The sequence below is a fragment of the Globicephala melas genome, chromosome 5 (assembly GCF_963455315.2).
Source record: "Globicephala melas chromosome 5, mGloMel1.2, whole genome shotgun sequence".
In the NCBI taxonomy this organism is placed as follows: Eukaryota; Metazoa; Chordata; class Mammalia; order Artiodactyla; family Delphinidae; genus Globicephala; species Globicephala melas.
In genome coordinates, this window is record NC_083318.1 from 7,442,902 (window position 1) to 7,503,849 (window position 60,948).

General features: G+C 36.1%; 1 long non-coding RNA gene across 1 annotated transcript; it reads right to left on the reverse strand.

Moving 5' to 3' along the window:
- Positions 1-25,118: 25,118 nt before the first annotated feature.
- On the reverse strand, positions 25,119-60,691 carry LOC132597306 (uncharacterized). The gene is made up of 4 exons (XR_009563848.1): positions 60,606-60,691; positions 54,421-55,694; positions 45,356-45,469; positions 25,119-25,344 (listed from the first exon to the last, which is right to left on the reverse strand). It is a non-coding gene; the product is annotated as an uncharacterized lncRNA (long non-coding RNA).
- Between the last annotated feature and the right edge of the window lie 257 nt (positions 60,692-60,948).

The following is a 60,948-nucleotide window of genomic DNA, read 5'->3' on the forward strand; positions in this document are numbered from 1 at the left end:
TATCCAAGGGTTGCAAATCGTAGATCATTTAGAAGATAACAGTAAGAAAGGGGGTAGAGTGTGATGACTTCTTGAACTAGTATGGTGACAGTGGAAAGGAAATAAAGTTGTTTTTAGTGGAATTTTGGAGATAAACAGATACGACTTAGGGGTACATAGGATATAATATGTGCGGGCAAGTGTGACTTCTCAGTATCTGTCATATTCATAAAGATGAACAGTGGTATCAATCACTGAGATACAAACCTGGAGGAGAGACAGTTCATTTTCTTGCTGGGGAGGACAAGGGAAGAGATTCTGAGCTTATTTGGAATATGTTCAATTTGAGGTAACTTTGGCCTTTATTTAACATATTTTTAATACTCTACTTTGTGCCAAGAAAAGTTTTAGTTCCTTTAGGTATTAAGTGAACAATTAGAGATGTGAGTCTGGAGCTCAATGAATAAGTTTAAATATAAATTTGCAAATAATTGGCATATAGATGATATATAGATGACGATGGAAGCTTTTTAACATGAATAAGGTGAGAGTGAGAAAAGATACAGCACTGAGTCTTGAGGAACTCCAGTGTTGAGGAAGAGAGGTGATAATCCAGAAAAAGATCAAGAAACAGGGGCCAGATATAGCAGAATAAGATAAACACGGCTTGAGTGACAAAATCCAAGGAAAATGTTTTGCAAAGGAAGTAATTCACCAGACAATTAAGAAACCTAAAAATATGCCTCCAAATTAACCTCCGGGAGGTCCTCAGTAATTAAAGTGAGTGTTGTTTGGATGGAATGATTGGAGCACAAGACAGCTGAATGGGGTTAAAGAGTTTAAAAAAAAAAGTGAGAAAGTGGATACAGCATATGTCAACCACTGTAAAGAAACTTCATTGTGAAGAAGGAATTGATGTTGTAGTTGTGGAGGTTACATATGGCCAAATAGACTATTTTAAAGATAATTTGACAATGTTTCATTGACAGTTGAAAGGTTTTATTATAAAGTAAGTAGTTGACAAAACAGATGATGTAGGATTCCTGATAAGGAGGGTGGAGACAACATTGTTGAGGGTCTGAACAGTATGTATACTGCTAATGCTCCAATATTCTCCAGTAGTACATGTGACCCTTTTTGGAAGTGGAGAAAACAGATGATCAAGCAGTGGGTGCAATGAGAATAAAAAAGTGAACGAGGTTTAGCATATTGGCATGAGAGTTATTAAAATAATGAGCCACGGAGCAAAGACTGAATACGGAGGGGCAAACGATGAGGGCAATGAATGGAGATATGGAAATATGGAAAAGTGGAGATTTGCATGGGGTCAAAAGAATGTATGGATAGAAGTAATTCACAAGTGAACTGAGAAGGTTGGTATAGAGAGCAAAGGTGAGTCGTAGGAGCACTACCGGGTGGAACAAGATATAGCTTATGATGTAGGATTATGTGGCCAAGGAAAGAGGGAGAAAAGTCATTGGAGATGAAGATATTAAAGAACAGAGAGGCTGAATGTTGAGATGCTCACCTATATGGAAAGTGGGGTCACCCAGAATATTGGCAATGAATGCCGTGGAGAGGAATATTGAAGTTAGATGCTGACATGTTACAGATAATAGCAGGAAGAGGAATGTTGGGTGGTATAGCACAAGGACACATGTCTCAAGGTGCAGAATATCTACAAGATCTACAAGGTTAGTGAGTATAGATCTGGACCTTACACCAAGGATCAAACAGAACATCAAGCACAGCAAACAAAGGTGAAGTGCATATGGGGTGAGTGAATATTCACCACTGGGTAGGGTTACATATAAAGTAATTCTCAAGGAAGGGGACATACTTCAGTTAAGGCATGAAACACTTAAGAACACAATGATAGTGAACAGTATATAACGTTTAGGTGAAGAGCAATAAGGTTACTGAATTAAAACTTATTGAGATGAAGTTGCAGTAGATGATAGATTGCAAGGGTAAGATATGGGGAGGGTATGGAATTTTGAGTGGGGAAAAGAGGACACTATATGGTTTTCAGGGAAGACATTTTTTGGATAGTGTGCATAAAATTTAAATAGAGGTTACCATCTGTTTTACATTCCATTCCATTCTGTGGTTCAAAATCCTACAGGGACAACAGGCTCACATCTCCTACCCACTGCCTTAACTCTGACAAAACATTAACTATAATGATCAGACTTGTTTTCCTTTCTTAAGCTAACAGAGGTGAGGATAATTATCAACATGGTAGCAATCCTTATCCACTGCCTACAAGCATAATTCCTCCTCCATTATATCAAAAATTATTATTTTATGAATACATCAGATACTATGCTTGGACACTATAAGACTGGAGCAAGTTAAAATACAGATGGAATCATTTGTGCATAATCATGATCATTTCTCATTACTGGAGGCTGCCTATCACTATATTTTCAAACACACCAGCTCGAAGCATTTGGTATCTCCGTAAGTACTGTTCATCATGAAAGCATTAACATTGTGTTAGAAGGTGAAGTAAGTGCAATAAATGCATCTGTTTTAACATTATGATCCTTCAATTTATGTTAATTTCAGAAGACATAAAACAGTATCTTATGTATCTGAAAAATCTGTATAAGGTTGTAATTTTAATTTATCAGTGTTTCTACATTAATTAAATATGCACAGATTTTTAAAATAGAGATCAAAATATGAAAGTGATGAAGCTATTTACAATCTAATTAGCTCAAAATTGGATGAGTAATATAAATGCATAATTTATCTGGTTTGTCTATGACAAACTTGAAAGGAAGATTATGGAATTAATAACAGAAAAAAAATATCTAAAAAATCTTTGTAATCAAAGCAAGAAGAATTTCATGACATCTTTAAAATAATTCTTCCATACTTTATTTTCTGGAAAGTTTTCTGACATATACTGGTGAACAAATACAGAGTGAAACGTGAAAATATTTTACTTCCTACAGAATTCGTAAAAAGACCCCTCTTGTTGCAAAATACTTACCAAGTAGATAAATAACAATTTTTATATAAACTCACTTGATGTATCTTTTGCTCACTCTCTCTCATTATCTTTTTCTTTCACTATGAACAGAGTAAGTTGTATATTTCATTGCCCTTTATCCCTAATACTTCAGTATGTATTTTTTAAGAATAAGGACATTCTTTTATATAACCACAGTGCAATTATGAACATGTAATATTGATAAAATACTTTTATCTAAATTGCTCTGCATATTCCAGTTTGCTGATTGCTCCAATAATCTTCTGTAGCAAATTTTTTTTTCTCCAGTAAAGAATCCAGTGTAGCTGATGAAAGAAATGGCAAATGATACTAACAGATGGAAACACTGGTCAGTATTGTCATCATCAAAAAGTCTACACATAATAAATGCTGGAGAGGGTGTGGAGATAAAGGAACCCTCCTACACTGTTGGTGGGAATGTAAACTGGTACAGCCATTACGGAGAACAATACGGAGGCTCCTTAAAAGATTAAAAATAGAGCTACCATATTCTCCTGAAACCCCACTCCTGGAGCTATATCCAAAGAAAACCATAATTCGAAAAGATACATGCACCCCAATGTTCATTGCAGCACTATTTACAATAGCCAAGACATGGAAGCAACCTAAATGTCCACTGACAGATAAATGGATGAAAAAGATGTGGCATAAATATATACACAATGAAATACTACTCAGCCTAAAGAAAGAAAGAAATAATGCATTTGCAACAACTTGATGGACCTACAGATTATCAAGCTAAGTGAAGTAAGTCAGAAGGAGAAAAACAAATATATGATATCACTTATATGTGGAATCTAAAATGTGATACAAATGAACTTATTTACAAAACAGAAACAGTCTTACAGTCTTAGAAAACAAAATTATGGTTACCAAAGGGGAAATGGGGGTGGGGGGAGGGATAAATTAGGAGGTTGGGATTAACATATACACACTACTATACTTAAAATAGATAACCATCAATGACCTATGGTATGGCACAGGGAACTATATTCAATATTTTTTAATAACCTGTAAGGGAAGAGAATCTGAAGGAAAAAAAATATAAACTGAATCGCTGTGCTGTACACTTGAAACTAACACATTATTGTAAAACAACTATACTTCGACAAAAAAAGTTTGTAACTATGTATGGTGACAGATGTTAACTAGACTCATTGTGGTGATCCTTTTGCAATATATACAAATATCAAATAATTATCTTTTACACCTGAACCTAATATAATGTTACATGTCAATTATATCACAATAAAAATATAAAAACATAGTTTTACAGAAAAAAATTTTAAAAAACAATCCAGTCTAGGATCAGGTATTCTATTGAGTTGTCATTTCTCTTCAGTCTCCTTAGATCTGGAAAAAATTGTCAGCTTTACTTTGCACTTTATAAATTGATATTAATGAAAATTATCATCCCTCTGGTGTTGTTTTAAATTTATTTAAAAACAAAACTTTGAGTTTGTCTTGCTTCCTTATGATTAGATTCATGTTTTATATTCCTAGCTTGAATATTCCATATTTTGTCCCTCTTAGTGTAGATATCACTTCTGGAGGCACCCAATGTCCATCTTCCCCTTATTAATAATATTAATTTTCATCATGTCAAGGTGTCTTCTGATATGTTCATTATAAACATGGTTCTCAGACTATGGGCCAATGCATCCTAGGGTCTCATGGTGAACACATGGGGTGACCAAGGATACTTTTAATTTTCTAGGGAAACACAATGACACGTGCCATCTGCTAGTAACTGCATAAACTATTAGCTTGAGGTCAGCTTACATTTAGATTAGATCATCTTATGTTCTTTCAAAGATGTTCTAACGGTGCAAACCTAGGTATTTAGTGTTCACTGTGATGAAAACAAGACCACAAAAAAGCAATGTAGATACTCACAGTCTAATCTGATTCCAAATTTGAGAATTTATTCAGTGCTCAAAAGGTAGACACATCCCATTAGGTTATTTAGGAATGAAAGAAAATGGTTATTTGTTTCCTTCAACATATGTGTATTTTTTCCAAATGGTTAGTAAATCTTTGGATATAGCTATTAATAAGTTGCTTGAATTTCCTTAATAAATTGAACCGTTTGGTATTTCTTTTGGACCAGCAAAACTATTAAAAATTACTCAAATATTGTACAAAGTGTTGTAAGCTTCTCTGCTATATGGTTACTAATCTTTTCCATTGCAATTAATAGCTAATCTATGCTGAGACACTAAGATACTCATTTTTATCTTCAATATTTAATCTACAGGGAGACACTTTAAGATCCTTAGCAACATGCACCAGTAATAATTACAACATGATTATTTATCTCCATTATTCCCTCCAAAATTAATGGTCCATACTTGGCCTTTTTACTGAATGAGTCTACTTTTCCTTCCCATTCATCCATCTAGCCAGCATTTATTATAGACATGGTCTCATTAATTACATCTTATTTCAAATTTTATAATTCATCACTCTCCTTAATTATTTTACTGATCAAACTGTCCCACATTTGGCCAGTGGAAGCCTAGTCAGGTGGTACTTATGTCCTTGTGACATGCTTTTTTTTTTTAAGTGCTTCTTTACTTTCTGGCATGGCAAGATGCTCTAGTCTCATCTTGTCCTTCCCTGAACCAGCCACACATTTAGCTATTTCTCCAAGGAATCTAACTCATATACTTGCATATTCATGCACATACATATTTTAGAAATCAGTCCATATCAGCACCTCCAATTCAACCTGGCCAACAATTTTCTTTATCCCTTTCAATATTTGAAATCTTTTCTTCCAAAGTGAGATCGCTGGCCCCCACCCAAAACATCAAAATATTTGCTCATTTTCTAAATGAGCAAATACTGTATTCATATTTCAAATAATCATTTCTATTTGGGTATCTTATTCATTTGAAATACATTTGGGTTAATTTGCTTCTGTTTGTTTTCATTTTTAGCTTTTCCTTCCTCCCATTCTTATTTCAAGGTAAAAAATATAAATAGCATTCACATGCTTGCAGAAGTCAAGGTCTTACAAAGATCATTTATAGAAAGTGTCACTTGCTCTTGTCCACTTTCCAACCTCACCTCTTATTGGTGACCTGATTTTGGGGTGTGCTTTATACTTTTTGTGTTTCTTTTCACAGAGACAAGCAAAAATATGGTTATTGCTTACTGTCTCTACTTTCTTACACCAAATGTAGCATATTAAATATTCTATTTTGCAATTGCTTTATTTATTTTTTATACAACAGGTTCTTATTGGTTACCTATTTTATACATGTTAATGTATATATGTCAATCCCAATCTCCCAGTTCATCCCACCACCATCACCCCCACCCCAGCTTTCTCACTTTGTTGTCCACATGTTTGTTCTCTACATCTGTGTCTCTATTTCTGCCTTGCAAACCGGTTCACCTGCAGCATTTTTCTAGATTCCACATATATGTGTCAATATACGATATTTGTTTCTCTCGTTCTGACTTACTTCACTCTGTATGACAGACTCTGGGTCCATCATGTCCCTACAAATGACCCAATTTTGTTCCTTTTTATGGCAGAGTAATATTCCATTGTATATATGTACCACATCTTTATCCATTCATCTGTCGATGGGCATTTAGGTTCCTTCCATGACCTGGCTAGTGTAAATAGTGCTTCAATGAACATTGGGGTGTGTGTGTCTTTTTGAAATATGGTTTTCTCTGGGTATAGGCCCAGTAGTGAAATTGCTGGGTTATATGGTAGTTCTATTCTTAGTTTTTTAAGGAACCTCTATACTGTTCTCCATAGTGGCTGTATCAATGTACATGCCCAACAACAGTGCAAGAGGGTTCCCTTTTCTCCACACCCTCTCCAGCATTTGTTGTTTGTAGATTTTCTGATGAGGCCCATTCTAACTGGTGTGAAGCAATACCTCACTGCAGTTTTGACTTGCATTTCTCTAATAATTAGTCATGTTGAGCAGCTTTTCATGTGCCTCTTGGCCATCTGTATGTCTTTTTTGGAGAAACCTCTATTTAGGTCTTCCGCCCATTTTGGGATTGAGGTGTTTGTTTTTTTAATATTGAGCTTCATGAGCTGCTTATTTTATTTTTTTATATTAACATATTTCCATACAAATAACCCAAAGAAAGTTTAGAATTAGTTGTTTTTCATTGTTTGTTTTTTATACTGCATGTTATTAGTCATCAATTTTTTTTTTTTTTTTTTTTTGGCGGTACGCAGGCCTCTCACTGTTGTGGCCTCTCCCGTTGCGGAGCACAGGCTCCAGACGCGCAGGCTCAGCGGCCATGGCTCACGGGCCCAGCTGCTCCGCAGCATGTGGGATCCTCCCGGACCGGGGCACGAACCTGTGTCCCCTGCATCGGCAGGCGGACTCTCAACCACTGCGCCGCCAGGGAAGCCCTCAGTAGGTTATCTTAATGAATACGTTAGATCAATGTTTTATCTGTTGGTATCTATACTACAATTACATGTGCTCAGGAGTGATTTCTGCACAGAAATTTTTATCAAAAGTTAAATATATTTTATCAAAAGTTAAATATATTTATTCAATATATTTATCATGCTTTATTTTTTTTAAAAAATCATATAATTAAAATCAAAATAACAATCTTTGGTAGCTTAACTTCCCTGAGGATCTTAATGAGGTAAACTTGTGTATTTCATCCATGCCAAAGCAAGTACTGTGTTCTAACATCAAAGTCCTATATGAATAAGCAGGTGAAGTGTTGTGGTTGTAACTTTTCTTTTAATCACTCAAAAACTGGGAAAACCATCCGAGACAGCTGGCATTAATAGCACTTAATTTTCATTGCAGGGGCTATTTTCCCCTCCTCTGCTCTTTGTGCTATGATGAAAAGGAGACATGAGTTTTGAGTTCAATTTCTCTTTTGAGTTAACTTTTTCACACCTCTGATAAAAGAAACACACAAACACACATACTTCCCTTCCCTAGTAAATATCCATCTGGTTCTACATTATGTCTGTGTCTTCTTTATCTCCCCATGCCCTACTCTCCCCCATTCCTGTCTGGAAATATATTTGGGGCTTAGAATTTATTACAAGTAATTTGTCTTCTTTTTCTCTCTTGCTCTCTCCCTCTCTTTCTCTTTCAGAGTTTATTCAGGTTGGAAGAGCTGAAACAACTAGCAACAATTAGTCTTCTACAGCAGCTGCTCCATCATTACAGAGCAGTAACTCTTTCTTTTTGCCTATGGGATGATCCAAATGGTGCCCTTCACTCCATTATCTATGTTGGTTTATTTTATATTGGAGTATAGTTGATTACCAATGTTGTGTTAGTTTCAGGTGTAGAGCAAAATGATTCAGTTACACATATACTTGTATCTATTCTTTTTCAAATTCTTTTCCCATTTAGTTTGTTACTTAATATTGAGCAGAGTTTCCTGTGCCATATAGTAGGTCCGTGTTGGTTATCCATTTTAAATATAGCAGTGGTTACATGTCAATCCCAGACTCCCACCTACCCTTCCCCCCCCATAAATTTGTTCTCTAAGTCTACGAGTCTGTTTCTGTTCTGTAAATAAGTTCATTTGTGCCTTTTTTGTTTTTTTTTTTAAAAGATTCCACATAACATTCCTTTTTTTTTTTTTTTTTGCGGTACGCTGGCCTCTCACTGCCGTGGCCTCTCCCGTTGCGGAGCACAGGCTCCGGACGCTCAGGCTCAGCGGCCGTGGCTCAAGGGCCCAGCCGCTCCGCGGCATGTGGGATCTTCCCAGACAGGGGCACGAACTCGTGTCCTCTGCATCGGCAGGCGGACTCTCAACCACTGCGCCACCAGGGAAGCCCCACATAACATTCTTAATTGAAATGATTATATTGTTCTTCCCTGATCTAACTGTTTCTGTGTATAACAAACTTTTTTTTTGCTGTATTTATGGTAGAGTAATTCAGGATTTAAAGAAGTGGTATTTATCATTATTTTGAACTTTTGAAAGATATTTGACACGTGGAACCATTGTAATTTCTGCATCATCACACCTCCTTACCCTAGGTAGTTCCAAAAATGCAACTTTTCTTCATATATATGGTTGTAAGGCATTCATTAATTTACTCACTCGACAGCAACTATGTGCCAGGTTCTATTCTAGGTACTGAGATTTCAACATTAAAAAAGATGAAGCTCTGTGTTAAAGGAAGTTGCATTCTTATGGAGTTGAAAAAGATTAACCAAGTTAAACAACCAGTTAGATTTCAGTAGTAAATCCTACAAATAAAATAGCACTTATTAAAAAATAAAAATGACCTATATAATGAGGATTATTACATAGTGTTTTTGGGAAAACTCTTTTCTGTGAAGGTGACAGTTGAATCATACAGTCAAAGGAAGAAGTTTAGCATGTTTAATTTGAAGAAAAGTGTTAAAAAAAAAAAAAAAGTCCAAATCTTTTAACATATGAAGGAGCTCAGCAGGTTCAAAGAAAAGGAAGACTAGTGTGGTTAAAGTAAAAGATAAAAATAATAGTGTAATGGGCTTCCCTGGTGGCGCAGTGGTTGAGAGTCCGCCTGCCGATGCAGGGGACACGGGTTCTTGCCCCGGTCCGGGAAGATCCCACATGCCGTGAAGCGGCTGGGCCCGTGAGCCATGGCCGCTGAGCCTGTGTGTCCAGAGCCTGGGCTCCGCAACGGGAGAGGCCACAACAGTGAGAGGCCCGCGTACCGCAAAAAAAAAAATAAAAATAAAAATAAAAATAAAAATAGTGTAATAAGCATAGAATAGTCAATGGTCAGATGCTATAGACCTTGCAATGGGGTTCATGGGGGTTTCCACTAGGAAATAATAAACCAGTAAGTTTACAGAAAAGTTAACATAACCTTAGCACCCTGTCCCTACGCTGGTGACAACTTCATGTATGTTACACAGCTTAAAAGCATCCTGAATATGCTTCTAAAACCTCTGACTGATCCGCAGAAAAGGTCTCAGAACAGCTGTTGTTCTTGTTTTTTGGAAGGTATAGCTGTGCAGACTTGTAAATTTATGGAGCTTTATCTATAACCTGAGAGCATGAATCTGTAGACTACTTTCTTATATTAGGACTCTTTCTTTTCTCTTTTTAAAACACATTCCAGCACTCGTAAAGAGCTGGGAGTATTCGCTCAGTGCAGCCTTCTGCAAGTACACTGGTACATGGTTCCCCACGTACCATGGTGACTGTTGGGGTAGCTATCAAGTTCATGGAGGGGCATTAGGAATAGTAACCAAATGTTGCTATAGATACAATGGAACAGAAAAATAATAGAGCAAATCTTGCCCATCAAATACAGTCTATAATACATTTATGAATATTCAAATATACCAAAACCTGGCCACATTATTGTCTGGTGGAATAAATAGGTGAGAACCTTAATATTTTGAAAACCTCACTGCATCAAGTAGGCTTGTCGGAGTGTCTTACTTACAGCTCCTCTGGAAAAGTAATTCTGTATCTACAGATGCCAAAAGTAAATACAGTTGGCCCTTGAACAATGCAGTTTGAACTGCATGGGGTATTTTTCAATAGTAAATGCTATTGAAAACTACATGCTATACAACTACATGGTCCATGGTTGAATCCACAGATGTGGAGGAACTGAGCCTATCGAGGGCCAAATTAAGTTGTATGTGGATTAACCACCGCCCACATTGTTCAAGGGTCAGCTGTACATGAAATGAAAATATCAGTAACCTCAGCTTGTTATTTTCTAAGTAATTATACACACATTAATATATAACTATATATAATCTTAATATATTATAAATTAATAATAATATTAATCAGGCCAAATTGTTTTATGTTCAAAAGAAGCTTTAGAATCCATTTCCTGTAACGATGAACAGGATAACTTTGATTTGTGCCTATATTAAGCCTTTAGGATTCCTTAAGACAGAATTTCAGTGAGCAGCTTGTGAAGACTTATAACATTTATGTAATAAATGAAATCAAGTTATGGTATTGGGTGGAAACATCTTTTAAGCAGTGATAATGTTACTGGTGACAAAATAGGATTTATTATAATCTATTATGTATATGATACTACTAATATGTATGTCATTGTTTCAATAAGCAACAATAAAACTTAGCTATAGCTTTCTAAAAACTTCAAAGAAAAACAAAGTTGCAGATGATTCATTAAAACTCTAAAAAGGCAAGGATAGTTCAGAATAAACTTTTCAAAGCGAAAAATACAATGCAAAAAAAGAACATCACTCTCTCCACGGTGAAACATGGGGAATGTTACTTATTTAGAGGCAAATTGAAAAACCAAAATATTTATACCAGCACTTGTTACATGTTGTTAAAAGTTCCAGGTAAAGTATGGTTGTGTAAATTCAGGTGTTATTCCACTGAGGGTTTGGTTGATACGGTGATTAATCAAGAAAGGCTTTACAAAGTCGGTGGTCACTGAGTTGCTCTTTAACACCAGGTAAGATTTAGACCTACACAGATTTGAGAGAGGACATTTCTGTGGAGGGTATAGTGGGAGCAAAGTCATGGAAACAGAAACTTGAGAGCATATACAGAGAAAAGTAGAGCAATTCAGTTCACCAGTTTATGACACACTTAAGAGTGTGGGAGGAGCATAGATTAGAAAAAATATGTAAGAATCATATGTTGAAGACTGCAAAATAAAATTGTTCCTTATTTGCTCACTCACTCCTTATCTCCTATCTCCATTCATTCCTCCTTCTCTCCTTTCTACTCTAATATTTCCCGGATATCTGATTATTTAAAAGATTATCACAGTATTCCATAATAGGTAGAACGATTAACGATGTTGTTTTCCTGTAATTAGAGTTCTTTCTTAATTGCCTTATAAGCATTTCCATATAAGTGCTTATGAGTGCACTTGCCAGGGTAAACAAATAAGTTCATAGGTTTATTTTATACTCCTGTGGATTCAGCAGAGACTTAAATCAAATTAAGGATGATCTATATTGCCAGGCACCCATGCCCCAATCTGAAATTAATCAGAGGTTCTTTGTATCAGGGGAATCTAAGGCACAAGGGCTATATTTATGCTAATTTTTGTTAATATGGCTGGAAGGCATCAGAGTATAGTGGAACACAGGGCAGCCTGGGATGCCTAAGAATAGAATTCATTTCTCAGCTTTACCAAAGGCAACATTCATACTATATAATACTAAAAAATTACTTTTGTCCCTTAATGCATTGTGAACATCTCTGTGGGTCAGCAATTATATTTAACTTGTTCATTCTAAACTTTGGATTTCATTGTGTACTGACACAGCGGATACAAAACATATTTTCCGTTGTCTACCTGTGTATACTTAAGCTGATTTTAATGTTATATATTATTAAAAATCATGTAATGAGCATCTGTTGATGTGCTGCCTTGAACACATATCTGAATATATATGTATGTACATTTAAATTTGTTATTGACAAATTATCTTGAAATAAGTTGTATCAGTTTATTACCCTCACAAAGACCTGGGAAGTTGTGCACTGTTAATTTTCCTTCTATTTTGATTACGCTTCCATGGTCCCCTGTCAAATATCTACCTTGGGTCATTTATTGAAGAAGGATGGCTAGAGCACGACTACCTGTAATCTAACTGACAGACCCACTGGAATCTATAAGATAAATGTATACTTTTGGTGTGGGTGCATATGTTTTATAATTCCAACAGTAAGTGTTTGTGTATAACATCATATCCGTTTTCCATAAGCTGTTAAAATATTCTACTATATCTGGGCACTGAAGCCATGTCTAATTTAATGCATATTGATATTATTATGAGAAGTATGTTTTGAACAAAGGTGTCTATTATGTGTCTATTTTTCAGTGTGTATATTTTAGAACACACAATAAAACTTCAAGAATAACATTCAGCCATAAGAAAGAATGAAATCTTGTCATTTGTGACAATAGGTAATCTAAAAATAAAACTAAACAAAAAAACCTCACACACACCCTCCCCAAACCAAAAAAACTACACACAAGCTCATAGATACAGAGAACAGGTTGATAGGTGATAGAGGAGGCATGAGTTAAGGGGTAGGCAAAACAGGTGAAGGTAGTCAAAGGTAGACTTCCAGTTAGTATAAATAAATCATGGGGATGTAATGTACAGCATGGCGACTATAGTTAATACTCTATTATATACCTGAAAGTTACTAAACCTTAGAAGTTCTCATCACAAAACAATTCTGTAACTAGCTATGGTGATGGACGTTAACTAGGCTTATTGTGGTGATCATTTTTCAATATATACAAATATAGAATCATTTTGTTGTACATCTGAAACTAAAAGTTGTAAGTCAATAAAAATAGTAAAGACCATTATTATTTTAAATATACAATTCCTGCACAAATCAAATCTATTCAAATAATATTTCTGATCCATTTTTCTAGGTAATTGACAACATATATGTTGTATTTTATTATCACAATAAATCTATAAGCTAATACAAAACTGCTCTGTGAAGGGAATAAGCATATCTTATCATTCAGTACAAAAGTATGTCCCAGTCAGAAAGACCAGCATTACTATCCACCAATTCACTTAAGTCAAAGACATGAACTACACACTTTCGGCCTCTCCCACTTACCCAGACCTGATAACGAGCCAGGATACAGTAGTACTGTAAAGCTGCTCCTGTCTGTTCTTATTGATTCGACATTCAATCTGATTGATTGGTACGTATGCTGTGTTGGTTTTTAAATACTATGAATATTATACCTAGTTACATTTCACTCCATATCTAATCAGTCTCCAAGACTTACAATTTCCACCTCATAAGGCTTCTTGCAATATGTCTGTTTCTTTCCATCTTCACATAAATATGGATGTAAATATTCTAAAGAAGGACAATATTCTATGAATACTAAAATAAACTCCAAACTACTAAATCAAAGCTCTCTCAAAGATTTGAAGGCTTCAACAGTTCTTAAGGCAAAGTCCAAATCCATTTACATTACACAAAGCATTTTTTTTTTCCTTATATGGTGAGGTGGAGCAAATGTACCTAAGTTCAAATCTTGGCTCCAAGATTTCTAAATTTTTGGTTTGGGGCAAAAGATTTAATAGCTCTTTAAGTTTCCATCCATGAAATAGGTATTATTATACTATTGCATAGAGATTGGAAAAATTCTGGCACATATCAGTTTTTCAATAAAAGTTAGCCTTTCTCCATAACCTCTATCACCATCAGTCATCATAAAATTGTACTTTCATCTGGTGCTAATCTACAAATTGAAATGTAGATACCAATATCAATATTTAAACAATCAGGTAATCTCTCACTCTAGTTTTAAGTGTCCCTCTCTTGGAACTCTTACTTTACCACAGGAGGGCACTTGAGGTGAAAATCCAGTTAATTTGCAACTCTGCCCCTGTCATGATACGTTTTGTGCCTGATTCTCAACATAGTCTGCCGTATAGTTGTAGGAAATGAACATGTCTGACATATAAGCCCTCCTGCCCTCAAAGTATGCTGTATAAGATAATTGGCTAACTTGAGCATGTAATTCTCTATTTGACTTCTAACTTAGATTAGTCAGATATACACAATCCTTAAATATTACCCTCATGCCATTCAAGTTCTAGAACTTCTGCATAAGCCAATGCTTCCCTTTCAATCTGTGGCTCATTCTAATCCATTGCAAGAGACGCTACAGCACTGTAGGAGTTTTCACCACTTCGCTGACAATCAGCTCTTGCTTATCTGATTAGTGAAAGATCTAGTGTGAGATTCACTTTTTAAAGAGTCTCCTTTCTGTGTTCATGCCTTTTTAAAATAATAGTTTCATTTCTGTTTTGTAGTTGTAGAAAATTGAGCACTGAAATGGCACTATCTGGTTAGTTTATAAAGTTGCAGAGCCTGAAATAGGACGCAGTCTCCCTGGTACTGGTCCTGGTTTTCAGTTTCCATACCTTGGAGGCTAGAGTGTACAACCTCCAGAGAACAGGGGTAGCAAATAGACATCCAGACACAGGTGCAAGGGCTTGTTCACATGCTCTTCGTTATATATACCTTCATTTGAAGGATTTATAGGAGAGGAAATATATAGTGTTGAGATCATATTCAGAACATAATGTAGGGTGAAAATAAAAAGTGCTAACTTCAGTAAGGTTTGGATTAATGTGAGCATCTCAGAAATTTGGGAAAGATAGGCCTGATGAAGAAATATAATGAATATACTGTTAAAGGAGAATGAGTGCAAAAGTCCGTATTATTGGGTGAATGATATCTTGCGAGCATCTTATTGGTTGTGTCTTGTGGCTGAGAGTAAAACAGAAGGTGAAGTTTGCCTTTGTACTTATAAAATTCTCAGTACACACATTCTACATGCTTTTTCTCTAAGGTTACAGAGAATGCAAATATTATTGATGAGTCCTTAAAAGCATAAGAAATAGGGGAAAAGATAAAAGAATAGAACCACTTAACGGTCAGCCAAAATACTGTCTTTATACAGACTTTTTTGGGAACACTTTAAGAGCAGTTTTACGTTTACAAAAAAAAAAAATTAAGACGAAGGTATAAAGATTTCCCATACACTGCCAGCCCCCCACAAATGGATGCTAGTTTGTTGACAGATTTGGTGGTGGAAGGATAGATGATTAGATGATCTCTGAGTTCTTGTTTATATATTCTTAGTTAATTGAGGCAAAAACATCAGGTAAGAGTAAGAAGAGTTCACATTGTGTTGGAGTGTTGAAGATAGAGACGAACAACAGTCACTCGGGACAGTGGGAAAGTGAAGATGCCAAGAAGTAAAACAGTCTTGCCAAGAATATATTTAAGATTAGTCAATAGATATCTCAGATTCCATGTTGTAAAATGTGATCTATCAGTGCCATCATCTTCAGAACCAGATTTTCTGCACATGCACCAGAAATATTTGTAAGCAATTCATGAAATCATGAAAATGTGGGTATGTGTGAAAGGGCATGGGGGGAGGGGTGGGCGGGGAGAGAGGGAAAGAGGGAGGGAGGGAGAGAGGCAGAGAATAAGGATACTTACTAATCTTGAGGGCATTTTGAAATATAAGATATCCTTGAGTGGTAGAATTAGAAGCCTTACTTTCTTCTTTATCTACTTTTGGATTCCTTCAATATTTGAAAACGAGAAGTACTTTATAATAAAAATGGGTGAGAGAGAGGAGAGAGAGATTTCTCAATGATTCTGTGCATTCTTTTGTAACAGTATCATACTCGTTTCCCTTCATGAGATACAAGTTGTGCTGTCAAGTTATTTCAAGTTTTCAACAGCAATGGGATGAAGTCGAATCTACTATAGTAAAAGTGTTCAGTCACTTGCTCATCTGGACTTGACAATTTCATTATGCGATCTTTTTGTAGTTGTTTTTAGCTTAAGGCATGGGTTTATGGTGACTCTACCCCAAAGCCACAGAGTGTATACAATTTTTTTTTTTTTTACTAACTTGTATTTCCCAAGACTTGTGGAAGTCACTTTATGAAAGAGTTTTCCAACATTCCATACTTCTACACATAGAGAATATTATGTATTTTGTTTGTTCATTCATTTGTTTTCTCTCTACCATATTGTTTTCTGAAAATGTTTTTTGTATTCCTTTATATTAATAAAATTTGTATAGTTTACATAAAGTTATTACTTTAACAAATAGTAATTTGAAATAGCCATTATTTTAGAGATTTTTTTTCATAAGTAAACCTAAAGTTACATGGAGGAGACTGGAATATTTTGGATCTCAGATGAAAAATGCTAAAACTTAAATTATTTTATAATATAGTAACTAATTTTGTATAGATGTAGATTCTTTTCCACACTCTTTCCTACTTCACCTCCATATAGAATAAGCTCATATTGATTTATAATATTTAATTTTTTACATTAAGAACATATTTTAAGAAATCAACAAGAACCAAAGATCTCTTTTAAGAGATTTGTTTGAATAAAGATTATTGAGTAAGAGTTTGAACAGGGGAATACAAGAAAATGTGATATATTTTAGTAACTAGGAGTTTAATTTCCCAGTCTCTACTATTTGTCTGTTTCTTTTTCCTCCACTGTACTACTCACCTCACTTTAAAACATCCTGAACTAATTTAGAGAGCATAATCTTATTGTTTTGATGTTAAATATATGAAGCACATTTTCATTACCATTACTACCAAAATCTAGAAGAAATTAAAAATCTGCACTCAATTGCATTTGGTAGATAACAGTTCAAAGTGGCAAAGAATTAATGAGGAAGTTTCTTTGAAGGGGAATATATATATTTTTAACATCTTTATTGGGGTATAATTGCTTTGCAATGGTGTGTTAGTTTCTGCTTTACAACAAAGTGAATCAGTTATACATACACATATGTTCCCATATCTCCTCCCTCTTGTGTATCCCTCCCTCCCACCCTCCCTATCCCACCCCTCCAGGAGGTCACAAAGCACCGAGCTGGTATTTAAATAAGGAGGTAAAGGAGATAGATGTCTTGCTGTTATTTAAAACATTGTTAGTTGGTTCTATCAGGTCATTAAAATATACTTCACTCAAGTTGAAAGTTCTTTTTAAAAGCATTATTTTAACATGCTAAAATTATCTCCTTATAAACTTGTACAATGATCTTTGTCTGTATGTCAGCATAAATGACAAAGTCAAGTGAATAATGTAAGAAAAAGTCTCTATTGATTGGTATGCAGGACAGCCAGACTATTATTGGAATCTATATAAATCATCTCCTCCTAAACTAATGTATGTCTTGGAGCTATAGTCAACTTGATAAAAGCTAATTTGGAGAAAAGGCATTTGCTATGTGTCCTTGATGGTATAACTGTTAGTCTATTCATCACAAAATAATAATGACAGTGTTTTGAATATGTAAAAATCCATGAATAATGAATTTTGGCCTTAGCTTTTCATAGTCTCTTAAAAATAGGAACATGTAATTTGTTTGTCCTGATCTTATTTGGGGACTTTTCCTTATGGAGTGCATGCTCATCTAATCCATATATCACATGTTTTAAAACACTATATTTGTACCTTTTAAATAATTTAATGATAAGAGTTAATCATTGAAAATTCTTCCTTTATATTTTTATGCTTTAGTATTTGCTATAAAATTAACCATTATACAGGCATAAACTTTAGCTCATTCTCAACTGATAATTTAAAATATTCATTCACTGTCTGATAAAGTGGTCATGTAGCTTAGTTTTTATCAGTGAGTTGCCAAGAGGAAGTCTCGTGGAACAACAAATGGTTTCTGGGGTGTATTCAGGTTCCTGGTAACAGAGGCAGATGCATAAAAATATTCCATTTTCCAAGCCTTTTCACCTATTCTTCCTGCCTATTTTCTGAAAATATGTTGCTTTTTCTTGAGATGGGCAACCCAAAAGGTAAAACAAAGGCAACGTAGACGGGTGAGTAGAATGATTAAGAGAACGACGTTCTTAGGGTCCTTGTGGCACTGTGTCAAGTATGACGTTTCTTATCTCTGATCTCTAATTACGTAAAACAATTAGATGTCTTTAATAACTACAGTGGTAAGTAATCTCTCAATTTGTAATCCAAATCTTTTCTAACTGGTATATTTCAATATTTGACTTGATCACAAACAATAGATAAGAAGTTCCTCCATAATCCAAACACACCATTCTGCAAGATTGGCACTGGAGGATATGTGGAGGGTACACACTGCTTGACTAGGAGGTCAAATGATTTTTTTTTTTTTTTTTTGTGGTACGCGGGCCTCTCACTCTTGTGGCCTCTCCCGCTGCGGAGCACAGGCTCCGGACGCTCAGGCTCAGCGGCCATGGCTCACGGGCCCAGCCGCTCCGCGGCATGTGGGATCTTCCCGGAGCGGGGCACGAACCCGTGTCCCCTGCATCGGCAGGCGGACCCTCAACCACTGCGCCACCAGGGAAGCCCTCAAATGATTTTTGAGCAAATTATCAAGTGACTGTGAGTTCCATATTCTCTCCTAAGCAAGAGTATAGGGATGGCCCCTACTGCTTAGCTGTGTGCTACATGATCAATAGATGGCCTATAGTTACCTCACATCAGGGTCAAGGCTGCCTGAAGCAATGGTGAAAACTCAAGAGATGAAGGATGGAAGGGCAGTACTGCATACCTAAAGAAAGTCAATGACCAAGCAGGTAACAAGCATTCAGCCATACAGATGGGACAGTGAGTGAGCTGTCTGATGATGGTCAGGTTATTTTCTCATGAATCCATGAAATAAATCCCAACAGCACTCCAATGCCAAGTCAAGCTGACCATAGCCATCCAATAGGATCTTTCTTGACCCTTATATCACTCTTTCCCACGTCACTTTTAGATGATCTATTAAATGAGCAAGTACGTTAGTCTTCTAACGCTGCTGTAATGAATTACTACAAACTTAGAAGCTTAAAATAACACAAACTTATTATCTTAGTTTTTGCAGGTCAGAAGTCTGACATGCATCTCGTTGAGCTAAAGTTAAGGTGTTGTCAGGACTGCATCTTTCTGGGAGCATTTGTTTCTTTGCCTTTTCCAGCCTCTAGAGTTCTACTGCATTCCTTGTCTCAACCCCTCTGCTGTCTTCAAAGCCAGCAATCACTGTGTCTCTTCGAATCTTCCTCCACATTTCTCCCTCCCCCCAGCAGTCTGCAAATTTCCACTTCTAAGATTACTACATTGCAATTACAATTGAACTTCATAAAACATAGACTAAGGCAACAAATTAAACCTTGGAAAAAATGTTAAGGCCTATATGATTGACATTTTTTGATAAATGTATTTAATGCTATCATTATTAAATGTGCAAAGGCTAAAATGATACTAAAAATTTTAAAAGCTTATTAAAAAGAAAAAATAAAATGAATGAGGTAAATATATAAGTATCTATATAGAAATGGGTTTAATAAAATATTAAGTAAAATTTGGGAGAAGATAATTTCTAATTTGTTATTCAAGTACATATCAAAGTGTGTCTTAAATGTAATTTCTTAAATCAATTCAAAAAATCACTCACTGAAAGAAATTGTTTGCTTAGATTATTTTAATGCCTTGTTATAACTTCCCACTGGCCTCTAGAGCATTTGATATTTGAACTTCAGTTCTAATGCACAAAGTTCAGTGAGCTAAAAGAATGGAAATACCTAGTGACAGTAATCATGACTTTTTTCCTATTCACAAATGACAGTTAAACAGATGTCTCTAAATCAGTGATTGAAAATAATAAACATGTAATGATTCAGAACATGAGTCTTATAAGTACACTTCCAAATTAGGTTTCTTTTTTGCTGAATTGACTTTGATCTTTACAGTGAAACTGAATTATGTGTACAGGCACAGATTTTTTCATGAAACAATTAAAATATTTATATAATTTTGCTACGTAATTTAAAAAATAATTTATTTTATTTTTGGCTGCGTGGGATCTTCCTTGCTGTGTGTGGGCTTTCTCTAGTTGTGGCGAGTGGGGGCTACTCTTTGTTGCGGTGCATGGGCTTCTCATGGTGGTGGCTTCTCTTGTTGTGGAGCATGGGCTCTAGGTGTGCAGGCTTCAGTAGTTGTGGCCCGCGGGCTCAGTAGTTGTGGCTTGTGGGCTCTAGAATGCAGGTTCAGTAGTTGTGGTGCATGGGCTTAGTGGCTCTGAGGCATGTGGGATCTTCCCGGACAAGGGATCAAACCTGTGTCCCCTGCATTGGCAGGCGGGTTCTTAACCACTGTGCCACCAGGGAAGTTCCAATTTTGCTACATAATTAACCAATGATTATCAATTAATTATTGGCTAATAAATGGTGCTGAGCACTGTACCAGTTATATTTTAGTAAATTATGATATTTAATGAAAACATATGCATTTCTTTCTCTCTAGAAGTCTCACATCCTTCTGCACGAGGAGAAGAAACTAACACATCAATGACTGGAGAATATGCCAAATTAGATCACTCATTAGAAACTATGAACTACAGAACAATAAAGTGATACTCTAGCCAAGGGAACAGATGAGTATGGAATGGAATAATCAGGGAAAGATTCATAAAATAGGTAATAGTTTAGATAAATCCTGAAAGAAAATATTAGAAAAAATAAAAAGAGGAAAAGAATAATGATAGGTGAGAGAAAGAATGTAGAAGATGTAACAAAGGAAGACAATAGAAATAAGAATGTATTTGGATTGAGAAAAATACGTTTTGAGTAAAGTTATGAATATAGAGAGAATAACTGTGAGGAATAAGAATGATTAGGTAGTGTGAGGCCATCTAATAGTCCAGTTGATCTGACAAATAAAATAGCTGATAAGAGCAACAGCCTTAATCAAAATATTGTGTCAGCAGTGCTATGGTGGATTCTTTACATCAAATGTGCAAAATATTTGCCTCCATTGTAAAGACTTGGTCATTTTGTAACACATCAGAAGAGAAAGCCTGTATTTTAGCTAAGCCATACCATTTCAAATGAAAAAGTTTTGTAAAAATCTTATGAAGTAAAAATTGCCATGTTAACTGTCAAGAATATTCTCTCCTTTCTTCGAGCGAATGGAACTCAGTATTTGTGATTCTTCTGATATGTGTCATGTTCCCATGCACCACAACATATGTTAAAAAGTTAATAGTGTCACATAATTCTTACATATTTAAAAAATTCTCTATTGGCTATAAAGCCAGAATTCAAATTATTCTAAGTATTAAAACTGCCATGGACTTTTCAATACTTTATTGATTTATAATCAGACCAAGGTCACTTTAGTAGGAATTCCAGAGGAAATCCTAATTTAGCTCAGAAGCCTTTCAAAGGGGTGGATGCAGGGGATCACATGATCAAAATGCATAGGCAGCTTCTTCTAGGATATAGAAAATTGGAAAGAATATCATTCCCCACTTTGAAACAAAAAAGAGCAGGGTAACAACATTAGTACTTTTCTTGAAATCATCAGAGTGCTGCAGTACCAGGACAAACAGTTGCCTGAATTCCAGGAAGAAACAGAACCTTGCAGGTAGACACAGTTCACCCATACAGATCATGGTAGAGAGTGGTGTGAGCCACCATCTAGACGGGCAAGGAGAAATCATCTGGCGTTTAAACGAAATGCCAAAGGCCAACCATGGGACAGGGTGACCTGATGGGACTGCTGAGAACACCACACAAAAAGACTATTTGCAGATCCTTCTTCATAGATGCCCGTCTGGTATTCAGGAGGAAGTTGGGGGAAGAACATGGGATCAGGGAGCCTGGCTCACTGGGACGTGTGTGTGGGGGATTGGCTGCAGCTTCAGAAAAGGCACATGGCCTCAGCCCAGCCTGGATATCTCCTCACAGGACAAGGGGAGAAACCCAGGATCCTGTGACAACATTACAAGCACACTGTAGGTGACCTAAGTAAAAACAAAACCCAAACCCAGCTCAGGATCCGCTTAGATTGACTCAGATCCATCTGTTTCTCACCTCACGGTCTGACAGAAGTCAAAAGCCAGGTGCTGGGTATAGGCTGTGTTTGGTGAGACAGAACTGAATATCGATGAATGTACTATAATCAGAAATTCATTGTAATTATTTATATGTCAGTTTTAAAGTAGTTTAGACAGCTGAATATCTATTTGAATTGTCTCTTTGCACTTATTACAGGATCTGGATTCAGGCATTCTCACCAAAATCTTTTGTCATCTTCATTTTTGAATATCCTTAAAGAATCACTCCAGGGATTGCTATATATAGGTGTCTAATCAAAATCATATGGGCCAGCCTAGCAAGTAGATTCTAGATGGACTGAGAACAACCTGGTAATACACTGCAGTGCTTTTAGAAAATTTGTTCTAAATGTGGTCATATTCCTAGTATATACCTCAGGTTAAATTTTTCTGCCAAATGTGTGTGAACAGGGGAGGGGTGTGAGTAGATGATGGGGAGGGGGTTAGGAAGACCGCTAGTAAGAAATTTCAAAAACTCAAATCTACTAACTCGCTACTAAACAAAATATAGCTATTCTTATTTTGGTTTTTTAAAGTATGTAAGTACACTATTGAAGTTTTAAGGCAGTTTTAAGGGTTTAAGGCAGATGTATAACACTATGCCTTATGCATTTGCAAAACCAATTCTGTAGAAAACTTCCAATAAATTATATCTCCCATCTATATTATGACACACAGTGGGACTCCCTTCAACATACACCACAACTAAGACTATCTGGTGCATTACTCCGTCAGATGTTTACTAAGAAATGCATAACACTTAGCAAGGAACTTTGGTATCCAAGTTGCATCAGTTCCTTGTATTTCCTAAGGTAAGGGTAAACACTGGAATGAGGCCTTAGGCAAGTGTGGTAGGTTATCTGCTCTAATTACAATCAGTAGTTAGTGGTTCTCATTTCAGAATAGGTACAATGTGTAATTTATTGGCAAGAGTGTAGGTGCTAATTTTGCTTGTAAATGAAAAGAACAAGCGTTTTTGAATTAAATCAAGCCTCTGCTTCACAGTCACTAATACTAATAGCTACCAACAAAACTCCAAGCCATTACTCTAAATTGTTTAATGAACTGCTCTTAATAAGTAGTAAACTATAACCTGATTCCTTCAAAATTCTGGGCTGGGGCTTAGTTATTTAACTTACCTGTCAGTGACTCCCCTGCATTTATTACAGTAGGATGGAGACAAGCTTTAAAAACAACATTGCACAGAGATTTATATCCCAGTATATTTAAATACCTGCATGCTGGGTATATCTGTGGTTGGCATTCATATTTATAATCTTTTATGTGTTCAGCCATTTTCTGCTATTCTGTTTAGGATTTTAGCTGTTTTTTAGCTATAGGTTTTAATTATAAAGGTCACTGTTAGCCTACTCATTTTTGTCTGTTCATTGTTACCCAAACAATATCCTCAGTTGATAAAAATGGTAGATAGAAAAAAGCAAATATAATCTCAATTTTCATAGGTAACTGGACACTTCATACCTTCAAAACTGCACAGAACTCTTTAAAAAAATTTATAGTTTGTAAAATATTGAAAAGTTTGATGTCAGCCTATGTTCTGGTATTAGGATGCTTTCATTCTTTTTGGAAGAATATTAAGATCCACTACTGAACCTAAAATGACTAGGACTACCTTTCAAAATCTTGTGTCTTTATCAAAACTATTAACCACCCACGTTATTACTTTCAAACATCAATTTGAAAATTCCAGTTTCAACTAGGAACTCAAAAATACTCTGAGTATATAGATACGATAGCATATCACGTATCAAAACTATCTTTGGAGTTTTTTCCAATGAAATTTGGAAGCTCTATCTTTTGTGTGTCTTCCATAACAAAAGTCTGTAACTTTCTATGTGGCAACCATGATGAAGCAATACATTTAAAACAAATCTAATTCATATTGTCACCATATTTTAGTTTATATCTGGAAAAGTTAAATAGCTAAAGCCATAAAACTGAGTACCATCAAATATAAGTTCTATCTACAGCACATGCAGAATGTTTGATGAGTATCAGCTAAACACAAGAAATACATACTTTATAATAAGTGTAAAGTTTTTCTTACTAAATATTTTTTCTGTTCAGAATTTACACTAAAAGAATTAAGAGACACAGACATAAACACATTTTAGTTTCTGACCAAAAATAGTCACCTGAAAAGTATTACTGAAAATTTATCAGCGAGAATCAGAGCAGGTGTTCTTACCAGCCATCAGGTGATTTTTATTACACGAAAAACGCAAAAACTTAGAATTGTTTTGGTTTCTTTTCCAGTAGTTAAAAGGAAAATGGCTAAAAGCAATACAGTATTTATAATAACATTTAAAAAATGCAGATGAGGAAAATATGGTCAGTTCTGACATATATAGTGTAATATATGACTAAAATAGTGTTCAAGCAGTACATGTACAAAGATATTTTGCTTAAGTTGGTAAACCAGCACACATGCTTCAAAATTTATAATGTGACTATTACTAGAAAACACATTGTTCATATGAAAATAGGCATTATGTCATAGATGGCACATTTAGAGGTGTATTATTTTTCTTTTGCTTGGTAACAAATTACCACAAATTTAACGGCTTAAAACAACAAAAAATTCTTACCTCACCATTTCCGTAGTTCAGAAGTCCGGTACCACCATATGGCTGGGTTATCTGGTCAGGGTAACACTAAACTGACGCCAGGGTGTCGGCCAGGTTAAGCTCTTACCTGGAGGCTCTGGGAGAAGTCTGCTTCCAAGTTAAATTCCAAAGTATGTACCGTCCAAGAAAAACTCAGTTTCTTGCCGTTGTAAGACTGAGGTCACTGTTTCCTTTCTGACTGACCGTCATCTGGGGCTGCTCTCAGGCCCTACACTCTGCCGGCATCGCTTGCCACAAGGTCTCCTTCACCTCCAAGCCAGAAACGGTGCATCACGCTTCTGAGCGCCCGAGTCTTGGACCTAGACCCAGATTTAAAGACTTTATGTAATTAGGTCAAGCCTACCTGGATAATATGGCTCTTGTTAGGCCAATTGATTTGGTAATTGTACCTGCAGTATTCCTTCTGGAAGGTACCTAAATTACTGTTTAATTGAATAATTGGGAGCAGATGTGTGCACACCAGGGGGCTGGGGAACACTGTATTCGAGACCATCTTAGAAGTCTGTGTATAACAAGAGCAGCTCCTTTTCTCCCAGAATGAACTTTTTCTTTTGGGGGAAATAGTTAAGTAAGCCGGCTTAAGAAAGTGTTCTGATATTAGGAACGGAAGATAAAGGCTAAAGAAACCAACCATACAGATGTGGAAGCTGTATTTTCTATTTTTCAGAAATTAATAACAAGAAATCCCTCGAACCGATGGGAACTGAAGGAGCAGTGAATAGAAAAGGTAAGTGCCTGATGTGGACGTGCGTTTAGGTCCTGGTTAGTGTTTGTGAGGTATTTATATTAAAAAATGGAATTTTTTAAAAAACTTTTTTTTGGAATTTATTTTTAATTACTTCAGTCTTCTTGAACATAGCAATAGGAAGATATGGTCTCTGCATTGATTAGGTTATATGTGTAATGAATCTGACCACTTCAACAGGAAATTTTCTCTCATATCCAATAGGGAGGAATAAATATACCCGAGAGAAACTTAATTGCGTTACCATGAATCCGGGTCCAACACATCCTTGTTAGAACAGGTTGTTTACACATAGTTTTGTTTATTGACTTATTTAAAATAAATTCTTTATGTTTATATGACTTTTAAAGGTTTTAAATTTTTTTTACACATTTAAAAGGTTACTTTCTATTTACAGTTATTACAAATATTGGCTATATTCCCCATGTTGTACAGTACATCCTTAAGACTATCTTATGCCCAATAGTTTGCCCAAAGTCCTTATGCCCAAAGTCCTTCTTTGTCTCTTGTAATAGTCTTTATTTTAAAGTCTATTTTGTCTGATATGAGAATTGCTACTCCAGCTTTCTTTTGATTTCCTTTTGCATGGAATATCTTTTTCCATCCCCTCACCTTCAGTCTGTATGTGTCCGTAGATCTGAAGTGAGTCTCTTGTAGACAGCATATATACGGGTCTTGTTTTTTTATCCATTCAGTCAGTCTGTATCTTTAAGTTGGAGCATTTAATCCATTTACATTTAAGGTAGTTATCTATATGTATTTTCCTATTACCGTTTTCTTAATTGTTTTGGGTTTGTTATTGTAGGTCTTTTCCTTCTCTTGTGTTTCCTGCCTAGAGAAGTTTCTTTAGCATTTGTTGTAAAGCTGGTTTAGTGGTGCTGAATTCTCTTAGCTTTTGCTTGCCTGTAAAGGTTTTAATTTCTCCATCAAATCTGAATGAGATCCTTGCTGGGTAGAGTAATCTTGGTTGTAGATTTTTCCCTTTCATCACTTTAAATATGTCCTGCCACTCCCTTTGGCTTGCAGAGTTTCTGTTGAAAAATCAGCTGTTAACCTTATGGGGATTCCCTTGTATGTTATTTGTTGTTTTTCCCTTGCTGCTTTTAATATTTTTTCTTTGTATTTAATTTTTGATAGTTTGATTAATATGTGTCTCAGCGTGTTTCTCTTTGAGTTTATCCTGTATGGTACTCTGTGTTTCCTGGACTTGATTGAATATTTCCTTTCCCATATTAGGGAAGTTTTTGACTATAATCTCTTCAAATATTTTCTCAGACCCTTTCTTTTTCTCTTCTTCTTCTGGGACCCTATCATTTGAATGTTCTTGCGTTGAGGTCTCTGAGACTGTCCTCAATTCTTTTCATTCTTTTTTCTTTATTCTGCTCCCTGGCACTTATTTCCACCATTTTATCTTCCAGCTCACTTATCCGTTCATCTGCCTTAGTTATTGTGCTATTGATTCCTTCTAGATTATTTTTAATTTCAGTTATTGTGTTGTTCATCATTGTTTGTTTGCTCTTTAGTTCTTCTAGATCCTTGTTAAATGTTTCTTGTAATTTCTCCATTCTGTTTCCAAGATCTTGGATCATCTTTACTATCATTACTCTGAATTCTTTTTCAGGTAGGTTGTGTATTTGTCTTCATTTATTTGAACTTGTAGGTTTTTACCTTGCTCTTTCGTCTGTAACATATTTTTTTTTTCTCGTTTCTTTTTTTCTTTTTTTTGATGGGTTGGGCTGTTTTCCTGTCTTACTGGTTGTTTGGCCTGAGGCGTCCAGCACTGGAGTTTGTAGGCAGTTAGATAGAGCTGGGTCTTGGTGCCAAGATGAGGACCGCTGGGAGGCCTCACTCCGGTTAATATTACCCGGGGCCTGAGATTCTCTGTTAGTCCAGTGGTTTGGACTTCGAGCTCCCACCACAGGAGCTGAGGCCTGACCTCCAGCCTGGGAACCAAGATCCTACAAGCCACATGACATGGCAAAAATTTCATATATATGAAATAATATACGTATCTATAATTTCATTTTCAATTGGGTTCTGATTCTTATAATAGAAATTATTTAATTTTTAACATATCCAAAGTATACAAGTATTTCTCTTGAAGTATGGACAGATGAATAAATAATCTAATGGAAAGTTGATTTTTATCTCAGAGAATATTGCATCTCAGAGAATATCTTGCAGTGTTGGCTATTACTGAATATTTCTCATGTATATGACAAGGATAACTTTTTCCAGGTCTATATGTTTTAATTACCATTTAAAAAGTCAATCATTTAGAATTAGTATTTCTGTTTTCTTTGTATACGTACCCAGGTGGAATTGCTGGGCCATGTTATAGTTCTATTTTTAGTTTTCTGAGGCACCTCCATACTGTTTTCCACATGGCTGCACCAATTTACATCCCCACCAACAGTGTACAACTGTTCCCTTTTGTGTCTGCCTTTTTTCATCAACATAATGTCTTTTAAGGTGCAACCATCCTGGTTTTCCTGGGACTGTGCTTGTTTTAGAACTGCAGGTCCTGTGTACTGGGAAGCACCTCAGTCCCAGGCAAACTGGGACTGTTGGTCATCCTATTGTGAATTCATCCATGTTTTGTATGTCTTTGTGGTTTGTTTCTTTAATTGCTGAGTAGTATTTTATTGCATCCATTTTCCTGTTGATTGCCATCTGTCTTTATTTTTTTCTTTTCACAACTGTGAATAAGTTGCTATAGACAGTCTTGTATGAGTGTTTTTGTGGATAAATTTTTTTTTTATTCCCCTTGGAAAAATACCTAGAAGTGAAATTTCTGGGTCAGAGTGTAGATAATCTTTAACTTTATTAAAAAAAAGTAAGAACAGAATTTGTTCAAAATGGTAGTACCATTTTACTCTCTACCAGTATCATATGAATGTTCCAGGTGTGCCACATTCTTACCAAAATTTGGTACTGTTCAGAACTTTAAAAAAAGTTTTAGTGATTCTAGTGAGTATACCAGTGGTATCTAATGGTATCTCAATGAGGTTTCAATTTACATTTTCCTGATGACCAACTGTGTAAAACAATTTTTCATATCATTATTGGCCATTCACATATCCTCTTTTGAGAAGGGTCTGTTCAAGTCTTTTTCTACTTTTAAAATAATTGAAATGTTTTTTCATTATTATTGAGTTATAAGAGCTTTTTATGTATTCTGAATATACTATGCTGAATATGTTTTGCTGATATTTTCAAAATATGCTGAATTGATTTGCCTAGTAACTTTCTTAATGGTGTGTTTTGATGAACAAAGTTATTTTTCATTTTGATGAAGTGTATTTTGTCATGTTTTAATTGTATGCTTATTTCTTTCTGTGGCCTAAGAAATCTTTGCCTATAAGATCTGCACTTTCTATCCTCTTTCCAACATTAAATAATATTCTTCTCCTCATATTTATTTCTCAGTGCCATGCCCATCTCTCTGGCCGTGCTTTGAGAACCTGATACAAATTCTATAAAGGGCATCAACTTTCAAAAATGCCCCCCAAATGATTATCTTTAAGCAGCTTCTGATCTTAGACATGCCAAAATTACCAAGGAATAATTATAATTATGGGTCATGCTAACTTCTTGGAAAAGGGGAGAGGAAAGGGGATCTACGAGAAAAAGAACCACATTAGTATCTCAGCAGTTATCCTGACCTGCTATTCACCTGGAACATATTTGCATATAGGAGAGAAAAGGTACTTCCTGTCATTCCATCCTGGTGTTTTTCTTTCCCCCAGTATGCCACCGTTTGACATTAAGTCATCAGTCCTCTGATATTGGTCAGGTTCTCCATAACTAGGTGACCATGTGCTCTGCTTTGCTTAGATTGATCCTTGTTTTTACCTTTTGCTATATCAATCTGTATGGATTAGATTTTTGTTACTATTTTAAACATTTTAAATTATTAATATTAGCAGTAACCTGGGACGAGTTTGGTAGATTGTTGCTTTGTCCATCCAAATTCTTCCATGGTCTCAGCTGGTAACATATGAAATGACTATGCACTGTGGCGAGCTCTCATTTTAAACTGTTGTCGAATATGAATAACTATCAGAAATGTACCCCTCTTTCCCCACCTCTTTGCAGAATTATCTAGCCCTTCTCTTTTAAGGAGAGTGTGGAAAGCACTAGCTGATAAAATTAATTACAAGGGGCATGTGTGAGCAGGGTTAGCTAATTCTTTCTGGTTATGGCAGGAGTAGTATTAGATATGATTGTTACAACCTACAATTTGATAAAACAGCCAGGTGTGCCATGGTTTGTGATGAGGTCTTTAACATGGAAGATATAGGCAGGCTATTAGTCAGTGGTGTCAGTGGCAAACAGCAAAAGAATAATATCATTTGTAAATCACACATAGAAAATTGAAGCTGATCGGAGCACAGAGCAAATAGAGAATAGCTTGAGTGCTCTTGCTACAATGTTTTAAATTTTATTGGTGTAAAATCTCACCTTTTTATACTGTTTTTTTTTGCTTTGTAACACATTAAAAAATTAAAATATACTCATTTTTTATATACTAAACTTAAAAGAAAAAAGTTTAATTAGTAAGTACTGAATTTCCATTTCTTAGGAATATTAATGTTTGATGATGTATGAGTAATCTGCGAAATGAATGGAAAGCAAGGCCTCATCACTATGTGAAAACCAGAAGAAACAAATCTTAGAATATGCATTGACCACTACTTGAAAGTAACCTTCATGTTAGAGATTCTGTGCCTAGTGAAGATAATTTAACATGTTCAGCTGCAGAATGTGCATTTACTTATTACTCTACAAAACATAGCCTTTATTTTAGGTCAAAATATTCCTCTAAAGTAGTGTCACTCATTTTCAAGTCTAAGTTTTCTCCTGCAAATACTAAAAGTGAAGCAATGTCTTTATTATGTCAGCTCCTTCAGGAGAAAGCAAAATAAGCAAGTGTTAAATGAAGTTCAATTTATGCCAGTGTCATCAGATGCTTCAAACAGAAAATCAGTTTCAGTCATGATTTTAGTTATTTAACTACCTCACAGAATCAAAGTGAACTATTTGGAGGTTCATTCTATCAATATGTAACATATGAAATTATTTGTGATTGCAAATTTAGTTAAGATATTCTAAATAGAAATAAAATGATTTACTTTTGCACTATAATATAAACAATATATTTATGGTAAAATAAAGAAACATGGAGCAAAAATGTACTTGGAATTGGTGGCGGTGTATACAAAATTCGTATTCTTTCTAAAGAAGCATTAGTCATGTACCACTTGTAATAAGATCTATTATCAAAATGTATCAGTAAAATACATAAAGAGAATAACTGAACTATAATTTTTGTGTGAATATGGTATCAGATGTAAAATGTACGTTTCAGCATGATAAAAAATGCTTTCTGTTTTTGTGACCCATCGTTAATTTAGAAGGGTTTGAATCTTTACAATAAATAAATAAATAGAGTTCTACTACTATTATATTTGGCATTTTGAAAATAATTCCAATAAACTTTGGCTTTATTTTCTTCAAAACCATTTGGAAACCTTTAGTCTAATATTCAAATAATGGAACAACAAAAATAATTTCAATTTTGAAGGATGCGATAACATGCAATTATTAAAAGCAATGATACAGGAACCTATTAAAATACACACCTGAAAGTTCAAGGGAGGAAGGAAACAAATAAATTGAGAGAAAAATATGTGTTGAAGTTTTTTTTAATTTGGAATACTATAGATTCACATTGATAAATAACTTGCCAGAATGATTTTTTGATGAAGCTTTTACATTTAATTAATATTTTATTGTATAGTAGAATAAAGTAAAATTTAGAAAGCCTTTAGTTTTATAATCAAGACTTGATAAAATATTCTAAAGAATCATAAACGTATTATATTATTAGTTTTATTGTAATGCTATTTATCCAAGAAAGCTACTCTGACATGAGTCAAAAATAAAAATTTATGTGAGAAAATAAATTTGTTTGAAATATACGTAAATTTCAATATACAAATGAAATTGCGAATATCTTTCATTTTCAGAATTTTCTCTATGCTTACCAAAGACTTCAGCTACTGTAGACTGACGTTCCAATTAAAATAGTATTATGGTATAGAGTGGGGTTTATTAAAATGGTCAAGGATATTAAATTTATTATTCATTAAATATAACTTTGGAGAGATTGTAGGTAATTTTGACAAAATTAAAAAATAAGACCATACAAAAATATGAGTCCTAGAGAAAAGTATAAATAATAAGATATTAAATGCAGATATGGTGAAGAAGCAGTTTCTATTACAGGAATATATATCAGGAAAATTTTCCTACTAAGTTACTTTGAATGGAAAAAATGATTTCATGTATATTTTATATATTGATAAATCATTTTATTTGTAAAAATAGTTTAAATAATTATTATTTAAATATTATTATAAATATTATTATTATATCTATATACCCATCAATGAAATAAAACCTACTTATTGGCCAATAAATAACTATTTCAAAATTTAGTTATTAGTTATTCTTAGCACACCCTTTCCATCTCAAAAGCATCCAACTTTGCCTATAGGTAGCTCATACAGTTTTGGGGGTAATACTTGCCTCATGCTCTCCAAGAAAGAAAAAGTGAACCTTTTTCCTAATTTTGAGAGACAATCCTTAGAGTGTATTTTTCCTCCAGAAATGAGCTCAGCCATCCAAGGTTCTAAACATTGGACCGACTTCACTCCAAGTTTACATAGATGTTGTACGCGCTTCTCAACCTTGAGATGAGCCTGAAGGTAGAGTCTTGTGGAAAGTCCATGTGGGTGGGTGATATCAATTGGCTTTCCAACCCATCTCCATCAATGTCCACTTGGAGCTTCAAGTAGCCATTCCTCCAGCCTCAGGTTCCCACAGCAGGGGCGGGTGTTTCTGGGCCTGCCCATGTTCTCAGGGCAGCAACATTAAAGAAAAAATTGTTCTGACACTTGTTAAAACAGTAGGGGAGACTTTATTCAGAACTGTTGTGAGAGGTACCAAGATCCTCACAGTAGGAAGAGAGACTAGGATCTACTCTAGGTGAAACAAAGACAAGTGGGATTTACAGCCAATGAGCAGAGTGAGGGGATCAAGGGGATGGAATATTAGACATCAAAGATAAGTGGGAGGATTCTTGCTAAACCAACTTAACCAAGGATTTATACATCAAATGTGAGGGATAAGGAATGTGATCAGGTATCAAGGATGATTAGACATCAAAGGTGGGGTTCTCCCTAAAATAACTCAGCAGAATTCTTGCTAAAACTGGGCCAGGCAGGCCAAAGACAGGATGGGGGGCTAAGACGGAGGCTTAGTTGAGAAGTAAGTTCAGAGGAGCCTGACTAAAATTTGGTCAAGGAGCGAAGCTTCGTTAGCAGTGACCAACATGTTGATGTGTTAGCTTTGACTTTCATTTGTCCTTCCCCACTTTAGGATCTTGTCTGCCTAGGTGAGGTGACAAAATGGGGGGGGGGTGTGGGCAGGGGCATACAGTCCAGTTTCTTCACTAGCTGAAGCTTCTCTGGTTTCCTGACACCACCTCCCGGCCCCCACTTAGACTACCTTAGCTTTTTTTAAAATTAATTTTTATTGGAGTATAGTTGATTTACAATGTTGTGTCAGTTTCTGCTGTACAGCAAAGTAAGTCAGTTATATATATATATACATATGTCCAGTCTTCTTTAGATTCTATTCCTGTGTAGGTCATTACAAAGTATTGAGTTCCCTGTGTAGGTTCTTATTAGTTATCTATTTTATATGTAGTAGTATGTATATGTTAATCCCAATGTGTTCGTGTTGACATTCTTTCTAAAATGTTGACTTTTCTTAAGAGAAACTAATAAGAGGGAACACTACCTCTATAATCTCTCCTTGACAGTTTCAGTTCACTCTCCTGCTCACACAGGGCCTGGTGCCTTTCTCCAAAGTTCATTTACTGTGTGTGCTTGAGGATATTCCATCAATAATGTGTGAAGGACAGACCACGATTTGGGGTGGACATCGGAGACCTTTAGGGCAGCCTGCAGTGGTAGAGTCATGAAAGCAGTTCTTACACCTTGATTTCCAAAAGTCTGCAAGTGACGTACTGGGGCATCCATGGTTTACTGGAACCTGTTTTTTCTTCCCTTGCCACTATGGCTTAAACTGCTGCCTAAAACAAACTTTTTTTTTTTTTTTTTTTTTCTGATTGTCCTCATTGTATTGAGGGAACAGCCACTTTCTTCCATGCTTCTCTTACTTTTTTACTAAAATTTTACAGATTCAGGAGTTAGGAGAATTTCAGAGAGGAAATGAGGACAGTCATTTTGAGCATGTATCAGAACAAATCACTTCCTATTTTGATGGGAACAAAATTATAATTTATTAATTGGAAATTCCTTAGTCAAATGCTTCAGTATCAAAATCTGTAACTACATTTCAAATGCCAAAACTTTCTAACCAGTCCTCTGTTAATCTAGGTTAGTTCTGATTGCTGTGTCACTTAGGATACTTCTAGATACAACAAGTAAGAAATGAAAAAATTTTCTAAGTGAAATAAATCAGACAGAGAAGGACAAATACTGTATGATATCACTTATATGTGGAATCTAAAAAGTAAAACAAACTAGTGAATGTAACAAAAAAGAAGGTGACTCACAGATGTAGAGAACAAACTAGTGGTTACTAGTGGGGAGAGGGAAAGGGGTAGGGGCAATATAGGGGTAGAGGAGTAAGAGATACCAACTGTTAGGTATAAAATAAGTTACAAGGATATACTGTACAACATGGGGAATATAGCCAATATTTTATAACTGTAAATGGAGCATAAACTACAAATTGTGAATCACTATATTATACACCTATAACATATATTGTACAGCAACTATACTTCAATTAAAAAATTGTTCTATAATCTCAAAGCATTTATCACATATTAAAAAAAAAAGTCTAGGTGTAGGATAGTATGGAAGACAGACTCTGCAGTGGTCTCCATGGTCCCTGCCACTTGGTGTTCACACCCTGCATGAACCTCGCTCCTGAGTATGAACAGAAACTGTGACTAATCTCTAATCAATAGAATAAGGCAAAGGTGATAGATGTATGTGATTATCTGCACATGATTCCATGACATCAGCTGTAAGTCATCTAGGTAGAAGATTATGTCCTTGATGGCTGTTCAGAAGCAGGTGGTCGTGCAGGTAATGCCGGTGTACCAAGAGTATGTGAGTGGCCTCCAGCTAATAGCCAGCAGGCAACCGAGAGCCTTGGTCTGACAGCCCAAAAGGAGATTGATTCCTCCAACAGCTATGTGAGCCTGAAAGCAGATCCTGCCCAGTCAAGCTTCAGATGAGACCACAGTCCTGCCCCACAACTCGGCTGCAGCTTTATGACACCCTGAAACAGAGGCCCCAGCTATGCTGGGCACAGACGCCTGACCCAAAGAGACTGTGATATCATAAATGTATGTTAGTCAAGGTGCTAAGTTCTTGCTACACAGCAATATATAACTAGCACAGAAAATTGAAAGTTGGCTAATTCAGTAGTTCACAAACATTGTTCTAGGTCTGTGTTGAATCTATCATTGCAAAACAGATCACCCTGGACTTTGTGGCTTAAAACAACAATAATTTTATTATGCTCATTATCTGTGAGTCAGGAATTCTGGCAAGGCTCAATGGGGTGATTCTCCTGATCCATATTTTGAGGTGGTATTTAGCTCATTACTGGTTTGGTCTGAAAGGTTCAAAAAGCCTTCTCTCGTATGTTTGGCACCTTGATAAGGATGGCTGGAAGGATGGAAGACTGGCATTAGCTGGCCATTCTCCTTCTCTCTCTCCAATGGTTGAAGTTCTCCTCATATGGTCTCCCCAGCAGGTCACTGGTTTTCTCACATGGCAGCTAAGGGTTCTAAGAGCAAGTGGTTCAAGAGACAAGAAGTGGGAGCTGCCAGTCTCTGAAAGGTCCAATCGATCGGTCAAAGCAATTAGAGAGCCCACTTAAGTCCAAAGGGAGGTGACCATAGACTCCACCTGTGTTATGGACATAATGTTTTTGTCTCCCCAAGATTCATATTTTGAAATCCTATCCCCTGGTGTGATGATAATAGGAAATAGGCATTTGAGAGGTAATTAGGTCACGAGAGTGGAGTCCTCATGAAAGGATTAGTGCCCTTATCAGAAGGGGCACAAGAGAGCTTGATTCCTCTCTCTCACTCCCTCTCACTCTGTCTCTCCTTCATGTGAGGGTACAGCTAAAAGGTAGCTATCTAAAAGCCAGGAACTGGGCTCTCATCAGAACTCAATCATGCTGGTACCCTGATCTTGAACTTCCAGTCTCCAGAATGGCAAGTATTGCAGAAAAGTATTCCCAGAATTTTTGCCTACTAAGTTATACGATATGCTCAGATCTACCTATAGCAATCAATGGAAACATTTGGCTTAGAAAAACTAATATGCACATATCATATGTGACTATCATTTAATTTTCATAAAAACTGAGCTAGGTACTATTATCATACTAATGTTATAATTTTGCTCCTATCAAGTGTGCTGATTCCTAAAAGTCTATGATAACTGCCTTATTAGCCATCCTCTGTCAACTTTACAGATAGTCATTGTCTCAAGTGATGTGAATGTTATAATGAAACATATATGCTCTCATGTAGCTTATATTCTTGTAGTACTATATAAATAATTAACATGTAAGTAAATATATTATTAAATGTTTGATATTGTGGAATAAACAGGGAGGCAAAGAACACATTAAAGAACAGATCATATATGTTACTGATGTTTGCCAGAGCCAAACACAAAACAGTTACAAATCAATTAATTTCAAAATAGCAAATTATTTTCAGGATGTTTTATTAGACATAGATGTAACATAATGAGTAGTATATTCTCCTTTCCTCAGAAACGATACATTTAAAAAGGTGTTTCAAATTATTGAGTTTATGATTCAGAAATATTTTAAAACCTATCATTAAGATAGGTGCAAGAGGGACTTCCCTGGTGAAGCATTGATTAACAATCCGCCTGCCAATGCAGGGGACACGGGTTCGAGCACTGGTCTGGGAAGATCCCGCATGCTGCGGAGCAACTAAGCCCGTGCGCCACAACTACTGAGCCTGCGAGCCTAGAGCCCTTGCTCTGCAACAAGAGAAGCCACCGCAATGAGAAGCCCGTGCACCGCAACAAAGAGTAGTCCCCTCTCGCCGCAACTAGAAGAAGCCCTCACGCAGCAACGAAGACCCAACGCAGCCAAAAATAAATACATAAATAAATAAAAATTTATTTAAAAAAAAGAGGTGCAAGAAATATGATAACTATAAACCTGCTCTATGTCTAATTAAAGCTCTAAATGATTTTGTGCTGGTGGCCATATTTTTCAAAATCATATGCAAAAAATTGTGTATTTTGCAATGCCTAAAATATAAATCAGTGAAAGAACACCATTTTCATCATTTAATGCTGAAATAGTAAGCTAATATTTATTTTCACCATTAAATATTGAAACCAGTGTGCTTTCTGTGGAAGAATTTCAGCATTTTAAATTGGAGGCATGAGAGACCGTTATTATTATTAATCTTCTCTAGGCATAAGAACTTCAGTATCATAATGACATGCCCTACCATCTGCCTCCAAGCACTAGGCTGCATTCTGGAAAGGCCATTTGATGAGGGTTGAGATAAGGACATAAGACAGGCATGAAAAACAATTGTTCATGCTACTCCCCCTGCAGATTCATGGAAAACAATTGACTACGTCAAATGAATTTCTTCATTTTCTCTTTTACCATGGTATGAGCTATTCTCTTTCCTCTTTCTTTCTTTCTCCCTGCCCCCTGCTTGTTTTTGTTTTTGTTTTGGTTGCTGTAGAGCTTTTCATTAAGGGAAAACACACATGTGTTAATATAAAATATATCTCCCACATTTTTCCCCCTCTTACATACATGCCTTTCTTCTTTGCAGGTGTGCCTAAAATGTTAATCATCATAACTTACAACTTTAACAATATTATGGATGTGACACATAGGATAACACTATGCAGGAAACATTAAATCTCCTTTGAAAGTGATATCCACTCTCTTATCTTTACCAGACCTCAGATTTAGGTGAGATTAGCATTTACAATTTCCAGAGATTTCACCCAAGGAGAGCACATAAATTGGAGAAGAAAGAACCCTGAAACAAATAAAGGTTATTATTACTTTCAATTTCCATAGTATCTAAATGCAAATCTGCTCTTCACAAAGAGTTTATAAATTCACTTATGTTAAAATATGAATGACAGATCAGTCTAAATTTTTGCTACCACCCAAGGTAACTACATTTAATGAACCCAGAATTCTGTCCAAAAATTATTCTTAGAATATGAGGCGTTGATGAATAGGGTGAAGAGATTTATGGTGCTTTTTGTGGATTGCAAATAGGAGTCTTTTGGGGGCTTTTGAAATAACATTGTGTGCAAAGTTGCCTATTCATAACACTGACAGTGTTGAGAAATGGAACAATTGCTCTCCTCATGGAACTGGCATTGAGAAATACATTTCATATTAATATTTGTCTTTTGTGTCAGAATATAATATTTTCCAGGTAACCATATTTGGAATTTTTGTATTTCCTTTTTTTTTTTTTTTGCGGTACGCGGGCCTCTCACCGTTGTGGCCCCTCCCGCTGCGGAGCACAGGCTCCGGACACGCACGCTCAGCGGCCATGGCTCACGGGCCCAGCCGCTCCGCGGCATGTGGGATCTTCCCGGACTGGGGCACGAACCCGTGTCCCCTGCATCGGCAGGCGGACTCTCAACCACTGCGCCACCAGGGAAGCCCTGTATTTCCTTTTTTGCAAAAATGAATTTTCTCATTCTACCTCTGTGTCATATGTAATAGTCAAAAGAGAAATGAATCCTTAAATGATAATACATTTTATGCTTTTTTGTAGATTTGTAGCATCCAGTTGCCTAACTCGTCTAAAACAAATAAGTGCATAAAGAAATCCAACAAAAATTATCCTGCTATGACTATCCTTCAGTACTATAAGGGGTAAATCAGTGTATCTTATGAAAATTGAGAAAATACTTCCATTTGATTTCTTTTTCACTTCTTTTAGTTAACTTGTTAGCTAATAGGAATATTTATTAAAGTAAAAACCTGCGTTATGTGACCACTTTCTACTTTTCAACTTATGTGTAGTAACATGAAATAGAAATTTGAACATACTTCAGCCCAGTTACTTCTATTATTTCACTATTATTTGGGGAAATTTGATGATTTCTATCTTCCTTCAGGATTTGAATGTCTAGGTAAGATTTCACCCAAAGGCATAAAGCTTTTAACAAATGTAATTTTAGAGCAAGCTATCATGCCCTTTTTCTCTGACACATGAATTTTCACATATCAGATAGACTACAAATCCAATGTTTCCAACTTCCAAATCCAAATCAGTAAGAGGCCTTATTGATCTAACACAGGGAGTTCTGCAAGATAATGGAATGCTGCAGCATCACACTTAATTGTGATTTTGGTATTAAAAGAAAGAGGGCTGGTGTGGGTCCCAGGGTTAGTTAGGTGGTGAGAAGATCTGAGATTCAGTGAATGACATGGACACCTCCTTGATATTTCACTGATTATGAAGCCAAGGTCTGTTTACATGCTTTAGGAAATGGAAACTAGGTTTCACCTGTTTCCTAAGTGATTCACATGTGCTTTCTCCTTCTTCCTTTCTATCTATCTATCTATCTACCAATTATCTATCTATGTATCTGTCCTTTCTATCTATTTATTTCTACCTATGCTGACACATTGCCTGTGAAACTGTCAATGATAAACACAGTGGGGCATTCGTTAAAAGAGTGAAAACAGATTTTACTCAGTAACTGCTGACAGGGAAAGAGCCGAGCTCCATTCCGATTTCTACAAAGGTGACTGGGAAATTTAAAGGGAGAAGGAGGGAGGGGAATTTTGGTAGAGTTGGAGAGGTGAAAAAGTACACAGATTGGTCAGTATAAATGTGATTAGGCCAGCTATGTCTGCAGACTGGTAGTTATCCAAGTCAGGATTCTATCTTCCCACAGAGACTGGGAGGCAGAGGCCTTCTTAATGACTACATTTCAAAGGAATAGTTCCCAAACCCTGGAGAGAGATGCTTCTGAGTTACAAGAGACACATATTCAAAACTTCAAGTCCTTTTTAGTAAACACTCTAAGAAAGGGAGGTCAGGGGCCTGTCATAAGAGTTGGCTAGAACAAATAGTACAATAGTAAATTTTCCTATTTACTATTGGCAATGTTGGGCTTTTTTGGGCAGGCATTTTAATGGTGTGTGTGCTGCAGTGTCATCCTAGGGACCCAGGCTTCTGCTGCCAGAAGCTAGGCTAGAGTTTGGTCAAGTGTCTTAGTGCAAAGGCTTGGGCAGAGCTGTTATGTACCCAGAGTTCTGCAGTTTTTAATCTTTCTGATGCCCTCATTCCAAACACAAAGGGTAGCAGATTCCCTAATTTCTGCCTTCCTCAATGCATATGTAACAAGGGAAAGGTGCTGATTGGAATTTTAGTAAGAAGAAGTAATAAGGAAAATCTGTTGTCAATAAGCTCATCTGAAATTTGGTCCCTTTATAATCATACATTTTCTGGAATATCCAAGCCTGACTCTTACTGTGATTATATCTAGAAATCACTGCAGTCAGATACTTACTTACATTGTCTTTTTTTATCCATTAAGGTACTTTTGGGGCTATATTTTAATTTCCAGCTTTTTAACTCACCATTTATGTAAGTGTATATATGTGTGTTTTAACAATACAATTATGGCTAATAATATTAAATCATAACAAATGATATATTATTACATTAAAACTTGTATTTAGAGTATTTTGTTTAAATTTTAATAATGATGAGTATAAAGTATAATAATCATACTAAAAGGAACAAATTATAACAACATACATAGAATTAATAGCCCTGCTTTTGTAGTTTTAAAGATAATCAATTCAGTCACTTTGTTTAGTCTAAAACTTAAATTTTGAAACTTATAAATGGAATGACTGCATTGATTAGTCAAGCAAGTTTTTATTATTTATTTATTTATTTTGAAAATTTATTTATTTATGGCTGTGTTGGGTCTTCGTTCCTGCGCGCGGGCTTTCTCCAGTTGCGGTGAGTGGGGGCTCCTCTTGGTTGTGGTGCACGGGCTTCTCATTGCGGTGGCTTCTCTTGTTGCAGAGCACCGGCTCTAGGTGTGCTGGCTTCAGTAGCTGTGGCACGTGGGCTCAGTAGTTGTGGCTCATGGGCTTAGTTGCTCCACGGCATGTGGGATCTTCCCAGACCAGGCATCGAACCCATGTCCCCTGCATTGGCAGGTGGATTCTTAACCACTGCACCACCAGGGAAGTCCCTCAAACTAGTTTTTACATGGGAAAAATTCACTTATCATTTTGGTATTTTGCAATATTGACCTGTGATATTCATCCCAGGGGAAAACATTCTAGAGTTAAAGGTTGGATAACATGGAAAACAAATATAGTATTTAGAAATTAACTGGTGCTGTGAGTTTTGGATTTGATTAGAGAACAAGATCTCATCTATGAAGTGGACCTTCCATTTGGGAGGCTTTTGCTTGCCTTGGCTGGCTAGAAAAGCTCTCACCAAGTCAGTCTTCCTTAGTTTAGCACATGTACTCTCTTCCAGATGTTATCACAAATCTATTGCTGCTTCATATTTTTCCTTAACACTAGGTCATTTCTCACTTACTCATCAACCGGTTTCAGATCTAGTCAGCAAATCCATATTTGTCTTTCATCTGTTCACCACTTTATTCACTAATTATTTACTTTATGAAACATTGTTGCTCTGATCTGATGTGTGGCCTTATTGCACAATTTTAATATAAGGATTATCCTATGGGATTTCTATGCAAATCATTTAATAATGAGTGCTATTTTCCAGTTGCATTTCTCACTGAAAAACTAATTCATCGTTTTTAAAACCTGATGACAGATTTCTTTTGGTTTTTTTTTTGCAGGCCAGCAGGCAGTGAAAATAATGTTAGTCAACATTATACGTAATGCCTCTGGTTCATTGAAATTTAGCATTGTGAGGTGTATGACTCTAAGTGCTCTATGTTGCTGTTTTACCATAGCTCATTACATCTGACAGTTTTATAAACTTGTCTTTAATGTTACACCAAGGAATGAGTATAAAGTGCATCAATATTACATGGTGTTACAAAAAAACAAGGAGCGGGGATTAGTGTTTTAAGCTAAGGCAGTTAGTTAGAGAGTTTGCTTTATAATCTAGATGATATCATTTAAACTACTATATCAATTTAGGAAACCAAAATTACAATGCTCTGTTTTCTAATTTAGATAAATCTTATTATGCTCAATTCAATATCTTCTTAGTTTTAATAAAATCATACAATTAAGACATTCACTGTAGGGGCTTCCCTGGTGGCGCAGTGGTTGACAGTCTGCCTGCCGATGCAGGGGACACGGGTTCGTGCCCCAGTCCGGGAAGATCCCACATGCCACGGAGTGGCTGGGCCCGTGATCCATGGCCACTGAGCCTGCACGTCCAGAGCCTGTGCTCCGCAACGGGAGAGGCCACAGCAGTGAGAGGCCTGCGTACCACAAAAAAAAAAAAAAAAATTCACTTTATTTTTCATCATTCTTCATTTTAAAATATTTCAGTGTTATATCTTTGTGTAATCAGTTCTGTATTATTATATGTCTAATTGATATAGCAGATATAGTGCACTCATGACTATCGCTTTTATCTCATACATGAACATTAGGTACAAATATACAATACAGACTGAACTGTGTTGTCAAGTGTCAAGTACTTTCCATTGGTTTGAAGCCGATTGTGTGTTATACATGCTTTATAATAGTGGTTCTCACAGTGTTTTCTGAGGTCCTATAGGGATTCTGAAACCCTTTTGTGGCTTAGTGAGGGCAATATTAATTTCACTATAATCCCATGATATTATTTGCCTTTTTCACTCTCGTTCTCTTACAACTACCCATTTCCAGATGCTACATCATATGTGATATCACAATGATTTGAATGCAAAAGTGGAGATGAGAATTCAGCTGGCTTCTCTTAAGCCAGACATCAAGAAGATTTGCAAAGATGTGAAGCCATGTCACTTTTCTCATCTTTTTTATTGTCTAAGACATTATAGTTATTTTTCATTAACTTGTAGAGGTCTATTGTTGTTGCTTTTAATGGATAAATAAATAAGTGGTTTTAAATTTCTCAGTTTTAATTTCTAGTATAGTAAATATTAGCCACATAAAGAAAAGCTCCTTGGTACCCTCACTAGATTCTAATAGAGAAAAGAGCTCTTAAGACTAAAAATCTGATCTAGAAGACAACCATGGAAATTGATTTTTTAATGTTTCAATTTTCTTTCAGTACCTAAAATACTATACTAATACTAATGATAACCATAAAAACCACCAGATTACCTGTTCATTTCATTCAAACACTTATTTCTTTCATCTCATTGAATTTTTCTTTTACATAATAACTTTCGTATTGAGAAGTACTCATCTTGCAGCTTTTGCATATGATTTAATTTCAGTTCACAAACATTTTTTCTTGCTTATTTCAACATTGACTCAGATAGGAAGAACATGCATTGTGGCCTTTTGGACTTGAAGTCTTCTCTGGAAGTCATTTGACAAGTGTCGCAAAAAGTCAGTCTAGTTTCTGCAGCACCTGTCTCTTTCATGAACGTGAGAGTTCAGTCTTTTCTCTAATATCGATATCCCCATTATTAAATATTTTCTTTCTCAAGAGTAAGAGATGGATTTAATATTTTAAAAAGTGCTTCTATTTAATAAGCAAACTTCAAATATACTGTATGGCATTAAATGCAGAAAGGAACCTGATCAAGTATTCTGATTATGTTTTATAAGTTTAAAATGTGAAATAGTCACTATTGATTATTCATACATAGCAGAAATACTTGCTACTCACACATATACTATAAATGGCATATTCCCAGAATCTTGAATTTTCCTATTTTCTGACGAATTAAAAGTATTTGAAAGTCATTAAATCAGTAATTTATTCTGATGACAATCTCCTATGGAATTTTATTTTTTACTGGCACTTTCAAATCAGAATAGTAAGTAATTCAAGAGTAATTGGTTATGAGAGATAGAGTATATTTTTGCTTTATGCATTAATAATTTCAATTAAAATAGAGTTTACGGTCTTTTAAAATTAAAAAATTCTAAGTGAAATAAAGAGAAGACAGCTGGGTATATGATTAAATAGTGAGACCAGTAGGTGTAGGGGACATCTGGAATTGGTAAGTGATGCATGAATTCCTTTTTTGTGACATACTTCACTGCCACTCTGGGAATTCAGGAAAGTGTTGAATACTACTGGAAATAAAAAGAAAAAACACCAGGAAAATTGCATTTTATGTGACTAGTTCATTTGTTCACAATTTGATATTGAATCCTATATTGTAGGAATTTTGCTTGAGATAAAGAATGCTGGTTGTTACAAATGAAATATAAATAAGCATTTTATAAATATTTATTAATTAGCTAAGTATAAAAGTTATATTTAACATATCATAAGGTCATATTCATTAAGATCAAGCACATACATGTAACATATAAATGCACATCAAAATTGAATTCCAGTGAGGTTATTTTTAAAGACTTGATCATGTTTCATTTTTTTCCTGCCTTGAGTGTGTAAAATGCTTAAGTGTGATAAAATAATACAAATTTTCTTATGTGACAATTTTACTTTTCTTTATAGCACTCATGGCTTACATTTGAAAAATAAGTATCCTGATAAGCTTTCTTGTAATGCTTTTTTGGTTTTCCTTATTCCAGCCACAATAGCTATGTATTCTCCCATTAAGTGAAGGAATAAACAGAGAAAGAAATTATAAAATACATCAGTTTCTATCATCTGTCTTGTATTGTGCCTGATAATTCTCTTTGAAGTAAATCAGATTACGGAACTTACATTTACATGTGGATCAGAAAAGAGACACAAACTTCTGACTTTACAGATGGCTGTTTTTCTTAATTATATGGATAACAGTTTAGAAATAACTAATTGGTCATGCCTGACAAGTAATAGCAGTTTTTCCAAGATAAACAAATGTTCACATTTTTCATACTTAATCAGAGACTTTATGTGCAAAAATGACCAAATGTATCATCTATTCTAAGCCTCCTGTGTTGTTTTGTAATAAACGACCATCTGTACTTTGATTTGACTGAGTTTGTCTGTGTGTGATGACCAGAGAATTTGATTACATGGCAGATGGTTTTGGGAGAAGAACTTGTCTTTTTAGAAGTAAGCAGACAAGCACTTCTCAATATTTTGTCCATACTCTCCCAACTGGCATCTGCTACTTTTGACACAAAGGTAAGATTCAAGATATCAGTCCCTTGATGTCATTCTTTTTGCTTTCCTAAATCATAAAGAAATGTGAGGAAGAGCTTGTACATAGCATAGCTACTGTCACAGGCATGCACACATCAGAATGTGCTTATTAAGAGGGGAAACAAAAGCGTGTGCTGGGCTTGGAATTACTCACGTGGGAAACTATGTCTGATTCTGTTTCTCAGTCACCAGGTCTTTGCCTTCTCTTAGGTATCTACATTGTTCTTGCTGCAGACCCTCTGGTTGTGAGGCACTTTCCAATGCAAGACTAGGTCAGAATCAGAAATTGTTTAGTCAGCTAAAAATATATTCATTTAATAAAATCATATACACCTTTGTACAATATCTTGACATATTTAAAAATGATTTATATAATTCTCTCTTTTGAGCTTCTTAGTTTTCTTATGCATGAAGTACGTCACTACATTTCACTAAATTTTACGAGACGCTGAGGCTTTGACTGACTGAGTTACTTCCCAAAGGCCATTATTTATTAACTAGCAGAGCTGTAACTACAACTCAGGATAAAAAGAACTATTTTTTATTCTTATATGCTCCTCTCCCACTAGATGATTACCTTCTTTTTTTTTTTTTTTGTGGTACACGGGCCCCTCACTGTTGTGGCCTCTCCCGTTGTGGAGCACAGGTTCCGGACGCGCAGGCTCAGCGGCTGTGGCCCACGGGCCCAGCCGCTCCGCGGCATGTGGGATCTTCCCGGACCGGGGCAGGAACCCACGTCCCCTGCACCGGCAGGCGGACTCTCAACCACTGCGCCACCAGGGAAGCCCAGTGATTACCTTCTTGATGAAGTAATTGGTATGTGACTTCTGTTTATTTCAATTACTAGCAGATGCTTTACAAAAGCAAAAACTAAAACCCCAAAGTTTTACTAATTTTCAAAAGTGATATTTTTATGTTCTAAAATAAAATTTCAGACTGCTGTAAAGATTTGTGGACGATGTCCTCATGGAAATTCTGCTGGCCTAAGAGGCTATTTCCCTTCCTGTGAGTTGTGTCCTAAATCTTGAGAGACCAACATTGAGGATCTTACTTAATTGTGAGCATATATTCCCAATCAATAATCAAGTTAAAGGAATAGTGTACCAGTTGGATTCAATGCCGAATATTAGAAAACAAGACTGTTTCAGCAAAATCCAGGCTTTATAGACATTAGAATATTAGGGCACTTATATATACCTCAGATAATGGTTAAAACATCAAGTTTATTGGGGATCTTAATTAACAAACAGCCTAGATAGTTTAAAAAGGTAAGATGTATCTGAATGTATAAGATTTTAAAGTACATTAAAAAGTAATTGGAGATAAAAGATTAAGGCTTCATGTCAAGAGGTGAGTTTTGAATTCATATATTATCCTCCCCACTGGTATAATCAAAGAGACAATTGAAAAAATACGAAAATATAAATTAATCCATACAATCACTAGAAATAAGTAATTGTGTCAAAGATGATAAAAATGTTAAGCAAATTTGCAAATTTTAAAGCAGAACAAGATTGACAAAATAGAGCAAAGATACAAAAAGAGGAGAGAGGTAAGTTGTTTGAGGTGGTTGTTGATTGATTTTTCCTTAAGAACACCAAAAATAAAAGAAAACAAACCCAAAGCAAAGTAAACTATCAGCAAGTTACAGAGTACTTACTGGAGTGATTAAAGTGGATAAAGAACTAACCAGGGTTTAATTGTTGTACTGAGAGGATGCAGCTCTTGTTTTTACTCCAAACTGTTAGGTGTAGTTCCCTCTGTGCATTGGTGTCTGCCATATAAGTGCCTAACACAGGTATTTTGGTGATAAAAAAGCCAGAAAAGACCTCAGGCAGCTCCATCTCATCATAGTAGCCAGAGGTGGAAAAATAGGTTTTATAGCATCTATAGATGCTGGGTGGAATAGAAAAGTCCTAAATTCTTCTACCAGGATAATGTAATTTTTTACTTTCTCAACTAAATGCTATTCTCACTCTACCAGTCTATGCCCTACACCAGCGATCCCCAAACTTTTTGGCACCAGGGATCAGTTTTGTGGAAGATAATTTTTCCGGATGAGGGTGGGAAGAGGGTAAGGTTCAGGTGGCAATGCGAGCGATGGGGAGCCATGGGGAGCGGCACATGTAGCTTTGCGGGCTTGCCCGCTGCTCGCCTCCTGATGTGCGGCCCTATTCCTAACAGACTGCAGACCGTTACCGGACCGCGGCCCCGGGGTTGGGGACCCCTGCCCTACGTGGCCAGTTTGAGGAAAACACCGTATTCAGGCAAATCCTGCAGGCAGAAGGGAACCCGCCCAGAGATGCACTAGCCGTCTCAGGTAAGTTCTTGCTGTTCTTTGTTCCACTTAGCAAATATAAAGATCTAAGTCATAAGATAAAATTGAGAAAATATTTCATAGAAATTTTAGAAAAATACAACATATAAACAAGATAAAAGGGCCATCAAAAAACAAGGGCAATTTCTCTGAGCTGAAGAAAACCTTATCTGGGTCAAAATGTTCTACTTAGTGTCAAGCAAGAATACTAAAGGAGAAGAACAAAAAATGGACACATAGATACATAAAAATAAGGTCACTTGAATATGATCTTTTGGCAAAGTGACCATAACAAGAATTACAAAGGAAATAGCTATATTAATGAAATTATTTTGTTCTGTATCTATAGCACTTTCATTAACAAAAGAGCTGACAGACTGTAATATGCATGCTCATGTACTCCAATATATTAATCCTCATTAATTTGCTCAGTTTGAAGGATGTTATGTTCAATTACATACTTATTAATTATGAAATCTAGACGGAATAGAGTCTTGAAGAAATAAATGAATTATGCAAATATGCATAAAATTATCTTAGAAAGGCTAAATTGACCAATACATGTGAAATAGCAAAGGAAAAAAACAAAACAAAAAAAACTAAAAAACAAGAAAACTAAAAAATGCCCATGCCCTCCCACAAAGTCTTTTAAGCCACAAAGGTATCTGCACAAAGATTTTCTGTAAAAATTGAAGTAAAATTGAGCACAAAATGATCTCTTTTCCTCCAAAAATTTCCAATGTAGAGGTAAAAGTTATAAAACTTCCAAGTCCATTTTATCTTAGTATTATATAAAGAGATAGTTTATATGCCATGCAAATCCTGAACCAGTCTTGCTTATCAGCATGGAAACAATAATTCTAAACAAAATAAATGTGAATCACCACCAGTATGGTATTGCAATAATTAATAAAGTATGGTCTTAGATTTAGTTCCTGATTCTACACTGCATTTTCTTTTCCCTGTATCTTTTTTAGCCACTTGGATCAACTCTATTCTATTATTCCTCCCACTTCTCAAGTATAGTATATATCAGTACTCAGTCATTACAGTTTTTTCCTAGGTTGATCTATATTTTCTTCAGCGTGTTAAATCTAATGTCTTGATCTCCCATATTTATCACCAGAGTTGCTACTCCTTTTAAAATTCATTCCCTAATATCGAATTTGTCCTGAAACTTCCCCCATGCGAACTCCATTTGGCATATTGCAAACAGATTAGTCATTTTAGAAAATTTCTTTGCCCATGGCACCTTTCTACATCAAAAAATTTCTATATCTCCCATTTGTTTGAAAAACAAAAATAGAAACAAACCCAGACTCCTTAGTTTGACACTTGAGACCTTTTTTAATGTGGCCATCATTAGCAAACTTATCTTTCCACATGCTTTTGCAAACGATATTTATTCCTCCAAGCTGACAATCCTGTTCCTAATATATATCTCACTCATATGACACTCTCCTCCTTTGCCTACACTTTCCTTCTCACTTGCTATCTGCCCTCTTTTGCATTTCCATTTTATAATCTCAACTTCAAGGCCGAGTTCGTAGTTGATTTCCTCTAAAATCTTCCCAAGTTACCAACTTCTTTATGACATTCTCTTCTTATTTCTTTCACAATTAATATGCAAATGCAGATAGCTTTGGATCATAAAATATGTCTAATAAATAGTTATTGAGTGCATGCACACAAGATTTTGAAGGCATAAAATTAACTTCCGTCCATAAAATGACTTAGGTATAAGTAAATTAAAATCATAAGTAAAGGGAGGGTGTGTAGAGACGTTCTGGTTGTCATGGCAATATATACTTAGGGAGCAATGGCCTATGAAATACTACTTAGTAGATCAAAGAGGAAATAAAAAGGTAAAATGAGGACAGAATTATTAAAAATAATAATTAAAATAGCAGAATCTATTTGGAAGAAACTTTTATAATGCACGTGGTTGCCATTTAGACCTTTTAAGGCAGAATTGAACATAGTATTCTGTCATTAGTAGATAGTAATTCTCAGGTATCCGAATTTACATCAGTTACCTTGTTTCATTCTTTAAAGAAATTATATCAGCAATACTGATATTTTGGGTGGATAATTCTTTGTTGGTAGGGGACTTTCTTGTGCCCTGTGGAATGGTAATACCCTCCATGGCCTCTACCCACTAAATCCCAGTAGCATCATACCCCCCCATTTTCACCACAGTTGTGATAACCAAACCTGTCTATTGAGATTGCCAAATGTTCTTTGGAGAAAAAGAATGACCGTGTTTGAAAACTATTGTTTTAAAGAATCTTTAGGAGTAAGATACACAAAGAGAATTTTTTCTAAAATTCCTTTGCTTCATTTGCTTAGGTCATAACTATTACGGTAATAAAATGGTACAGGATGTTCTTTAGTATTTTTCATCACTTCAAAATAAGAATAAATTTAAATTCCGAATTTAAATAGCAAAACTTTATACCATATTTTAAATCCTATATAGATCATGTGATTACTACAAACATTGGAAGAAATATTGTTTCCTACATTTTAAAAGTCATATCCTTGCTTTGATATTGGGTGTCAATGATCTATTTTTAATTCTTTCACAGCTCTGTCTTGTATATAAATCCCTTTCCTGTATGGTTTGAACTCAAATCTAAATTTGTATTTCTGAGAGTCAGTTCCTGTAACAAAATGTAGAGAATTGCATGTTGTACCATATTATAGAGGGGGAAAATTATTACAAAAGTTAGGAATAGCTTTTGCATTAAATGAGCTTAACAGAGCAAATCTCCCTTTGACATAAAACTCAAAGGAAACTCTTTTCTACACTCTTATTTTCCAAAAATACACAGCTATTTTAGGTGACATCAAAAAGATTTACTATTGGCTAATGGGAATGTTTAGCCCTTTAGGGTTTGGGTTAGATTAAGGTACACTGACTTCAACTGAGAGTCCCATTTCTTCCTGTTTTCTTCCTGTGTCAAAAAAAAAGTGCTGAGAAGAAATCTTTTATATTCATACCACAGGTGACTAAGAAATATAATCTGGAGAAAAGTCTCTGGTTTAAGACTCCATATTAATTTGACATACTGAATCTCACACTACTAGCATAGGACACAGCTAACCTGTGGGTTAACAGCAATGCCTTTCACTTCTATATTTCATGTCCAGTTATGTGCAAAAGATCCAGTAATTATAGCAAAATTCCCACACACTTATAAAGAAGCTCCCATCAAAATCAAAATTGTGAAGAAGGTAAAACATGTGTGGGCTTCCCTGGTGGCGCAGTGGTTGGGAGTCCAATTGCCGATGCAGGGGACGCAGGTTCGTGCCCCGGTTCGGGAAGGTCCCACATGCTGCGGAGCGGCTGGGCCTGTGAGCCATGGCCGCTGAGCCTGCGCGTCCGGAGCCTATGCTCCGCAACGGGAAAGGCCACAACAGTGAGAGGCCCGTGTACCGCAAAACAAAAAACCATGTGTTTTCTTTCCGTTTATAATTTTCTTTCATTTTTGACTATAATTTTTACTAGAACTCTGCTTTTTCCTCCTACTTCCAGTAACCCAGTTTTCTAGTATGTTTTTTCTACCTGAAAACTGTCTAGAATTCCATGCCATTACACTTGACAAGCTTAAATTCTTTCTCCTCCATATAGTGTCTTGATGTAATACATATTCATTGGTGCATCAAAATAAACATTTTATAAATAATAAAATGTAAATATGGTGAGACCAGGATGGGAGTTAAATTCAACCTGAAAAAATAGGGATGAAAATTTAGGGTAAACTGGATTTATAGAGGTTACCTCAAATAGTTGGTGATTACATCTGCTCTTTTGTATGACTTCTAACCTAGTGGAGTGCCATGTGGAAGTTCTGAAGTGACACAGAGCTAGGAAAGGTTTAAAGACCATATACACAGTGCCATATTTTATAAATTAGGAAAAATCTCCAGAGATACCTAAGTTATTGCGCAAAGGTTGCAGTGACTCTCAGCTGAGTGTGTCAACTTGGATAGGCTAGAGTCTCCCATTGTTCAATCAAACACTAATCTATGTGCCGTTGTGAAGATATTATCTAGATGTTATTCAAGGTCATAATCAGTTGACTGTAGGTAAAGGAGATTATCCTAGATACTATGAATGGCTCTTATCCAACCAATTGAAAGGCCTTAAGAACAGAACAGTGGCCTCAACGCATCCTGAGAATTTCATCTTGCCTTTCCTGATGGCCTGCTCTGTGGATTTTGGACATGCCTCCACAGCTACATAAACCAGTTCCCTCCAATAAATCACTTGGCATGTAACAGGTGGGAAATAAACACAGGGGCCTTCTACCTTAGTTAAATTTCTAGAAATTCAGTGGCATGAGCGTGTTAGATGTCCCTTCTAAGGTAAAAGATAAGTTGTCGCATTTGGCCCAACCAAAAAAGAGAGTCAGTGCTTAGTGTGCTTCTTTGGCTTTTGGAGGCAACATATTCCTGCTTTAAGTATGCTAGTCCAGTCCATTACCGAGTGGCCTGAACAGCTGCTGCTTTAGAGTCCAGAAGAAAGGAAGGCTCTGTGACTGGGGCAAGCTTCCATGGATGGGCCACTTGGGGCAGATGCAAGGGTGTGTGTGAGTGGCAGATTGAGATGCTGCATGGAGGCTTTGACAGGCCTTTACAGCTGAATCCCAGAGAATACTCAGGATTTTGGAGAAAAGTGCTGTCATCCTCTGCAGATAATGACTCTCCTTTTGAGAATCACCTCTTGACCTGCTCCTGGGCCTTAGTAGAGACTGAATGCTTAAGCTTTTGCCACCAAGTTACAACGCAACCTGAGCTGCCCATCAGGAACTGAGTATTTTCTGACCCACCAAGCCATGAAGTTGGGCATTCTGGGCAGCACTCTGGTTTCAAATAAAAGTGATATCTATGATATTGAACTAGAGCAAGTCCTGAAGACACAAGCAAGTTACACGAGGGGGCTGTGCAATGCATAGTCCCCACTCCTGCCTCATTAGCTTCTCTTTCTCAGCCCACACCTATGGCCTGGGTAGTTTCCCATAATTAGTCGACTGAGCAAGAGAAAACTCAGGAATGTTTTACAGAGGGTCCTGCATGGCATGCAGGCAGCTGCAGTGCTCCAAGCCCTTCCTGAGGCATTGCTGAAGGACAGTGGTGAAGGAAAATCTTCCCAGTTGACAGAGCTTGAAGCAGTGCACCTTGCTGTGCGTTTTGCTTGGAAGGAACAAGTGCCAGAGGTAGGAGTATATATTGATTTGTGGGCTGTGGCCAAAGATCTGGCTGACTAGTCAAAGACTAGGAAGGAAAGTAATAGCAAAATTGGTGACAGGAAGGTGCTGGGAAGAGAAACGTGCATGGACTTGCTGAAAGGGCAATGGTTGTGAACATATTTATGTCCCATGTGAATGTTCATCAAAAGGTGACCTCTGCAGAGGAGGATTTTAATAATCAAGTGGATAGGATGACGTATCAGCAAATACCAATTAGCCTCTTTTCTCAGCCACTCCTGCTATTGCTGGAATTTATGAACAGAGTGGGCATGGTGACAGGGATGGAGGTGATTCATGGGCTTGGCAACACGGACTTCAATTCACCAAAAGGAACTGGCTACCGCTACTGCTGGGTGCCTAATGCCAGCAGTACAGACTAACAGTGACTCCCTAATATGGCACTATTTCCCAGGGTGATCAGTCGGCTACCTGTTGGCAGATTGATTATATCGAACCATTTCTCTCATGGAAGGGGCAGCACTGTGTTCTGCATGACACTTATTCTGAATATGGATTTACCTGTCTTGCACAAAATGCTTCTGTCGAAACTATTTGTGGACTCACAGAATGCCTATCCACCATTGCAGTATTCCAGATAGCATTGTTTCTGATCAATGAAGTAATGATCACTTCTTAAGCAGCAAATTAAGTTTAGCAATGGGTCCATGTTCATTGAATTTACCAGTTGTACCATGTCCCTCATCATCAAGTATAAGTTGACTTGACCGAATAGAGCTACAGTCTTTTGAAGATTCAGTTACAGTATCAGCCAGGTGGTAATACCTTGCAGGGCTGTGGCACTCTCCACCAGGAGGCTGTATAGCCTCTAAATTAATGACAGCACACACAGTGTGCTCTTTTTTTCCACAGCCAGTATTCATGTCTAGGAATCAAGGGGTGGAAATGAGAGTGGCACCACTCACTACTGCCATTAGCAAAATCCTTCCTTTCTGTCCCTGTGACTTTACACTCTGCTGGTTTAGATGTCTTAGCCCAAAGGGAGAAATGCTTCCACCATGAGGCACAACAATGACCCCATTGAACTATAAGTTAAGAGTGTCACGGTCCATTTTGGTCTCCTCATATGTCTGAATCAACAAGCAAAGAAAGGAGTCCTGTACTGACAGGAGTGATTGATCCTGACCACCAAGGGGAGATTGGTTTGCACAATTTTAATTTCCACTATACAATGGAGGTAAGAAAGGATACGGCTGGAATACAGGAGATCACTAACTTATTTTCTAGTATTGCCAGTCTCGTGATTAAATTAATGGAAAATTGCATCAACCCAACTAAGGTAAGACTGCTAATGGCCCAGACACTTCAGGAATTAACATTTAGGTCACCTCAACAAGCAAAGAGCCATGGCCACCTGATGTACTGGAATGATAGTAGAAATGTGGTTATAAATATTAGCTATAACTTTGTGACTAGTTGCAGAAATGAGAACTGTAATATCTTTAATCATTTATTCCTTATTTTGCTTGAATGTGTTTGTATATAGATAGATAGAGATATATTAAGCATTTTTTCTCTTTTCCTTCCCATTCATTTTTTTATCATCTAACATAAGATGTATTAGTAATAGTTAACTTTACATCACAGTATTTAAGATACAGGATATCAAAAGAGAAGAGTAAAAATTACCTATTGACTGTGCATCTTCCTCCAGGGAAATGGTTATTGCATTTTCGGTAGTGCACAGGATAGCTGTATCATGGTAGCTGGAAAATAGGACTTTGTTACTGTTTTTATCTGGAGGGTAAACATACTTCAAGGAGATGTGTAGGGGTGTCAAGTTGATATGTGTTGGACTTTAATGGTCAGTTTTATGTGTTAATTTGGCTAGGCTAAGATACCCAGTTATTCAGTCAAACTAATCTAGATATTGCTGTGAAGACATTTGTAGGTGTGGTTAACACTTATAAGTGGTTGACTTTAAGCAAAGGAGATTATCCTAGATAATCTGGGTAGGCCTGATTTAATCAGTTGAAAGCCCTTAGAACAGAACAGAAGTTTCCTGGAAGAAATTCTATCTGTGTACTGCATCTTTAACTCAGCCTGAGAGGTCCACTCTTCCCTTCCTGATGGCCAACCCTAAAGATTGTGGACTCGCCTAGGCCGCCCTTACAATCATGAAAGCTAACCCCTTCATATATATTTACTACTGATTCTGCTTCTCTAATTGAACTTTGGCTAAAAAAGTTTCCTAAATATTTGGTGCCACGTCCAGGACTAAAATAATAACACAGGAATATCATGAAATTAACCAAAATAATGTTTCATAGACTAAATATTGGACTGAGTTATACAGATAGATTTTCCATGGGTCTGCTCATTTAAGCTCATTTTGTAATTATTTTATACCAGAAAATAGAACACTAATTCATAGAGCAAAACAAAATGAAATAAACCTGACATAGTTAATTTGCTTTTAAAAAAAAAGCTTTCTAAGAAGGTGTCTCATTTTACCAAATTATGGCAACTGAGGAATATTTGGAAAAGATCCATGCAAGCTAAGTGATGGTCAATCTTTAGTTGTTAGAAAAAATGAACCACTTAAATGTGGCACACACAACACTAAGAATGATAATTATATAATACCACTTCTGAGGTTAAAAAAAAGACATAGCAGGAGAATAAAAATTAGAACTGAAAAGAAGAATAACACAAACAACATTGTGAATATTTATGGCACTTGCACTAAGGAAAGAACTGCTGGGTTAATATATGCGTCCTTATGTGCCCCCATCTCTTGATGCCCATTAATCTCGCTCAGTGTGAAGGATAACAAACAAACAACATCTCGAGAAAGAAATGCTAATCTCCTGACAGTCTCAACATTTTCTGAAATTTATATATGAATCAACAGAGGATTCTGCAAAATGTAATTCCATTTGCTCTTCTGATCACAATTCAATCTGGAAATGAAAGAGAAAAAAGCATATAAGGAAACTGAACTAGAATCATAAATAGAAAGAAAGCAGGTATCATCCCCAGAAACAATAAATACATCTTGAAAAGGAACATGCTGATTCTTTGTATACAATGTACCTTTTTTTCCCTTAAGAACTGTGAAAGCCAAACCAAATGCTATTTGCTTTATGCACATGGCATCAGACACAATTAGTCATGACTGAGTATCCTTGGGAAAGCACAGCTTTTCTTGTGGATGTAAATGCTTTCAGCTCATTTCAATAAAAGACACTTCTGTCCTGTAGCATCCCTTTTTGAGACGGTGGATTTGGAGTACTTAGATAAAACTAAACTCCCCATGCTCAGAATATGATTATAGCTGCTGTGTGGGCAGCGAGCAGAGAGCTCAGGGGCCCTAGACATCAATCTGAGCCTTGTGATGTGCTTTGAGTTAACAAGGGGAAGCCCAGGTGATGCTTCTAGATTTCGCGGGCCAGTTGGTAGAGATGCGAATCACTCAACAAATTGGGCTGCCTTCATTCTCAAAGTCAACTCCAACAACAGCATTAGGCTGCAGACCCAACTACCCTGAATTGCTAATTAAGTTATTAGCAAATGGAACTTTCAGAAACCTCAGTGTATGGACTAAAATAGGAGAAAAATCTTATGAAAGCACAGGAGCATTTTTGTTTCGCCTTCTCTCAAAATGATGAAATTAGATTTTTTTTGGTCTCTGCCTGCCTCTGAATTATGAAAATAGCATTCCCAATTTCACACATTTTCTCTTCAGCTACCATGCACAATGTGGCACATTTTACTCAAGTTCCTTGTCATTAGAACCACCTCGAAACAACTTGAAATTTTGGATGTTTTGCTTTTTTATTGTGTTTACTTAAAACGTAACAATATTCAGAGGAAAGCATTCTTTGATACCTCAAATAATATTAAAATAGACAAGCTGTTTCTACTTCTTCCATAGTTAAGTATAATGTTACAATCCATAAAATAACAGGTGGTTAGTGCCTGATTACCATAGGAAAAGTGATGTTAGCTGGCATATCTCACAAAATAAATCTCATAACACTTTATTAATCTAAGCAAAACAAAGAAGAGTGGAAGTTATTATGTAAAGCAGTCATGGAGGAGAAATAAAACGAAAAGGGAGTGTGGTAAAATATTTGAAATTCAGAAGTACCAGCACAGATTTTCCTAAACTGTATTCTCAAAATTACACTAAAATTTATAATTTAATCATTCTCCTAGCTTACCCCCAGAGACCTGTAGACATTTACCAGGGTGACTGTGCACTGGAGAAAGGAAAATAATCAGATTCTTTGGGGATTCTCTCCCTTCCCCAAAAAGGGGTGTACTCAAATACAACATTCAAAATCACACTCTTGGAGAGTCACGATGTCCAGTGGCTTATTAAAGGCTCTGATAAGTCCTACAGTTTAAAAGTATAAAACAAAACAAAACCAACTATCAACCAAACTCTGTTTCAGTTTGGTTAAGTCAGTGAACCTCGGACTTATGTAACACCTCTTTTTATGAAAACCTATTTCATCAAACAAAAATATGATTCTGAGCATTTGTTTGAGGAAAAACTGCACTAGATTATTTACTTCACTCTCCAGATTTATTTGGAAAAAATCAGTGCTTTAAAAAATTAGTTTTTAAAAGATTATTATCATGTTTGTTTGGAGACCCCTCAGATCCAATGCAATTGTCACTGTCACTCCATTACAGATTTTACCCCTTAATCACCCAGATTGGTTTCTGTAGAAATTCACATTTCTATAGTTACATTACTCATTATTTTTCAAAAGACTATACCATTTACTTTCTCCTCACACCTCTCCCATCTCTCAGTGCTGGTGACTGATTCTTCCTTCACTGAGAAATAAAAATAGACCTATTCTTCTTTCCATTAACAAATCTATCAATATATCTAACCAATAGTCTGATTTCCCATGTGTTACAAATGATCAAATCACAAAAATCCTTCCAATTTAAAAACAAACAAAAGCCTCTTTGATTCCCTGAGCCCTCACATAACTGGTTATTACCACATTCATATTTGCCGGTCCTTTTATAAACACAGTTAAATACTAATTTTGACCGAGTGGTTTAATACTACTAAGAAATTACTATTACTGATGTTACCAAAACCTTCACTGGCCAACCCCAATGATCAATTTTAACCAACATCATACTTGAAGTTAAGAACCATTGTATACAATACACCATTCCTTCTTTCATGAAAACTTTTCTTTGTGGATTCCCAAACAAAAATCTCTACTGGATTTCTTTCTTTTAATGAATCCTTTTCAGCCTAATTAATGACCCCTCCCCCAATTCCCCAAGTCTATGTGCTCACTCTCAGATCCTTTCTTCTCTCTTTTGAGTTGATTACACGCATTCCTATGGATTTGAATTCATTTTATCCACTGACAATCCTAAAATGTATATCTGGAGTTCATAATTTGATATTTCTGCTTCTAGACATCTTCATTTAAATATGAATTTGGCGTGTACAACTTAACACAGTCAAAATGGATTTCTTGGCTCAAAATCCTGCTCCTCCAATATTCCCTGTATCAGCAGGTGATACCAAAACCCCAGGATTTATCCTTGCCCTCATTCCTGGAGATGGTACATGCAGTCCATCAACCACTGTCTGGTTGCTCAGCCATCTGTCAGCTGGTTGTTTACTGTCTGTAAGCTTAAGCATAAGCTTTCTAATTTGACTTCTTCTAATTACTTACACTGCTACAAGTCCAAACCATCATCATCTCTTTTCCAAATTACTTTAAAAACCTATTAACAAAGTGGTCTCTGGGATTTCGCCTGATTTATTACCTATATTCTACACAGAATCCAAAGTAGTCTTTTGGAAACATAAATCAAATCATATCTCTATCATGCTCAAAACCTTCCAGTGGCTTCCTATTACAGAGTAAAATTCAAATTCTCTAGTTTACAAAGCTCTACTTGATATGATCCCTGCCAGGTCTCTGGCCCTGTCTCCTACCTTTTGTTTCCCTACTACTCTGTTTCAGCCCCTCTGGCCTTGCTGCCCTTGAACCCACTAGGTCATTTCTGTCCACACACCTTTACAATTATTAATTTTTCCATCAGGAATATCTTTTCTGAGATCTCTATTTGGCTGGTTTCTTTATGGTAATCTTGTCTCTCACCCTTTGTCATCATCTCAGAAAGGTGACATCTTCTCCCCAGCTATCTAACCTCCCTCTTCCCCTCACTCTTTATTCCCACACCTTGCTTTAATTTTATATATGTCGTTTATCATTGACCTGAAACTATAACTTAGGCTTAGATATGTGTTTATTCCTTATATCTTCCACTAGAATATAAACTGTAAACAGCAGGATACTAATCTGCCAGTTTATTTCTCTTACCCTATCTTTGGACAATACCTGTCACAAAATAGATTCTCAAAATATTTCCTGAATCAAATGCTTCCTGTGTCACATGAATTATGCTACCTAGTTATGCTATAAGTGAATGAAATATGGTCTCTGAGGAGCTCACATGCAGCAGGGTATCCTGGTGTTAAAACAATCAATTGTATAGTTTTCTCTTTTTATTGTACTTAAAATTTTAGGTTAGTAAAACATTGTCAAGTTGTGTTGGTTTTTACTTTAAAAGTTTTAAAGCTTTATTTGGTATATAGTGCATTATGAGGTCAGATAGGATTAGGATAATTGCCAACAGTCATAACTTATTTGGTTCGTATAATTATGATTATTTTTAATCCTTTTTCAATATTCTTGTTCAAGATTCTTCTCTGTTTCAAGACCTCTGCTTCACGGTGTTACAAAGACATTAGAAAGATGCACTGAATTCATGTTTTAAGAAGAAAAAAATACATTTAAAACATTTGCATAAAGTACCAAATTCTATAATACATTTTGATATAATGTTATATAAAATAGGAAGGCAAATAATAATTAAATGCTGCCTATGGAAGTGAAGATGAGTTTCACATATTAGACAGTGGGGCTCTTGAAGAGAAGTTAGGAGTTGGTGTTACAGGCAGGGTGACGGCACACTAGCAAACATCCTTTGTGCTTGTTCAGTGTCTGTGCGGTACTGGTGGTTGTATACTTCATATACATCACCTCATTATAGGAAATGGGTAAATATTTCCAGTTACACTTAGGTATGATAAACATGGTGCAGGTATATAGGCCTAGAATTATCTGTATGAGATGGATCTAGAGAAAAAACTATTAACTTCTGAATTCAGATACCAAAATCTGCAATTTTGTAGCATCTGGTGAAACAGCTCCGTCCTTGGACCACTGTCAACTCCCTTGGTGATCTCATCTAATCTCATGGCTTTAAATGTCACCTATCTGCTGCTGATTTTCTTATTGTTTTCTCCAATGCAGACATCTCCCTTGCAGTCCCCAGCTTTTATGGTCAATGGTTCATTTGAGCGTTCCAAATGAATGTCTAAGACTTAGTATATGCAAATCTAAGTCCCCTCCAAATTCTGCTAAACCTTTAGTCTCCTTGATCTCAATTATGGAAACTCCTTTTTCCTAGTGGTTTATACCCCAAAGCCATCACTGCTCTCTTCTCTTTCTCTCACACCAAATATCCATTTGTCAGTGAATACTGCTGGCTACATATTCTGAAAATGTCCGAATACAGTGACTTCTCACTGTCTCCACCACTCTCCCCCTCCTCTAAGACACTGTCACCTCTTGCTCGAGATTTTGTAAGAGTCTCTATAATATTTTTCTCCCCTTCTAGGCTATGACAGGCTTGCTCCTCTCTATTTCCTTTGAAGTTAGACTTGACCTCGTGACATACTTTGGCTAATGAGTTGTAAAGGGCTGTGACACTTTAAGAGTGTATGCATGTTTTGCCACGTCCCCTTTTCCTACCTTATATATTGTTGAAGCCACCAAGACACAGCTGCTGCCTGTTTGAGCTCCTTAATGACCATGATGAGCAGAGAACCCTTGTAAACCTGGGTTGAATATACATGTGTGAGAAGTAAAATTTATTGTGGTGATTTACAGAGGTGATGAGATTTTTTTTGGTACATCAGTATACATTGTAACTAGTATAGGCTTTTAACTGGAATACATGCCTCCACCCAGTCTTCTGTTAGAAGTGCAGCCTGAATGTATAAAGAAGATATGGTACATATACACAATGGAATACTACTCAGCCATAAAAGAGAAGGAAATAATGCCATTTGCAGCAACGTGGATGGACCTAGAG